Here is a 72,089-nt window from a genome sequence, read left to right as displayed (position 1 = left end):
CCCCTTGGCTTCATAGTCTCTCACAGAGGCATTGAGGTTAACCCGGAAAAAATCAAGGCAATCCTGTGTATCAAACGGCCAACTTGTCTCAAAGATGTGCAACGACTAACTGGTTGCGTCGCAGCAATCAGTAGGTTTGTTAGCCGTCTTGGCAAGAAGGCGCTACCTCTCTACAAGCTGCTGAAGAAAACAGACAAATTCGTCTGGGACGACGCAGCCGACGCAGCTCTTCGGGGGTTGAAGGAAATACTCACCTCCCCACCTATCTTGGCAGCCCCAGCAGAGTCAGAGCCAATGCTCCTTTATCTGGCAGCTACCAACAAAGTCATCAGTCTCGTCATCGTGGTGGAGCGAAAGGAAGAAGGTCATGAATATGACGTCCAAAGACCTGTCTACTACATTAGCGAGGTACTGACGGAGTCAAAGCAAAGATACCCTCACTTTCAGAAGCTAGCTTATGGAGTGTTCCTAGGCAGCCGGAAGCTGAGACATTACTTCCAAGAGCACCCAGTAACAGTTGTGAGCAAGGCTCCGCTGTCAACAATTCTCAACAACGCTGACGCAACAGGACATACGGCTAAATGGGGCATCGAATTATCCGCCTTCGACATCGCTTACAAGCCTAGGACTGCGGTTAAATCCCAAGTCTTGGCAGATTTCGTCGCAGATTGGACAGAAGCTCCGGATGCAAGTCTGGAGCCGGAACCAGAAACATGGGTCATGCACTTCGATGGATCCAAGCAGCATCAAGGCTCAGGAGCCGGAGTCACCCTGAAGTCCCCTACCGGAGAAGAACTGCAGTATGTTCTGCAGGTCCACTTCGAAGCTACAAACAACATGGCGGAATACGAGGCTCTACTACATGGTCTGCGCATCGCTAAGAAAATCGGGATCAAGCACATCATATGCTGTGGAGATTCCGACCTGGTGGCACAACAAGTAGCCGGAACCTGGAACGCCAGAAACTCCGTCATGGCGGCCTACAGGGACGAAGTTGACGAGATCGCCAAGTGCTTCCTCGGATACGAAGTCAAGTACGTCAGGAGAGACGATAACACAGCGGCAGACATGCTATCCAAGCTCGGATCCGGCAGGAAGCAAATTCCGCCAGGCATTTTCCTGGAGCATCTCCGGATACCCTCGGTGAAGGGCGCTAACCCAGAAAACCCAGAAGTGGCAGTATCTCCGGCTAGGGAAGTGATGGCTATCATTCCGGCTTGGACACAGCCTTTCCTGGACTACCTCATCGATCAGAAGTTGTCAGAGGATGAGGTCTTTGCGCGACAGATCGTCAGACGAGCAAGATCCTACACAATTGTTGATGGACAGCTCTACAAACGAAGTGCAACAGGGGTATTTCTCAAATGCATCTCCAATCAAGATGGCATTGAAATCCTCAGAGAGATCCATGCAGGGGACTGCGGGCATCATGCCGCCCCCAGGTCACTCATTGCAAAAGCTTTTCGGCTAGGTTTTTACTGGCTCACAGCTAAAGAAGATGCTGACAAAATAGTCAAGACTTGCCGAGGTTGTCAGTACTACGCTACTCAACCAAACGCTCCAGCCCAAGAGCTGAAGACCATACCTATCACCTGGCCATTTGCGGTCTGGGGGCTCGATATGGTTGGTAAGTTAAAAAGATCATCTCCTGGCAGTTTTGAATACCTCCTGGTCGCTGTTGACAAATTCAGCAAGTGGATCGAGGCAAAGCCAGTGAGGAAAGCCGATGGTGCTACGGCACTAAAATTTGTCTGCAGCCTCGTGATGAGATTCGGCATCCCACACAGCATAATCACAGATAATGGCACAAACTTCGCTCAAGGAGAGTTGAGGGATTATTGTGAGACAGTAGGGATTCGATTGGACCTTGCATCTGTGGCTCACCCACAATCCAACGGTCAGGTTGAAAGGGCTAACGGCCTAATATTATCAGGAATTAAACCGCGCCTTGAAGAACCGCTGCGACGAGCAGCTGGAGCTTGGGCTGATGAGTTGGAAGCTGTTTTGTGGAGTTTACGAACTACCCCTAATAGGTCAACAGGGTTTACCCCATTTTTCCTGGTATACGGATCCGAAGCCGTGCTCCCCTCCGACATCATCCACGATTCACCGCGAGTTTCCGCCTACAATGAAGAAACAGCTGACGAGGCCCGACAGCTATCTGTGGACCTGATCGAGGAAGCTCGGAACTTAGCTGACCAGCGCTCCGCCATCTACCAGCAGAAGCTCCGACGTTATCACAGTCGTCGAGTTCGGAATCGCTCCTTCATGGCAGGAGACCTGGTCCTCCGCCTTCGACAGGTGAAAGACCATAAGCTGCAATCTCCATGGGAAGGACCCTTCGTCGTTAGCAAAGTGCTTCATAACGGGTCGTACTACCTTGTTGATTTCCGCGAGCTGAAGGATAGACCTGCTAATTGGCACCGGAAACGCAAGCGTGAGGATCCGGATGACATCTACGACGAGACAGATCGCCCTTGGAACATCGCACAGCTACGTCCTTTCTACACTTAGCATATTTTTTCCGAGTTACAAACTCTGTAATAGTTATACATGATCAATGAAATAAAGCTTATGGTTCACTCTTTGAGTCTTTTACCTCTTTTACTTGTTCATTTTAGATCGTGTATGTTTTTCCAACTAAAACCGCAGAGCTGGATGTTTCCGCCTAGGCGTGTATGAAAGTTGTGATTTTTCAAAATCGTCCTTTAGGACGTAAGCTTAAGTTTTCTGGTGGAATTTTTTTTCGTTGCGAACTTGTGGATTCCTGGTAGCGAATTCCGGCACCCAGGCTGGGGGCTTGTTTCCGCGGTTATGGACGGACGCCATTGGGCTTCGTCACCGCAGGCGAGCGTTTCCGGCCAAAGGTTTTCCGGCTCGCGGAAGGTCAAATGAGTAAGCCGGAAAATTAACAAACCAGCACTTGCTTTTAACAAACGAAACATGCAAATAATTCTAACGGATAGCAGGATAAGTTTTCCGCCCACGCATAATTGTTTCGTCCCTAGATACTTAAGAATTAAAGTTATATTACAAACCCTCGCTGGGGCCAAAATGATGCATTGTTTCCCCCGCAGGAATAGAAGTTTTTCACTCCCCCTTAGCCGGAGAAGTCTTGCCCTCTGGATCTTTTTCCTTGGCGTCTTCGGCCGGAGATGACACGTCTTCATCACTTTCTTCCTCTTCTTCAGAAGCTGCAGCGCTGGTCTTGGGTTCCTCTTGGGGAGCGTCCTTGGAGCTGGTCCAGGTAAATTGGGTTCCGGATTCTGCAGGTCGCGCCTCCGCGTCGCGCTCCTTTTGAAGTTCGGCTTCCAAGGGCTCGTCCGCAGGAAGAACGACCTTGTCGTAGAATTCATTATGCCGGATCCTGCGCGCGATACGGGTGTCGTAGCCGCTCACTGCATCCAGGAGCGCGTTAACATCCGCATCCGGAGGAACGCCCGTGGTTACCTGCTCAAGATCAAGCTCCGGGTTATGTGCTAAGCACATAGTTAAGGTCATTGCAGCTGCGCCTCGGGCTGATGATGCTTGTAGATCCGTCACCAGCTCTGGAAGAATGTCCACTTTTCTAACAAGTTTGCGAACGTTGCAAGTGCGACTCCTCTTGATGGATAAGTTGTAGCATATCTTGCGGGAGGCGGAGATGAGATCTTTGCAATCATCGCCTGCAAGTTGAAGAAGGTCGTCTCGTGGGAACAAATTCTGACGCTTTTCCGGATACCCAAGCGGCTCTGCATAAGATAATCAGGATATAAGCATGCAATTTGAGCACAAAGAAAAAGGTCGGAGCAAACATCTGGACAAGGTTTCAGCATAGTACCCAAGATGTTCTCGTTGAGCAAGTCCCAGTGATGTTCCGCGGTCTCCATATATTTCTGGAACCCATAGAGCTCTTTCTGCTGCCTCTTGATGGTCTCGCTGTCAGCATTTCTTTTCAATATAAATTCGCCCTTTTCCCTGATGTGCTCGGAGTTTTTCTCCGCCAGCTGTTTCTCGGCCTGCTCCCTCTTCAGTTCCGCCTCCTTTAGTTTCGTTTCCAATTCTTGGTACGAGGAGCGCAGGTTCTCAAGTTCCGACGAGGCTGTAGCAAGGGAAGAGGATGCGCCTATAATAGCATAAGTCAAAAGCAAGTTCTAAGTCGGAATATGAACTAATGACGAAAAAGCCGGAAACCAACCTTGGGCGTCCGCCAGTTGTTTGGTTAGTTCCGCATTCGCATCCTTCAGAGTCCGGATACTTTCCGCCTGATTCAGAGTAACGCGGCGCTGAAGGGCAATGTTCTTGTGCAGCTCATAATGCAGCGCCTGCTGCTCCTGTAAAACATAGACAGGGCAGGAGTAAAAATTCGGCCTGTAACAGTGGTTTCCTCCAAAGCATTATTGCCGGAACCTTTCCGCCGTAATGCTTGGGGGCTACTGATCCAATTTAAAAACTTTCCTGGAAGTAATCTTTCTCTAAGCATCTAAGCGCTAACTATTCTTTAAGTTTCCGCCTACATGCTTGGGGGCTACTGGGGAGTACCTTTTGCTTGCAGATGAGTTTGTCGAAGAACTGGCCGACATTCTTCTTAAAATCCTGGATTTCCGATGTCGCGACGTCGGGCTTCCCCCAGGCGTTGTTCAGCATGGTGTTGAGCAAGTCTTGTTCAAGCTCCCATTTCTCCGCCTCGGTTAACTTGTTGAAAAACTTGGTAGCATATGCCTTGGGGGTGGAAGTGGTGTCAGCCGGATCTCCAAAGTTTTTCGGAAAAACGACGATGTCGCCAGCGCCGTTTTCGGCCTTCTCAGAAGAAGTAACTTCAGCCTCTCCTTGGCCTTGTTCTTCTGCGTCTTCTTGGGCAGGGCCTTTGGCCTTAGGATCTTCTCCGCCCACTTTCTCGCTGCTAACCGGAATTATTTCCGGTGGAGTGTTTGCGGCAGGAGGGGGAGATTGATCAGCCTGAGGGGGAGACGGCCGAGGAGTAGGGTGGGAGGTACTCGGCGGAGCTGGAGTAGTAGGACCAACTGCCGGAGACTTTTTCATGTATTTAGTAATAGGCTCTTGGCTGATGGTCCGCGTGGCAGTGGTACTCGGATTCCTGCAAACAAGTGAAAGGGATCGAATAAGAAATGATTTCGCCAAAATAGAGGTGCACCATATTCGGAAACTTACGGGGCGCCGGGGATGATGGGGTGCGTGCGTTTGCTAGCTGTTGAAAGCATCTTCAGGCGTGCACGTTCCGCTTTCCTCGAGTCTAGCGGAGGTGGCCTTACGGTCTTGGACTTCTTGGCGGAGGCCTCGCCGCTGGCTCCGGCTTCTGAGCCGGAAGCTATGGCGCGGGGACGCTTCGAAGGTCGAGGGGCCGCCTTGCGGGGTGCCTGTTCCTCTTCCTCCTCTTCGTCTTCCGGAACCTCCTCCGCCGCGTCGCCGCTGACAGGGACACGAAGAATTGTGCGGAAGTTTTCCTCCGCCAAAGTGTTGAGCTGGGAGGAATATGAATAAAAGTCAGAGTTAACATCCGAAAACTTGTGAAGTTTGAAGCAACGAAAAGAACAGAGCTTACCGGAGGACACTGGTCGTTTGTGTAGATATCCTTGATCAGTTCCGGGACCTGTTGGCCCCTAGGAATCTTCACCAACGTCTTGAACCTTCTCTTGAGGGAGTCGGCCGGAAGATCGTGGCGAGTGACTCAGAGGAGATCATCCGCCCCAGTGTAGGCGCACATCAAGCGTGCGTTGTAGCGCAGGGGCTGGATCCTCCGGCTGAACCAGCCAAGGGTAAGCTGAGCTCCGGTTAGCCCGTCATGGACTAGCCAGGAGATTCTCCGCGCTGCCTTCTCTAAGATAGGAGTTTGGGCGAGCGAGGGAACAAAGCTCCAGCTTGCGAGTTCTTCCGGAGGCTCGTTGATGAACTTGGGCAAGCCATTGTGGACGTCCGGAACTGAGGCGTTCTTCTCATAGAACCATCCGGCGTTCCAGTACCGGACGGATTCGTGCGAATCGTGAGGAGGATACATGCGGCTAGGTCGGAGCATGAACGTCATGCTCCCACAGTTCACCATTGCTTTGTCTTTTGTTTCCTTCTTCACCCGGAAGAAGAACTGCCATAATTTGACATCTGGTCGGATCCCAAGGTGCCCTTCGCAAAGAGTTACGAAGTTGGAGAGGAGGAGGTATGAGTTTGGGCAGATGTTGTGGGGCTGGAGCCCGTATGTGTTGAGGATGGAGAGGAAAAACTCCGAGCAGGGGAGTGATAGTCCGCGTTCCACCCAAGCCTTAGTCATGACGATTTCTCCGGCTTCGGGCTTGGGGACGTCGGAATCGCGTGTGAAGCTCCAGTGAGTGGAGATCATACCCTCGTTCTGGAGCTCTCTAAGCTCCACATCAGTAGTTGCGCAGGGCCACCACTGACCCCGCTCTCCTTCACGGATCCGGGCCTTGGAAGCCCTCTTGTTTTCCGCCTCCTGTACTTTGGCTGCCATCCTAGCTTGTCCCTCGAGTTCTTCTTGAAGCTCTTTGAGGGAGGGGATCCGGCCTGGAGCGGTGCTGGAAGATGCGGAAAACGGTTGAGCTAACCTAATGTCGGAAACATATGGTGGCAGGTATGCTATGGGATCCGGACATATTGGTTCTAATGGATTGGGATCCGGGCTACTCGGAGAGCTACCAGTACAGTGCGATGAATCAAGTGGCATGCTTCCGGCTGCGCCCATGCAAATTATTTGAGTATCCGGATCTACACTAAGTTTGTCTTCTACAAGGCCGGCGCACGTACCGTTAATGGCGCGGTGGCTCGACGGAGCTCCGGTGAAGTCGAGGTCGCCGGACTTGCAGGGAATCACCTCGCGTGACCACGAATCGGCGGCGGGAAGGATTTCCCGTTCAACCGAAGGGGTCTTGGCGCGAGGAGAGGCTTGGACTGGCGGCGCGCGGAGTTCACCGTGGCGAGGTTCGCCGGAGTTTAGATCCGTCGGGCGGCGTGATACGTCTCCGACGTATCGATAATTTCTTATGTTCCATGCCACATTATTGATGTTATCTACATGTTTTATGCACACTTTATGTCATATTCGTGCATTTTCTGGAACTAACCTATTAACAAGATGCCGAAGTGCCAGTTCCTGTTTTCTGCTGTTTTTGGTTTCAGAAATCCTAGTAACGAAATATTCTCGGAATCGGACGAAATCAACGCCCAGGTTCCTATTTTGCCCGGAAGCATCCAGAACACCCGAGAGACACCAGGGAGGGGGCACAGGCCCACCAAACCCTAGGCCGGCGCGGCCAGGGGGGCCCGCGCCACCCTATGGTGTGGGCACCCCTTCGTCCCTCTGACGCCGCCTCTTCGCCTATTTAAAGCCTCCGTCGCGAAAACCCTGATACGTTCGACGAAACCCACAGAAACCTTCCAGAGCCCCCGCCATCGCGACGCCAAGATCTGGGGGACAGGAGTCTCTGTTCCGGCACGCTGCCGGAACGGGGAAGTGCCCCCGGAAGGCTTCTCCATCGACACCGCTGCCATCTCCACCGCCATCTTCATCACCGCTGCTGCTCCCATGAGGAGGGAGTAGTTCTCCATCGAGGCTCGGGGCTGTACCGGTAGCTATGTGGTTCATCTCTCTCCTATGTACTTCAATACAATAATCTCATGAGCTGCCTTACATGATTGAGATTCATATGATGATGCTTGTAATCTAGATGTCGTTATGCTAGTCAAGTGAATTTTACTTATGTGATCTCTGGAGACTCCTTGTCCCACGTGTGTAAAGGTGACAGTGTGTGCACCGTGTGGGTCTCTTAGGCTATATTTCACAGAATACTTATTCACTGATGAATGGCATAGTGATGGGCTTATTTATATCTCTTTATGATTGCAATGTGTTTGTATCACAATTTATCTATGTGCTACTCTAGCAATGTTATTAAAGTAGTTTTATTCCTCCTGCACGATGTAATGGTGACAGTGTGTGCATCCGTGTTAGTACTTGGTTTATGCTATGATCATGATCTCTTGTAGATTGCGAAGTTAACTATTGCTATGATAGTATTGATGTGATCTATTCCTCCTACATATGCATGAAGGTGACAGTGTGCATGCTATGTTAGTACTTGGTTTAGTCGAATTGATCTATCTTACACTCTAAGGTTACTTAAATATGAACATTGAATTGTGGAGCTTGTTAACTCCGGCATTGAGGGTTCGTGTAATCCTACGCAATGTGTTCATCATCCAACAAGAGTGTAGAGTATGCGTTTATCTATGCTGTTATGTGATCAATGTTGAGAGTGTCCACTAGTGAAAATCTAATCCCTAGGCCTTGTTCCTAAATACTGCTGCGTTACTACTGCTTGTTTACTGTTTCACTGTGTTACTACTGCCGCAATACTACCACCATCAACTACACGCCAGCAAGCTATTTTCTGGCACCGTTGCTACTGCTCATATATATTCATACCACCTGTATTTCACTATCTCTTCGCCGAACTAGTGCACCTATTAGGTGTGTTGGGGACACAAGAGACTTCTTGCTTTGTGGTTGCAGGGTTGCATGAGAGGGATATCTTTGACCTCTTCCTCCCTGAGTTCGATAAACCTTGGGTGATCCACTTAAGGGAAAACTTGCTGCTGTTCTACAAACCTCTGCTCTTGGAGGCCCAACACTGTCTACAGGAAAAGGAGGGGGAAGTAGACATCAAGCTATTTTCTGGCGCCGTTGCCGGGGAGGAAAGGTAAAAGGTACTCACACTCCGGACCTCGGCTACCAAGCTATTTTCCGCCGTTGTAAGTACTCAAAGCTATTTCCTTTAGATCCTGCAATTGCATCTTTTTGTTTCTTGTTTACACTAGTTTGGCATAATGGACAAAAATGAGCTTCTTATGCTATTTCCTGATTTAAAACATGGATTGTTTGATGCGAAAATTAAAAAACCTATGGAATCTTATTTGCATGCTGGTAGTAATATTAGTATGAATGCTTTGAACACCATTGTTGATAATGATATAGAAAGTTCTAAGCTTGGGGAAGCTGGTTTTCATGATCTTTTTAGTCCCCCAAGCATTGAGGAGAAAATTTTCTTTGATGACACTTTGCCTCCCATATATGATGATTATAATGATAGTGGTCTTTTGGTGCCACCTACTATGGAGAGTAAATTTTGTTGTGATTATACTATGCCTCCTACACTTGATGAGAATAATAACGATAGCTACTTTGTTGAATTTGCTCCCACTATTACTAATAAAATTGATTATGCCTATGTGGAGAGTAATAATTTTATGCATGAGACTCATGATAAGAATGCTTTGTGTGATAGTTACATTGTTGAGTTTGCTCATGATGCTACTGAAAGTTATTATGAGAGAGGAAAATATGGTTGTAGAAATTTTCATGTTACTAAAACACCTCTCTATGTGCTGAAATTTTTGAAGCTATACTTGTTTTATCTTCCTATGCTTGTTACTTTGCTCTTCATGAACTTGTTTATTTACAAGATTCCTATGCATATGAAGCATGTTAGACTTAAATGTGTTTTGAATTTGCCTCTTGATGCTCTCTTTTGCTTCAAATACTATTTCTTGCGAGTGCATCATTAAAACTGCTGAGCCCATCTTAATGGCTATAAAGAAAAGAACTTCTTGGGAGATAACCCATGTGTTATTTTGCTACAGTACTTTGTTTTATATTTGTGTCTTGGAAGTTGTTTACTACTGTAGCAACCTCTCCTTATCTTAGTTTTGTGTTTTGTTGTGCCAAGTGAAGCCTCTAATTGAAGGTTGATACTAGATTTGGATTTCTGCGCAGAAACAGATTTCTATCTGTCACGAATCTGGGCTGTTTTCTCTGTAGAAAAATTAGAAAAATATGCCAATTTACGTGCGTGTTCCTCAGATATGTACGCAACTTTCATTAGTTTTGAGTTTTCTGATCTGAGCAACGGAAGTATTTATTAGAAATTCGTCTTTACGGACTGTTCTGTTTTGACAGATTCTGCCTTTTATTTCGCATTGCTTCTTTCGCTGTGTTGGGTGGATTTCTTTGTTCCATTACCTTCCAGTAGCTTTGAGCAATGTACAGAAGTGTTAAGAATGATTGTGTCACCTCTGAACATGTGAGTTTTTGATTATGTACTAACCCCTCTAATGAAGTTTATGAGAAGTTTGGTGTGAAGGAAGTTTTCAAGGGTCAAGAGAGGAGGATGATATACTATGATCAAGAAGAGTGAAAGCTCTAAGCTTGGGGATGCCCCGGTGGTTCACCCCTGCATATATCAAGAAGACTCAAGCGTCTAAGCTTGGGGATGCCCAAGGCATCCCCTTCTTCATCGACAAATTATCAGGTTCCTTCTCTTGAAACTATATTTTTATTCGGTCACATCTTATGTGCTTTGCTTGGAGCGTCTGTATGTTTCTTATTTTTGTTTGTGTTTGAATAAATTGGATTACATCATGCTTGTGTGGGAGAGAGACACGCTCCGCTGTTGCATATGAACACATGTGTTCTTAGCTTTTAATATTCATGGCGAAGTTTCTTCTTCGTTAAATTGTTATATGGTTGGAATTGGAAAATGATACATGTAGTAATTGCTATAAATGTCTTGGGTAATGTGATACTTGGCAATTGTTGTGCTCATGTTTAAACTCTTGCATCATATGCTTTGCACCCATTAATGAAGAAATACATAGAGCATGCTAAAATTTGGTTTGCATATTTGGTCTCTCTAAGGTCTAGATAATTTCTAGTATTGAGTTTGAACAACAAGGAAGATGGTGTAGAGTCTTATAATGTTTTCAATATGTCTTTTATGTGAGTTTTGCTGCACCGGTTCATCCTTGTGTTTGTTTCAAATAAGCCTTGCTAGCCTAAACCTTGTATCGAGAGGGAATACTTCTCATGCATCCAAAATACTTGAGCCAAACAACACTATGCCATTTGTGTCCACCATACCTACCTACTACATGGTATTTCCTGCCATTCCAAAGTAAATTGCTTGAGTGCTACCTTTAAACAATTCAAAATTTATCACCTCTGATTTGTGTCAATGTTTTATAGCTCATGAGGAAGTATGTGGTGTTTATCTTTCAATCTTGTTGGGAAACTTTCACCAATTGACTAGTGGCTTCATCCGCTTATCCAATAATTTTGCAAAAAGAGCTGGCAATGGGATTCCCAGTCCCAAATTAATTAACAAAAATAGACACTCCTCCATGGTATGTGATTGTTGGACGGCACCCGAAGGATTCGGTTAGCCATGGCTTGTGTAAGCAAAGGTTGGGAGGAGTGTCATCATAATAAAACTAAAATAAAAAGGCACTCCTTCATGGTATGAGATTGTTGGCAGGCACCCGAGGATTCGGTTAGCCATGGTTTGTGAAAGAAAGGTTGGAAGGAGTGCCACCCAAAATAAAATAAAATGGGAGCCGCTCTTTGAAGGTTTGTCCAGCAAGGGTTAGAGTACCCGCTACCATTCGTTGACAACAACATACACCTCTCAAAACTTTATTTTTATGCTCTCTTTATGTTTTCAAAATCAAAGCTCTAGCACAAATATAGCAATCGATGCTTTTCCTCTATGGAGGACCATTCTTTTACTTTCAATGTTGAGTCAGTTCACCTATTTCTCTCCACCTCAAGAAGCAAACACTTGTGTGAACTGTGCATTGATTCCTACATACTTGCTTATTGCACTTATTATATTACTCTATGTTGACAATATCCATGAGATATACATGTTACAAGTTGAAAGCAACCGCTGAAACTTAATCTTCCTTTGTGTTGCTTCAATGCCTTTACTTTGAATTATTGCTTTATGAGTTAACTCTTATGCAAGACTTATTGATGCTTGTCTTGAAGTGCTATTCATGAAAAGTCTTTGCTATATGATTCACTTGTTTACTCATGTCATATACATTGTTTTGATCGCTGCATTCACTACATATGCTTTACAAATAGTATGATCAAGGTTATGATGGCATGTCACTCCAGAAATTATCTGTGTTATCGTTTTACCTGCTCGGGACGAGCAGAACTAAGCTTGGGGATGCTGATACGTCTCCGACGTATCGATAATTTCTTATGTTCCATGCCACATTATTGATGTTATCTACATGTTTTATGCACACTTTATGTCATATTCGTGCATTTTCTGGAACTAACCTATTAACAAGATGCCGAAGTGCCCTGTGTGCTGCTGTTGTTGGTTTCAGTAATCCTAGTACCGAAATATTCTCGGAATTGGACGAAATCAACGCCCGAGGTTCCTATTTTGCCCGGAAGCATCCAGAACACCCGAGAGACACCGGGGAGGGGCACAGGCCCACCAAACCCTAGGCCGGCGCGGCCGGGGGCCGCGCCACCCTATGGTGTGGGCACCCCTTCGACCCTCGACGCCGCCTCTTCGCCTATTTAAAGCCTCCGTCGCGAAAACCACGATACGTTCGACGAAACCCACGAAACCTTCCGAGCCGCCGCCATCGCGACGCCAAGATGCGGGGACAGGAGTCTCTGTTCGGCACGCTGCCGGAATGGGGAAGTGCCCCGGAAGGCTTCTCCATCGACACCGCTGCCATCTCCACCGCCATCTTCATCACCGCTGCTCCCATGAGGAGGGAGTAGTTCTCCATCGAGGCTCGGGGCTGTACCGGTAGCTATGTGGTTCATCTCTCTCCTATGTACTTCAATACAATAATCTCATAAGCTGCCTTACATGATTGAGATTCATATGATGATGCTTGTAATCTAGATGTCGTTATGCTAGTCAAGTGAATTTTACTTATGTGATCTCCGGAGACTCCTTGTCCCACGTGTGTAAAGGTGACAGTGTGTGCACCGTGTGGGTCTCTTAGGCTATATTTCACAGAATACTTATTCACTGATGAATGGCATAGTGAGGGGCTTATTTATATCTCTTTATGATTGCAATGTGTTTGTATCACAATTTATCTATGTGCTACTCTAGCAATGTTATTAAAGTAGTTTTATTCCTCCTGCACGATGTAATGGTGACAGTGTGTGCATCCGTGTTAGTACTTGGTTTATGCTATGATCATGATCTCTTGTAGATTGCGAAGTTAACTATTGCTATGATAGTATTGATGTGATCTATTCCTCCTACATATGCATGAAGGTGACAGTGTGCATGCTATGTTAGTACTTGGTTTTGTCGAATTGATCTATCTTACACTCTAAGGTTACTTAAATATGAACATTGAATTGTGGAGCTTGTTAACTCCGGCATTGAGGGTTCGTGTAATCCTACGCAATGTGTTCATCATCCAACAAGAGTGTAGAGTATGCGTTTATCTATTCTGTTATGTGATCAATGTTGAGAGTGTCCACTAGTGAAAGTCTAATCCCTAGGCCTTGTTCCTAAATACTGCTGCGTTACTACTGCTTGTTTACTGTTTCACTGTGTTACTACTGCCGCAATACTACCACCATCAACTACACGCCAGCAAGCTATTTTCTGGCACCGTTGCTACTGCTCATATATATTCATACCACCTGTATTTCACTATCTCTTCACCGAACTAGTGCACCTATTAGGCGTGTTGGGGACACAAGAGACTTCTTGCTTTGTGGTTGCAGGGTTGCATGAGAGGGATATCTTTGACCTCTTCCTCCCTGAGTTCGATAAACCTTGGGTGATCCACTTAAGGGAAAACTTGCTGCTGTTCTACAAACCTCTGCTCTTGGATGCCCAACACTGTCTACAGGAAAAGGAGGGGGAAGTAGACATCACGGCGCGGCGCGAGGAGGAAGATGAAGTGGTGAGGAAAGGTGAAAGAATGAAGAATTACCGAGCCGCGGGGTATTTATAGGCCACACGCGGAGATTCGGGATTCGGATCCGATGGTGGAAACGGAACGGTCACACCGTTGGATGGACGACACGTGTTTTAGGTCAAGTGCGGTAAAACGACGTGGAGGTAACTTAACCATGCACTCCCGAAAATTCCGGCTAAAGATTTGCATCTGCGAAAATTTAGCGCGGGAAATAAGGGGGTTGTGCGTGGGAAAGGCGGAATCTCCGTTGCCATACCCAATCTGAAGATGAAGGACTTTCGAGTGAATGAACCCGGAATCAAGTAAAAGTTTTGAAGCTCTTCAAGATTCTCTTCGGATCCGAGCTGAATGAAGTCGGAGGAATGATGAATCTCGGAGAACTTCGGGGGCTACTGTTGTGGGTATACTTTATGGGTATATCAACGGCATGGCCTAGATCCGGCAAGCCCGGGTGGCCCATAGTTGGTGGTAAGGCATGTGGCCCATCGGGCGGCCCAGTTGCTGTAGATCATGAAGGATGAAGTCCAGCCCAGGAACAGGAAGCCGGATCTCAACCGACCTACGAAGGAGGCCGGATCCATGACAGCCCATGAAGTATCCGGATCCAGCACGTACTTGGAGGAAGGCGGATCCTTGACGTACACGGCAAGACATTGTACCATAGTTAGGCAACTTGTATTCCGGCTAGGACTCTCCATGTAAACCCTAGATCCGTGCGCCTATATAAGCCGGATCCCGGGAGCCCTAGAGGCAGAACCACAACTCATTGTAACAACGCGAAAGCGCCCAGATAATTCCAGACAAGCAGCAGTAGGCCCTGCCATCGTGCAGGTGTTCCGAAGCTGGGTAACTCGCGTACCACCGTCCCTTGTGCACTCCGCCCTATGGCCCCTACTTCTTCTCCCCCTCGTGAGGATCCCTCCTCCGAGGTACCGTCGATTAGGCAACGACAGGTACCATGCAAAAAATCCGCCTCAGGTGTTATCTTATGTTTTTTTTTGGCCCACACGTTTTCTGTTGTTTTTAGGCTCATCTATCTTACAATTGATCACATTTACTTTGTTGCAGACTCCCTAAAAATTGAAAAAGATTAAAACTTGGAATTATCTCCTACTCAACCACTCTAGTCGCCCTACATACCATTTCACTATATGTATCATTCCTGTAATAAAAAACAAAGTATTACTTTTACAATTATGAATATGACTATGTGGTGGGAGATGGAACCATGGTTTAAATTGATGGTGGAGGTTCCATTGCAACTAGAAAAGTATTCAGATAGGATTAAAATTTTATCTAGTGATTCTTGCATCTTATACTCGTGTTAACCATAAGATCTGGAATGAGACAAGAAAGTTAGCTATATCTTCTTTCTTTCGCATATCAACGGATACGCCGTACTGCAACTATTGTAGTTCTGCTGGGAGAAGTATGAGGGTGGGACCTATAAAGTTCCCACTGTATTGGTGGTGTATGAAGGATTGTGAAGCACCTATTGTAGGCCAGGCGTCAACTGGGTACACGACCAGGGGGATTGTCAGCTTTCACAAAAGGGTGGGTATGCGGGATCATGAAGAAGGACATTGATTGTTCTAGAACTTAGACTGGGCCCCATACTAAAAAGAGTATGGACGAGAAAGTACACACGATTGTGCAACAAAGCTAAGTTCTCTTGTGGGTAAAATAACGAACTCTGCAGAGTGTATAAATTGTGGTTGTTCACTGCTTGTTGTGGGAAGGAACTACGAACATGGAAGGAAAGAAGCTCCATGAAGTTCTAATCAACTTGCGAAGGTTGATAGACATAATTTTTTCAGAATAAAAGCAACCTTTTAAAGAAATGATTGGCAAAACCTGCAATGGCCTAGGGCTTTTTTTGATCCACGGCTATAGATAGTGCATCAAACACCTATTCTATTAAATTGCACTTGTTGAGTACGCTCGTACCCACCTTTCCTTTGAATCCCATGCTTAGACTATAAGAATACCAACGGGGAGGCCAATGAAGAAACTGAAGGCGTTGACGAGGTTTGATATGAGGAAACTGACATGTCTAGAGGAGTCGAAGGCGTCAACTACCTAATTTCCTACAAAACTGAAGAATTCTACGACGAGAGAGAGTAGTAGATGAGCCGCCTAAGTTAGTTAGTTGAGCAACACCAAACTCTATAGATTAAAGTTGCATGAGTCGTCATGGTACTTAGTTTACTTATTTCAGTTGTTCTTAAGTTATTTGGAGTCAAAACTAGAGTCGCCAATCTAGTTTGTTTGGACTGAAGAGGAACTCGAAGTTGTTGTGCATTTGTCGCTTGTAATATTAAGTGTCTAAAATAAAGACCTCTAATATTTCTATTATACAAATCTGAGTAATCTAATATTTATGAAATGGTACTTCACGAAGTGTTATGTCAGTACCTTGTGTGCCATAACATGTAGTGATATGCCGGATCATCGCAGGATGCAAGGTGAACCATGGGCAACTTAGGTGGGGATGCTCCCGCAGGTGTGCAAGAGCACATAGCTCATGACATATCACATGGCAAGAGGCTTGAAGAAGATACATGCAAATATAAGACATACTCTATGCTTTTCCAGTTAATGCTAGTCTTGTATGTAGCTCGAATAATGATTCCTACTATGCAGACATGCAGCATTGTAATGTTTGTATCATACAATTTTTTTACTGTAATAAAAATACTAAAGCCCAAGAAGTTAGAACCAACACTTGGATGTTACAATTGCAGAATGATATGCCTTTTTATAACAGGGAGTTGGGGGCACTTGATGATATATTGCCGATATCTGTTGTGTGCCGATTTCTCTTGGATGTGATGGAGAATGTGTGCTGGCTAGGCTGCAGAGACTGAAGGAGGGCCGCTATCATCATCAGCAGCAATCTTTTTTTTGCGATCATCATCAGCAGCAATCGGCACTGGAACCGCCAAACGTGACTAACAAAATCAGCTAGTAGTTCTTGTACCAGCTGCTCAGCTGAAGGACAAACAGCAGCCAATCACTGGACAAACAGCAGCCAAGCATCTGAAGTTCTGAATGCAAATGCATACTCCACATGGACATTGTTTTAGGCGTTCATATAGAAGAATATAGTGTAGAGAGGAAAGAAAATAGTGGCTGTACTCTATGGTTCTTGCTGGGATTGCACATGTCAGTCTCTCAATACTAAATTGCGCAGCGAAAACAAAATGTTAGGTGAGAAACAATACTCCATCCGATCCATAATAAGTATGCGGTAGTTAATATGGATCGGAGGGATCATTATATTTTCCCATGACTGACTGGTCCATGCAAGCTGCAGATGCTTATCCAGATATGTATCCTCCTGGACATCATCCAGGCATCACAACCCAAGCGGAAATCACTGATTTATTTACAAGTAGTTAAGAACCACCACTACGATTTTCATACTTCTAATGGATACTACCGGACTGCCTACTATCAGATTTGCACTAAAATCTTGAACAACGATAACTCTGAGTGTAATTCAATTAAAAGTACACTACCATCAATCTGCCAATCACTGGACTAGAAAATGGTCATCACAAGTTCATAAGAGTGCTCATGCTCATACTTATAAGATAATTTACATTGTTAATATTTTTCCAATTGAAATCAATATGTCATGCTCGCACGGGGTCGATGTGAGCGTCCCTTCCATCGCCTTCCGACAGTCTCCGGCTGTGCGCCACTTGATAGAAACATCTTCTGCTCCTCTGCATCAGGAGAAAGTTTCAAAATTTCAGTTTCATGTAGAACGGTACTGACGGCACTTCAGCACACGGCACATCACCTTCAAAATTTAAGTATTTCACAGCACAAAAGTATTTTTTTTTTCAAGGTGCCCCTTCAAAATTTAAGCACATGCCATCACCTTCAAATTTCTGGGCAGATTAAAATGTAAGTATTTAGACCCTTTATTTGACTAGTTTGTCAAGTTTCTGCATTTCTTCAGGAATTACTTACAGGTTTAGAATGGAAACGTTTCACAGAGAAAAGCTACTGGAGAAATGTGCGCTCACAGGTAGGGATTCTCAACATTTGCACATAATACAATTACACTGTACAATACTATACATGATCATTCTCTGTTGTCAAAGCAAAATGCAGAGTCAGGGGCACACTTTCATTAGACAAAGCTGAATAAATATGTCAAACAAACACAAAAGAGAAGTTTAATCTCATATATATCATGTCAAATTTTGTCTCTGTTATGTTCAGTGCATTCTTGATTATGACGCTAAAAAATGTTAAATAATGGAAGAGTATAAAATGTCTACCTTGTATGCTACATGCCCAATCTACATAACATATACTAGTTCTTTGAGCCACACACTACTAGGAAAACGTCTATTGCCGGCGCACCAGCGCCCGTCAGTGGGTGTTGGTGCAGCCCGAGGCTGCACCCTCTTCTTCCCTTTCACTCGCAGCTCACGGACAGAGGTAGAAGAAGAAAGACACGGCCGGCGCACGAACGCCGCCGCGGGCGCTCCACCACCCTACTCTTCCTTTTATTCAGCTGGCTCTTACCAGTCTACTTACAACAACGATCGTACAGGCTTTTTATACATAGGCATAGCACAGGGGGCATGCACACACGATCTCCACCCTGCTCGCGCATGCACGCACGTACGCTGCCCAGATCGCTTTGCCGCTCGATCCGCATGGTTCAGCCGCGTGCACAACGCGCCACACGCGCATGACGCGGCTGCCTCCCAACGGACTGGACACGAGCACCCGCTACTCTCGCCAACAACCTATCCTACGCGGCGGACTCGAATACGAGCACTAACTCGCACACCGCCACGACACAGCGACGGACGAACTCGTCGCGGTTTATTTGCTAACAGTGGGAACGGGCCGGTGGTAACGAGCTACTGCCGGCGCACCTGCCAGTGCGCCGGCGGTAACACGAGTTATCCCGGCCCACCTACCTCTTGCACTGACAGTAATTTTCCGGGAAACAAAAAAAAAACCTCGCGAGGGCCCTTTTACAAGCAGCCTCCTACGAAAACATGAAAGCAATCGAGTCCTAGTTGCACAGATCTGAATCTTGAGGCCGAGGAGGAGCTCGAGGCAGCGTGTTGGCAGCGTGGTCGTCGGCGTGTCGGCATCCTCGTCGAACCTCGAGGCTGAGGAGGAGCTAGGCGGCGTGGTCGTCGGAGTTCGAGGCCGAGGAGGACCTCGAGGCGTGGCCATCGGAGCTCGAGGTTCAGGAGGAGCTCAAGGCCGACGGGGAGGAGGAGGCATGATGAGGACATCCCAGCCATCAACAACGCACAAAACATCAATAGACCTATCACAAGAAGTCGCGCAAAACAAATAAGCGATCAGGTGAACGCTAACCTAAGTTTATCTTGTAATACCTACCTTAATGAGATGAATATGCTTTCATCCACTTTGTTACTGTTTGTATTCAGGAAGAAGGTTGAAGGTTGTCCATAATAATGAAGAACAAAGTTACCAACAACAAGTTTCAAGACATCAACACAAGTCTCGAAGAAATCTACTACCACCAGTTTTTCCTCTAAACTTTCGTCATGGAAACGCCATATACTTGAGAGACGGGCCAGTGGACTATACCAAAAGAAGCTCCATCAAATTATCTTTCCAACAAAAAAAGTCTCACATTATTTCGAGTTCTGGAGTCAAAGTTATGGCTATTTTCGTGGAAGATGTCCAGGCTGTTAAAGTTCGCGAATTCCCGAGAAGCCTGGCAATAACCCCTCAAGTTGACTATCCTTTCAGAACATTTTTCACCCTCAAGCTGGTTATTTACCTCACCTCTTTCCATACCTAACCGGGGGTTTCCCTTAGTATAAAATACCCTAGTGCTTTCTCTTTTGGGGGACTTTTAGCCACTTCATATTCAGAACAAAGATAAAGCTCCTCCTAAGTTGGAGAGACCTTGCTACCCTTATTCTCGTGATTCCACGCGGATTTGCACTTAATTTGTGCTCCACGACTTGAGCGTGGTTGTGTGGATTAGAGTTCGTGACTCCCTTGCGGATTGCACCTAGTTCGTGCTCCACGACTTAGCGTGGCTGTGTGGGCTAGTTCGCGGATTATGGATAGGCGATTGTTCGGATTGCAGGCTACGATTGGCATCCTCTCCGCCCGATCATAATCTGTTATTTTTGTTTTTGGCTGCTTGCAGCTAGTTATCTTATTTCTATCCTCTATCCTACTGCGTGAAGATCGGGCCTAATCATCAAGCACCTCTTTCCCAAAGTCGCATATCATGTGGTATCAGAGCTTTTGTTGACACGGTAGAATCTGTTTTTCCCCTTGTTTTTCTCCATCGAATCTTTGTTTGTCCATCATATCTTCAGATCTGACTTCTAGTAGCTTAGATCTATCACTTGATGTTATTTTCTTCCCTGTTCTAGATCCAAATCCAAAGAAAAAAATCCACCAAAAAAGTTCCTAGACCTTCCTTGTGCTGAGATCTAGTCTTGTGTTTTCTTCTTTGTGTTCTTCGTATCTTGTGTTTGCTCCAAATAATTTTGAATGTCTGCTTATCTTGATCTTGTGTTTCAGACCTGTTGTTTAGAGAGAAAAAAAGAGACAAAAAAAAAGAGAGAAGAAAAAAAAGGAGAGAGAAAAAGTAGTGCTGAAAAGTTTTCAATTAGTTTCAGTTTGGTGAGAAAATTTCAGAGGTCATAGAGGCAAGTGTTGCAGGAAAAACATGGTGCAAAGTTACCAAAGTTTTCTTATTATGTATATCTTAGCATCTATTGGATCTCAGCACTAATCCCTCTTTGTTTCCCCCACCAAAATCCACCATAAAACTGCTAGTCTCTTCCTTTTCAATCGCTTGTCCACTTCCAAAAAACCAGTGCCACACACCGCCGAGGAACATTAGAATTTGGGTAAGAAAGAGGTGAGTTGAGAGTTCCACATATATACACATATTTCTTCACCCCTTTGTGAGTTCTAATATGACAGGATCCAACTCAAGCGTGCATGGCGAAAACAATATGGAAGGCTATGTTTTGGTGACTCGTGCTGAGATGGATGCACAGATTGATGCACAGATTGATGCAATGGGGCTCGACATCAACATCTCCCTACTGCCTCGTTGGTCGGCAACAATGGGCAGAACGCCAACAACAACCTCTCCTATGACCATGAACGAGCTGCAGGTGCCCCTGTTGCTGGGGCTGAACGACAGCGTGGTGAAGATGATGCACCTCATGTGGGTGGGCGTCATGGAAGAGGAGCTCACGGGCGAGACTATGGATCCCGTGGGTTTGCTGCTGCTCACCGACAACGAGCTGCACATAATGGTGATGATATGTACATTGATGACTTTTCAGACCATGGAGACGAGTATGATGGTGTGGGAAATTATGAACCACACTCCCCACCTCACCGAGCTGTTGCTTTTGGTCGCAATGGTCGTGCCTGTGACCGTCGTGAGAGAGAAGATCATGATAGCCTTGCAAAGGTGAAGTTGAACATTCCATCATTCACAGGGAAGGAGGTTCCGGATGCATATATTGAGTGGTAGAAAAGGTGCGATCAGATTTTTCGTGTTCATGGATTTTCTAAAGCAAAGAGAGTTGATCTTGCTGTTATGGAGTTCTCTGGTTATGCACTCACTTGGTGGAATCAGCTGCAAGAAGATCGATTTGCATCGGGCCATGAATATGTTCGCAGCTGGACTGTGATGAAGAGAATCATGAGACACCGTTTTGTCCCTTCATATTATGAGAGGCAACTACATAAAAGATTGCAGGCCTGACACAAGGTTCTCGCACCGTGGAGGAGTACTATAAGGAGATGGAGGTGTTGCTGATTCGTACTAGAACCCAAGAGAGTGAAGAAGCAAAGACGGAATTTTTTTTGCATGGACTGAATGATGAGATCTCAGATTTTGTGGAGATGTTCCCTTATGACTCGCTGCAAGATGTAGTGCACCAAGCTATTCGAAAGACATCAACCCGCAGTGCTTAGCGGAGGCTGGTTTATGGCGTATGCGGTGCCTACTCATATGCATGTGAGCGGTTGAATACCACATGCCGCACCGTGTGAGGAGACAGTTTGGATTGTTTCGGGAATGCCCACCTAAATGTGGCAAGACACGAATCGCGCGCTCCATAGGTAAGGTCGAATTGGAAAAGCTTACTTTGGCCACAGTTCTATTCAATACACCGTGCAAACTTGTTCTCCAATGTCTTGTAAGCTTTCCATCCCTAGCATAATGTGAACAACACATACATACATGTGTTCAATAGTTAGCCATAGTCAAAACAAATCAAGCTAGGGTTTCTACCCATACAACCTGCCACTAACACTTGTCCTACTTCAACAAACCCTAACATTCCTAAAAAATTGACTTGACTTGCCAAATCAAGTTAGGGTTTCACACCTATGGTTTCACATCTAGATCTAACCAAATCCATCAATGCATTGGATGAAAAGAAGGGGATCGAAGGATATTACATTAAGGAACGTGTTGGAAATGAACTCCATGAATAACTCCAACGAAATCCACCAAGATTTGAGAGAGATTTGGGTGGGGGAGAGAGGTGGAGTGCCTGGTCGTCGGAGGAGGAAGAAGCTGAGCATGAAATGAGCCCTGGTTGGGCTGGAATGGCTCGTGCCGCCACACATAAGTGGATGTGTGGCACCCTTCCGAGCAGCGTCACACATTCAATGTGTGGCGCCCGTGGGAGCGGCGCCACACAACCATGCCATGTCGGCTGGTCAATGGCGCGCAGTGTCGACCGCGCCATGTACGACAGGATCTGTGGCACCGCTCCCGCGGACGCCACACATACAGGTGCGGTGCCGCTCGGGGACGCCACAAAAAAGGGTTAGAAGAGAAAACGTAGTACCTAAATGGGTACGCAGAAGCATACGTTTAAGCAAAAAAAATCCTCAAATAAATTGAATAGCTAAACGAAAGGAAGCTTTTGAAACAGTGATGAGTTTAAGGATCCAGTAAAACATTGTTTTATTCATGAGCCAATTTTTGAACATAAGCTCGTTTTTTTCGCTGTCTTAGAAGCGGGCCGAGACAACTTTTTGGCACATTCCTTGAATAATATCTCAGGGGGTCAAGACGAGTGGTATTATCTTCCCTCTATTGGGAGATGTGGGGGCATTCTGGTTGGATTTAATTCAGCCTCCTCGACGGTCCAAAAGTTAGTGGCTGGAGAGAGGTGTGTTAAATTTTGCATGGAATCCAAAGATGATCATCTTCGCTGGGCCCTAGTGGCCGTCTATGGTGCGGCTCAAGATGCACAAAAACCTAAGTTTATTGCTGAACTGGTTATAATATGTGAGGAAGATTCCCTTCAAATTTTGGTAGGGGGAGATTTAATATTATCCGTCGTAAAGAGGAGAAAATAATGACAAATCCAACACACGGTGGCCTTTTCTGTTTAATGCAATTATTGAGTCTTGATTTGAGAGAGAAAGCTCTCTCCGAAAGAAATTCATACGGGCTAACCGTCATACAATCCCGACATATGAGTAGTTAGACAAGATTCTAGCTAGTGTGTCGTGGAACAAAAAAATCCCTTGTCAGTTAGAGCACTCACATGGTCAGGGTCTCATCAATATTCGGATGATCAAGTTTTTAAGGGGAACAACTTTCATTTTTCTTTCGAATTAGCCTGGCTTAAACATGCCGGTTTCACTCAGATGACCAAGTAATGGACATATTTTCATTCTGGTAGCATTCCGATGGAGGTATGGAAATATAACATTAGGCACCTCAAACAGTTTTTGAGGGGCTGGGCGAAAAACCTTAGTGGTTCTTGTAAAATTGAAAAAAAAACGTCTCCTTAGTATCATTGATACCCTTGACTGTAAGGCCGAGTCTATTCCTTTAGATGAGGATGAGCGTAGGCCCTTATGGAAGCCCAGGATGCTATTGCTAAGTTGGGTTGGTATGAGAAGTCTAAATGGACACAACGGGCTAAAGTTAAGCGTGTTCAAGAAGGTGGTGAAAATATAAAATATTTTCACCTCATTGCAAATTACAAACATATAAATAAAAATATTTTCCAACTAGAACAAGATGATGGAACGATTATTGGCCAAGAGAATCTAAAAAACTACATCTCTTATTATTACAAAACCTTACTTGGGCCGCCCATTGCTAATCATTGTGTTATGGACGAAAATATGACTCAAGATATCGCTCAGATTTCTACCGAAGAAAACACAATATTAGCTGCTACGTTTTCGGAGACTGAAGTTTTTGAGGCTATCTCGCATATGAAAAAAAAAACAAAGCCCCGGGTCCTAATGGATTTCCTGCTGAATTCTATCAGGGAGGTTACAAAACAAGTCTTAATGGCCATGTTCATTAGTTTCCAGAATGGCGAGTTACCCTTATTTCACATGAATTTTGGAACTATAATCCTTTTGCCTTAAAGGGAGAATGCAATTCAAATTCAGCAATACCGCCCCATTTGCCTCCTTAATATTCCTTTCAAAGTCTTCACAAAGGTGGGGACGAATCATGTTACCAGAATTGGAGAGAATGTTGCTCAACCAACACAAACCGCGTTCATGCCCGGGATACATATATTAGAGGGGGTGGCAATTTTACATGAGACAATTCATGAGCTTCACACGAAGAAATTAGATTGGTCCTACATCAAATAGACTTCAAAAAAGCATATGATAAAGTTAATTGGGCATTTTTACATCAAGCAATGTGCATGAAGCGTATTGATCCTACTTGGTGTGACTGGGTTCAACGATATATTAGAAAAAGTGGGTGTCGGTATTAGAGTGAACGACGGCATAGGTCATTATTTTCAGACCAAGAATGGATTGCCCCATGGAGACCCGTTATCTCCTATTCTTTTAATATTGTCGTTGATATGCTTCAAATCATGGTATATAAAGCTAAAGAGGATGGTTAGGTCGGCGGTTTGATTCCCCATTTAGTTAATGGTGGGATCTCTATTTTTTAGTACGCTGCTGACACTATTCTTTTTACGGAGCACGATCTAGACAAAGCCCTCAATATGAAATTGGTTCTATGCATTTTTGAAAAATTATCCGGTCTCAAAATAAACTTTGACACGAGTGATTTTTTTTTGTTTTGGGAGGGACAAGGAGGTCGAGGCGGATTATAAAACTCTTTTTGGGTGTGATGTTGGATCTTCTCCATTTAGATATCCGGGGATTCCAATACACTATATATAGGAGACTGGAAAATGGGGAGTAGAAACCTGTGGAGGATAGAATTGAAAATAAGCTTAGCTGCTGGACGGGTAAGATGTTGTCCTATGTCGACCGATTAACTCTAATTAATTCTATCCTCACTAGTTTGCCGATGTTTATGCTCTCATTTCTTGAGGTTCCAGTTAGGATTAGAAAAAGATTCAATTTTTTTAGATCTCGCTTTTTCTGGCAAAGTGATGGTCATAAAAAAATATAGGTTGGCGAAATGAGACATCTTTTATAGGCCCAGGGGCCAGGGAGGCCTGGTCATCGATGTTCTTAAATTAAAGAATAAAAGTTTTCTTAGTAAGTGGCTTTTCAAACTTATGAGTGAAGAAGGTTTTTGGCCGGAATTATTATATAATAAGTATCTAAAGGACAAAACACTTTCTAAGGTTTCAGCAAAACCTATGGATTTACCGTTTTGGAAGGGTTTAATGGGGGTAAAGGATGATTTCTTTGAGAGATGATTGATGGTAGTGGGTAATGTACAAAATAAAAGGTTTTGGGAAGATACGATAAGCCTCTTTGTGATCAATATCCTTCTTTTGTATCGCATGGTGAGTCATTCAAATGTCACTGTTGCTCATGTCTTGAATGAGTGACCCCTTTAAACATAGATTTTAGACGGGTTCTTTTGGAATATAAATTAATAGATGGGTTCATCTTGTTTGCGGCTTATGAGGTTTCAACTTTCTGATAGCGAGGACGTTGTTTTGCTGGGGACTCACTTATTCTGGATTATTTTCGGTTCAACCTATGTATCTTGATTTACTTCAAGATCCTTCTAAGTACTTTAAGAAATATATATGGAAGATCAAATTTCCACTTAAAATCATAATTTTTATGTGGTTCCTTCATAAAAAAAAGTTATACTCACTAAGGATAACCATGAAAAAATAACTAGCAGGGGTGCTCTAAATGTTGTTTTTTGATCAAGATGAGACAATTCAACATCTCTTTATTTCTTGCCCATTTTCGAAGATTCTTTGGATAATGATTTACATGGATTTCAACATTCCGCCACCTACTAATATCAAAAACTTATTTGGTAGCTAGCTAAATGGTGTATCAAAAAATAAAATAAAAAACACATTAGAGTGGGTGTGTGCGCTCTCTTATGGGCAATATGGAATGTACGAAATGATTTTATCTTTAACAATAAAAAGTTTCCCATTTTTCTGCAGATTGTCCCTTTGGTTACCCACTGAATCCATGTATGGTCCTATCTCCAGCCGGAGGATGTGCACCAGGACATGGATACTGGGTGTAATTGTTTGACGACAGTAGCACAAGATTTATACAGCCGGTGCGGCTGGCGTTTTGAGAGGCAACTTACATGAAGAACTTCTGGTGCCTTGTCCTCTTTATCATTTTCATTTGGCTTATCCATATTGAGACTATAAGTGATCCGTGATTTGTAATGGTTATGTAACTCGAATTCTTAATAAATTAATAAAGAGCCGTACCCCTTTTCGAAAAAATGCATCAATTGATGCAAAGGTTGTGCTGCCCCATTTCGAAAAAAAGGATGACTCAAATGAATACATCAAAACAAATATGGATATTGGGGAGTAGTTGCTTCAAAAACTTATCTACACATACTCAGAAAACCATTTTCAAAAATTACGCACCTCGGAGTAAACCCTAATCGCGAACATGGCTTCGTGTGGGGTGCCATCGGCGACGGTTGTGTCCAGGAAGATTTGGAGAGCAAAGAGGGGGTTCAGAAGCGTCGTGCAGCATCCACGGATTGGAACTTATTTATGGAGGAGGCAAGGTGGCCGCTTTGGAGGTGGAAGCGGTGGTATCATTCGTCCAGCGCCGATGGAGGCGAAGTGCAAGGTCGAGGTGGCAGCGGCGTGGTCGTGCATGTGGGCAGTGGCTACATATATACAAGGTGGATGCAGCAGCATCAACGGAAGTGACGTGCTCGGTGGATTTAGCAGCGGTGTTCTAGGGAGACGTGGAAGCGATCGCGATGCTCTCCTACGAGTTCATGAATTGCTTTTTTTTTATCACACGGAGTTCGTTGCAGGTTGCTTGGCCAGTGGCTAGACAGTTTTTTGCTGATAATTATGCCTCCTAGGCCAGTTGGCCTAATCTCGACGTCTTAATCTGAGCAGTTAGGTTGATTTCATTCCTCTTCCTCTCCCATGAGTAGTAAAAGATACCGTAAAATTTGTCAAAGATAAAAGGTAATTGCGAGAATGAATGCAAATTCAGGAACTGAGTAAGGTATAGGGTAAACTTACTCATGTACAAATTAAGAATACAAATAAACCTATTAAATAAACATATTAATGTTACAATGAATTGTGTTAAATATTTTGCACAAAAAGCATATAAGTCCAAAATTATGTAGTGTGACATGCATAAGCTATAAGAATGATTATTAAGTTTAATGCAAAAGGTATTTGCCTCTAGTTTGCACTTACAAGTCAATACCACCTGTGTATCGGCATTTGAATAGGGTACATCTTCGGGGTTGAAAGACGGCTGAGCAAAGTAAACAAAAGATGTAAAACGAGAATTTACAATCTCCTATGTTATAAAATAAGCCATTTATGGAATTCAATAACATGTCAAATTTTATGTGGGTTATTGCAACATAAGTGACTGCATTTGATTATATAATCATTTTAATAACCAAGGCAGGTGAAACTGCTAACGAAGACCTAGAAAAATGGTAATGTCCAAACAAAACCAAATTCAAAACAATTACATGTGTTTGGCAACGCCATAATGTGCTGTAGAAAAGTATGGGCATAATTGTCCGTTATCCCTAATGATCACACACCCTTTATTTATATGAAAACGATGGTAACTGGGCTACAGGACAATGATACATACTTTTGTTAGACTACGAACCCAAAGTCTTACTGTACAGAATAGTAATACGTCAATGCAAATCACAGTTACCTGAATAGAACTCAACCAATCTTCCTCTAAAGGATGCTGATGTGCAAGTTCAGAACTTCCATAAGGAAAACTAGTGTCCTGGTCTTGTCCGTGGGCAGATAAATGTGGATTAACTGTACAATATAATGAAAGTGAATACGAAGTATTATCATCTGTAATCATCCATTCATTTGGTGGTAATGGAGGCTTCAAGCACCAACTTGTTACCTACTGCCTGCAATTGGTTTTGAGTGCTAGCTTGTCGCCAATGGTAAACTCCGTCTGTTGTCGAGCCAAAAACCAGTCAGTTTCAATTACTCTAGGGGAAACCAGAAAAGTAAACATTGACATATAGCATTTGACATATAGCATTTACCATGGTGCATTGAGTACACGCTGGTTGACTGCCCCAAGTGTTGGGTTGGAGTTTGTTGATAAAAATATTGACCATTGCTGTTTAGGGCTTGCCCTGAATGTGAAAAGAAGCCATTTGCACATAAACAAATGTTAACAAGATAAAGGAAGACAAAGGCAGAAGTAAACCACTGATATTGATGTAAATCATAGCTTCAGTGGGGAAACAGAGAAATAAACACCAATGTCTACAATTTACCATTTTGTGTTGTCTGGGTGCTGGTTGGTTGTGCCATGTTTCGAGTTGGAGCTGGAGGACAAAGTTTTTTACCCTTCTCTTTTGAGCCTGAGAGGAAAACAATTTGCGGTTGAAGTAGTGTAAATAAGATAAAGGAGAACAATGACAAAAGGTTTCACCGTACCCTCGGTTTCAAGAAAATCAAGTACCCCCTCCAATCCATTAGAAGTGTCGGGAGTTTAGTTCAAATTTGGAGGGAGTAACAAAAATAAAATATAACCTACTCCGTATTGCATATCATGTTTTAATACGGAGATTAAACTAGCTGATAGAATATTCAAAGAAATGACCATTACGTTTTGTCTTGCCTTCCTGCACTTTGAAAGGATTTGATACTCCTTCAAGAACTCTTTCTTCTGTATGCATTGCGATCATTACTCCAAGCTTAACTTCCTTTTTTTGCGAATTATCCATAATAATGGTACCTGGATGATCATGACTCCCATCAATCAGATTGAATGTACCATTTTTCACTAGCCTTACCATTCCGTCTCGCGGTTTTATTATGCTTTTCTCAAACTCTTCTTTAGACCAAGAATCTCGCTTAGGTTCATTGAACCGTCCTTCAATGACAACTAGGTCAACTTTAGCTGAAGCAAGAGGGTGGTCAGGTGCAATTGGATTACCACCATCATACATGATAACTCTTATGTGACCTCCACCACCTTCGGTCTGTACAGTTTCGTTTTTGTAAATAGGTGTGATTATGCTATTTTCGATTACTAGTCGAAAATTTGTTGATTGGCTTAGCTGCGATCTGCACCAACACATAACAACAGATACGTTAAATTCTGAAAGAAGGGAGCAACAGAGATACATTGTACATAAGTAAGACCTAAGTTACAAAGCTGTGGCTCATCTTGTGCGCAACGTTTACTCTTTATATGCAAGTAGATAAGTGCATAAAAATAGCTTAGTCACATATTGTGCACTATGTTTCACTTCTGACAGGCCCCACTTCCTATAGTGGGTGGTAGTGGCACTACTGTAACAGCTTAGACTACGTCATAAGATAATTAGCTAGGCTGAAGAAGCTTCTGCAGGGAGAAGACTGATTGAGAAAGGACATCAACAAAAACAAAATAATTTGGGTTAAATTTCAGGTTTTACTCTGCTGTCTACATATCCAGTGCTAGTCCCTCAGTTGTAGAGCATGAGCAGTTGTTGAATTTCCACGAATTGCACAACAGAAGTAAATACACTTCTATAATTTCCACGTAAGAAAGTACAGATTCTCTGTGTTCATTTTGTTTGTTTGTATCATTTATAGTACTCCCTCCGTCCGTTAATAGATGTCTAGTGGTTCGTTTAAATTTGAATGTATCTATGCCTAAAAAGTGTCTAGATACATTCGAATTTAGAGAAAATTTTGACATTTAAAAATGGACACAGGTAGTACAAAGCATCGAAAGTACTACGATATCAGCATGTATGGCAGGTAGTATTAATACACCCCCTCCTTTAAATATTATAAATTTGTTTGGGAATTGGTTGAATGGTATTTCCAAAAAGAAGAAACCACAAATTAGAGTTGGTGTTTGTGCTGTTTTATGGGCGATATATGGAAGCATGTAGGGATTGTATCTTTTAACAAAAAAAAAGTTTCCCATCATTTTGCAAGTGATTTCTTTGACTACCCACTGGATTCACATCTGGTCCAATCTGCAATTGGAGGACAACCGTCTAGCTATGGATACTAGGTACGACCAATTGGTGACGGTAGCACGGGATTTTTACAATGGACCTGGATGGTGTTACAATGGATGCTGACCGTCGTCTTACATGTTGATGCAAAGGCGCTTCGTGTTACTACCTTTTATTTCGGTGGCTCATTTTTATTGAGAATCTTTGTGATCCGTGTTTTTAATAATTTTTTAGATCTTCGTTTGTAAGACTTATTCTATTAAATAAAAGCGGCCGCATGCATGTGCGGAGGCTGAGATACCCTATTTTGAAAAGAAAAAAAGTATGAAAGTACTGTGACAACCTTGTACCATCTGACAGTTATGGTGATAAGAGCATCTCTAACAGAGTCAGTAAACATCCCAAAACTGAATAATAACCGGTAGTTTAGGGGTTCGGTTCGAAAAGCGGCGCAGATCAACGACCGTATACTAGTCGAAAGTCAAAACCGAAAAAAAATCCGGTCCGAGACCGAAACCCCAACTCCGTCTGTATTTGTAGAGGTCGAATGAGCGAACCAAACGCAACCCGAATGAAAACCTTAGTTTGTGCGCGACGGAACTTTCACCCCGCCACCGCCGATCTACGCGCCCTCACCATCCTCTACGCCGCCATCATCCGATCTCGCCGGCATGAGTCTCGAATCGACCCCGCCCGGCCGCCGGAGCTAGCTCGCAGGCCCCGCCCCCTCTCATGTAGCCACCGGAGCTCCCACCACCCCAACCACCCCCTCCACCCCCGCGTACGTCGCGAGCCTAGTCACGTCCGCAAGCTTCCTCAAGCGGCGGCGCGCGGGAACGCACGTGGTCCCGCAAACTGGTGTTGCAGCCACCGGTGTTGTCCCAACTCTCGCCAAAGGGCCCTCCAGTGGTCACCCCTCCATCGTCGGCCGTCCTCCTCCGCTCCAGCCCCTCCGCCCTTCAGCGGCCACGCCTCTGGCCTCCAGGCTGCTGCTTACACGGCCAACCCGATCGCGCCTCTGCACTCCCAGTTTTCTCCATGGGGTTGAACTGTAAGTAAAAAGAAGTCCAAAAACTGTCGTTTTTCTTTGCTAATTCTCTTCGAGGTTGTCCCGTTTCTTGCCATGGTGACCATCCCTCATCCTCTATGCACCTTCCGTCCTTGCTTGGTGCTCCTCCACGGTCCTTGCTGCCTGTTTTGTCACCTCCCATGTTGGTGTCCGCATGCCGCTCTACCGAGTCTCCATCAACTCACCGCTTTACGTCGACTCTCGCGGCTTCTCCACGCGGTTGTGGCCACTTTACTTCGACTCCGTCTATGTCGACTTGCCGCTCTACATTGACTCTCACGGCTTCTCCATGCGGTTGTGGCCGCCTCTCGTCGACTTCGTCTATGTCGTCTCTCGCTTATCCACGTGGTTGTGGCCGCCTCTCGTCGACTCCGTCTATGTCAACTCAACGCTCTACTTCGACTCTCGCTGACAAGGGATTAACTTATCAATGCCTACAAATTGTAGACTAGGGTTTAGTTGGAAGTAGAGGGCCCCTCGAGGGTTTCAGCCGAAAAGTACTCGACGATTAAGAAACTAGGGTTATGTTGACAATGGATTCGATCCTCTCTTTGTCCTCGGCTCCCCCTTATATAGGAGGCGGAGCCGTGGATTTCGTATTACACAAGTTTACAGATTCCGGGAGACTCTCCGAGTTCAACCCGTAAAGTTACAAATCTTTGCCTTCCTAATACAACTCTATCTTTCCTTAACAACTAATTGGTCTTCCGAACTTCATACTCTTCGACTTGTGGGCCTTCAGTAAACCGGGGTACCATCTTCGGCAGGTCCATTAGGGATGCCTATGTCAGTAGCCCCCGAGATTTTGCTTGAATCGAAGAATCAGGGAAAATCTCTAACTTTTTAATCATACAACTTCTTCGAGTCATCATATATCTTTAAATGAATGATCATATATTGTACATGGATAATGGTGATTTGGGCTAGTTCATCTGACGGATCAGCTACTAGTTAACTTCTCTAGTGGCAATCCGCAAAAACCTACTTCAAGATCACGTCCCGGGACATGATCTCGGGATACTGGCGTAACTTCGACATGCGCCGCTTAAGGTCTTACCATATGCCGAGTTCCAGTCATGTTTTATCGGGTACCTAACGCGTCCGTTAGGATTTTTCTTCGTATCTGTTGATACGGAAAAAAGTAGTGAACCATCGTCAGAGATGGTGCCACGCCGCTCAGGACGGATCCGGGGACTTACCTTCGCAAAGTTCTGCGGCATTCAGAGTTTATTTGCGACAGAGGCGCTCTGAGAATATATTGTCGAGTGCTTTTTCGGCTGTTGTAATAACACATTTATTCGAGTCAACGGATGACTTATCTTGCCCTCCCGATGGGAGTAGATGGAGAGTTATTTGTATAACTCGAAATATGCTCATTATACTTTTTATAATTTTATCGGCCACGCGAACAGCGTTCCCGATGGGAGTAGCCCCCGAGACTACAGCCAAGGACTTGTACTTGGTTGTAGGCTCAACACTTTAACGCCTTATGTCGCTATATTGTCATCTTTTCTTGAGTTTTTGTTTATCTCGGGTGCGCGACCAGCGCTCCCGATGGGAGTAGCCCCCGAGGCTATGGACAAATGCTTGCATTTGATCATAGGCTCTCGCCATTTCTATTTTGTCATACCCGAAATTTCCTTTTTTCAAAAGTAGCCCCCGAGCATTTGATCAAAAACTTGTATTTGACCAAAGGCTCTCGAAATTATCATCACTTGTGTTCTTTGACCGATCTTTGTATCATTACTGTCGAAAATTTCAGCTGTCAAAGTGACATCAATGCTGACGTTAGCCACGACCTCTATATCTGAAAAACACGAACTCTGTCCTGTCACTGACTGGTGGACCCAAAATCTGCGGCAGTTTGACACGTTGCGCACGTGGGGGCACACCTTCTCCACTTTTTCTGGCACGCGCGCTGTAGCGCCTGTCCAGTTCCGTTCTTGTGAAAATACAACTTTACCCCTTAAGCCACGTGTAACCCATCAACTTCATTACTGCTCCATCCAACGGTGCGTCGATTCGCAAGCTGCCTATAAAGTGTCATCTTCCTCCTCTGTTCTCCCCTTCGCTGCGCCGCATCCCTGCTTTCCCCCAAAATCCTTCATTGCAAACACCAGAGCTCCAGTACTCCCGCATTGCTCCTCTGCCGCTAGCGCCACTCTTTATGCCACCACGCGCAAGGCTCACGAGGCACAGCACACCTGAATCCAAGATGGCGGCGCAGGATCTGGGAACCTCAGAGTGGGAAAGATCCAAGATTTCCAATCAAGACATCAACCTAATGAAGAAGCTTGGGTTGATAAAGAAAAAAGAGGCGCTACGCTTCCCCAGCGAGGAGAGCTACCCGACGCCCCCTATGGAATACCGGGTTAGCTTCGTTGACCATCTTATCCGCGGCCTTTCTGCTCCCATCCATGATTTCCTCTGTGGTTTGCTTTTTGTGTATGGGTTGCAGCTTCATCAGCTGACTCCCAACTCCATCCTTCATGTTTCCATTTTTATCACACTTTGCGAGTGCTTCCTCGGAGTCCATCCCAATTGGGCTCTGTGGAAGCGCATCTTCTGTCTCCGCCGCAATGGCTCCCACAACATCGCCTACAACATAGGCGGTGTTGTTATTTGCGTGCGCCCTGACATCAAATTTCCCGACTCCGTCCAAGGGTGGCAGAAAAAATGGTTCTACGTCCACGAGGAATGCCCTGACTCGTTGGAGTATAACATCGCCCCCTTCGATGGAGGTGCCGAAATTCTTTGCCGCCGCTCCTGGGACGCAGAAGCCACCAAAGAAGAGAAAAAGGCGACAGAGGCTCTGATGTCCCGTATCCGGGAGCTCCAAAATACCCGTGGCAAGGAGCTGTCGGGTATCCAAATTACGGCGTATTTCCTTCAGATTAGGGTGCAGCCTCTGCAGGCTCGCAAGAATCCTCTCTAGATGTACGCTGGCGAGGAAGATGTCGACCGGCTCTCCAAAGATCTTGCAGTGAAGGACTTGGAGAAGCTTGTTCGAAGAATCTCATCGCTTAGCAAGAAAGATGCCGTTCCATCCGCCTGTCGCGTGGAGCCGTATAGCGGCACCAACGCCCTCCCCAAGGTAAATTACCATTGTCCTTACTGCTATTTTGTCGACTGCTATTTTGAACATTTGTCGTCTTCTTTTTTGCTGACTCCCCAGTATAACTTATTGTCGATATATGTTGTCTTCTTTGTAGAAACATCAAGTTTTATCTTCCCTTCCCCCTCTTCCTGAAGGCGAGGAAGTTGAAGAACGAACCATCGTTGCCGACGAAAACCAGGGTACTTCTCGTCCTGAGAGCGAAGTCGCGGGTTCTCACAAATCCGCGGCTTCCTCTGAAAGAGAAGTTGATTCTGAGGCTACCACGTCTACTCGTTCCCTCCCCTCTGCTGTTTCTCCGACGAATAAGCGGAAGAGGGATGAGGTCACTGTTATCACCAGAATTTGACCGAGTCAGAGGTGGGCCGCGATCAAGATGGATTTGAAGAATATACAAGGAAGAAACACGTGAAACGGCCTATTATGCAAAGTTTGGGCTAGTTGGCCCGTGTATCTGTAATATAGTAGGATACGTGTCGGTTAGGTAGAGTTTGTCTCGTGCACGGTGGGGATTATTCCCACGTTAGAAAGTCCCCTGGACTATAAATATGTATCTAGGGTTTATGAAATAAACAACAACCATCGTTCAACACAAATCAATCTAGGCGCATCGCCAACTCCTTCGTCTCGAGGGTTTCTTCCGGGTAAGCATCATGCTGCCTAGATCGCATCTTGCGATCTAGGCAGTACAAGTTTATTCGTTACCATGCGTTGCTCGTACTGAAGCCTTTTTGATGGCGAGCAACGTAGTTATCTTAGATGTGTTAGGGTTAGCATTGTTCTTCGTATCATATGCTGTCGTAGTGCAACCCTTATACATCTAGCCGCCCTTACACCTATCTTAGGTGTAGGGGCGGCACCCCGCTTGATCATTATTTAGTAGATCCGATCCATTACGGTTGCTCCTTGTTCTTCAAGGATTAGTTTAATATCTGCAATAGTTAGGCCTTACAAAGGGTTGGAGGATCCAGCGACGCGTAGGGTGTAGTTTGCTAGCCCTAGATAGGATGTTCCGGGGATCAACCTCGTGTTGGTTTTTAGGCCTTGTCTAGGATCGGCTTACGATCACCGTACGTGACCGCGAGGCCCAATCGTGAGTAGGATGATCCGATTATGCGGTGAAAACCCTAAATCACCGTAGATCGTTTTAGCTTTATCTTGATCAAGCAGGACCACCATATATTCGTACACCTCGTACGAATCATGGGTGGATCGGCTCCTTGAGCCGATTCACAGGATAACCTGAGAGCCGATCGAGGCTCGTATTTAATGTTTACGTGTATGCCATGCAGGAAACTAAGCGAGGCATCTCCATCACCTTCCTGACCAGGTATAGATCAGGTGGCACGCCCTTGCACCAGCATCGGACGTGCGTGCCGGAGGCTTTGCGGGCCGTCGCTCGGAGGGACCAGGGCCAGCCGCAGCCCTAAGTTGTTCCCGGCTCTACTGTGTTGCCCGTCGCTGCTCGCCGGTGTGTTTCTGACCGCAGCACATTCTGGCACGCCCGGTGGGACAATCTTCGACGTCAACCACATCGCCATCTACATCTGAGATGGCGGACGGCACCCCAGTCACATACGAGGATCTGACCGACGAGCTCAAGAAGAAGTATGACGAGGTCAAAGCTATCCTCGAGGCCGACCTCATCGGCTCTTTTCACAGAACCCGTTTACATGGCATCAGGTGGAAGGGGTTCTCGCCTGATGGTGCGCTCGATGGGATAGACCTGTCCGCCCCGTCAGAAGAACGCACCAGGTCCCTGCGTCAGGAGATTAACTACATGGTGGCTCACTCGCTGCACCGCCACTCTGAGAACCTGGTGAACACTTTGGAGCGTGTCGCTCTCCGGGTGATCCAGGAGATCATGAGACACCAGTACTCTCCGTCAGGACCAGCTCTCGGGACATACCAGGGAGAGATGCCACTCCAGTCCTGTCCACCGCTGCCATTTGCGTTGGCAGCACCAGAAGTGCCGAATTCACCGGCATTCGTCGTCTACAAGATCGGTGGTGACCCTAGCGACTGCCAATTCTTGCATGAGGCGCCTAAGGAGATCCCTCACGGGTACATGTGCACATATGTGCCAGACTGCGGTAACTGGGCACTCACAAACCAGGCCGCGACAGCAGGGACTTCTCAAAAAGCAGGAGGAACGTCAGCGACAGATCTTGAGAAGCAGATGTGGCTAGCTAAATATGCCACCCCGATGAACCTCCAGAGCTCAGCTCCTGCAGTTGGCTCAGAGCTGGAAAAGCAAGCATGGCTGGCTAAGTACGCCACCCCGGCGAATCTTCAGAGTTCGACTCCCGCAGCCAGCACCGCGGATCAAATCAGTACGATCCTGAGAGACCAGTTCGGCATGGTACCGAAAAGGAGGACAATCGGCTATTCCAAGCCGTACCCCGATGAGTACGAATTGGTCCCGCTACCACCCAAATATCGGCTCCCTGATTTCTCCAAATTCAGTGGATCAGATGGTTCCAGCTCCATCGAGCATGTGAGCCGATATTTGGCACAGCTAGGAACGGCCTCAGCGTCGGATCCACTACGCGTGAGGTTCTTCGCACAGTCCCTCACGGGATCGGCTTTCGGGTGGTACACTTCGTTGCCACCGGACTCGATCCGGACTTGGAAGCAGTTGGAAGAACAGTTCCATATGCAGTTTCACTCAGAAGCTTCCGAGGCCGGCATTGCCGATCTAGCTCAAATACGTCAGAAGCGTGGAGAAACAGTGTCAGAATACATCCAGCGCTTCAGAAATCTGAGGAACCGATGTTATTCGGCTCGTGTGACTGAAAAAGAAGCAGTCGAGTTGGCAGTGGTGGGCCTTGCCTCACAAATCAAGGATATGGCCTCCCAAGCAGACTACCCTTCACTGGCGCACATGGTTCAGAAACTGTCAGCATATGAACAGCGCCACCCGGACTTGTACCAGGACAAATTCAAGCGTGCGGTAGTCCTGGTTGAGGCAGATGAAGACGAAGGCTCTGCGGGAGATCAAGAGGTAGCAGTGGCTGAATGGACTCGGGGGGCAACCCCCGTGTCCGGCAAATGGGTAAAGCCACCAGGTCCGCCCAGAGGGTTCGATTTTGACGTGACCAAAACTGAGCAAATCTTCGACCTCTTACTCAAGGAGAAGCAGTTGAAGATACCCGAAGGCCTCAAAATCCCCACGGTACAGGAGCTGAACGGAAAGCCATACTGCAAATGGCATAACTCGGTCTCCCATGCCACCAACGACTGCAGGGTGTGGCGTCAGCAGATCCAAATGGCGATAGAACAAGGACGTCTGATTTTCAACCAGTACGCCATGAAGGTCGACACCCACCCCTTCCCCGCCGTTAACATGGTGGAGTGCACTTACCCTGAAGGTTGCCAGCCAGGATCCTCGTTCAGCATCAACATGGTAGGACCTGGGCACCACTCTGGCAAGGATGGAGACGAGGGCAGCTGCTCTCGTAGCAAGGACACAGAGGAGGCCGCTCCACGCGATCGGCTCCGTCACGATGGCAAGCGCTACGTCACAGAGGGAGAAGTGAAGAACATAAGATATCAGCGACCCCTCTCTGATCACCTCCTCAATAAGTATGTGAGTCAATATAGCCAACGCCGACGATCCAGCGACGATGATGATAGAGACCGTTTGGCTAGGGACGCCAGGAGACATCGTCGGCATGATCGCGATGAGGAGGAGTACGAGCGCCATGCCAAGGAAAAGTCGAGGGAGCAGGACGACGAGGATAGGAACTGGGACTGCCCCTTCTTCAGACACTGCTGGGATTCAGGAATGAGCCGATTGCCTACAATCGGCAATTGCCCAGAATGTAACCAGAAGAAGAAGGAGGCAGCTAACGCGTCCGTGTTCCAACGCTTAGGGCCTCTCCCACCTCGAAGCAAACACGCTGAGTCCCCTCGGATGGAAGATCTCGAGGATTTGGAAGACGAGGAAGAAGAAGAAGACAGGTACCACCGGCCAAGATGGTGTCCTGATGGACTCAGCCGTTCCCAAAAGCGTAGGGTTCAGCGATTGCGCGGCTTGGAGGAAGCCGAAAGGTTATACCTGCACACGCTAAGAAAGGCGCGGCCTGATCTGGCCGCGAAAATTCAGCGAACCCTGGATGAAGAGGGTCGACCACAAAAAATGGTGTGGCGCCCCAAGCAAAGGAAAGCCGATGATGAAACATCGGCTGGCACAAACATGGTGTTCATCCTTCCTTCGGAGTTCAGCACCCCGGGGTTAGACGAGGCACCTGTGGCACAACTTGACTGCGGCCCACGGCCGGTTATCTTTGAGAAGCCACGAGAAAGAAGTTACAGACATCTGAAGGCCCTGTACTTGCGAGGTTATATCGATGGGAGGCCTGTCAATAAGATGCTGGTGGACACCGGAGCGGCAGTCAACATTATGCCATACTCTATGCTACGTCGGTTGGGACGATCTAGCTCGGATCTGATCAAGACCAACGTGACATTGAGCGATTTCAACGGCCAAGCGTCTGACGCACAAGGTGTTCTGAACGTGGATCTGACCGTAGGAAGGAAAACTATCCCTACGACGTTCTTCATAAAGCGATAGCAAGAGCACCTATGCTGTTCTGCTAGGAAGAGATTGGATCCACGCCAACTGTTGCATTCCCTCCACGATGCACCAATGCGTAATACAGTGGGACGGAGATGAGGTAGAGGTCATCCAGGCCGATGACTCAGCCGAGATTTCAACGGCTGGCATGAATGCTTGGGAAGCAGCAGGCCAAGAGCCACTCTCAGGTATCAATTTGGACGACTGCGAGCGCATCGACGTGACGAAGGGCAGGGTTAGGCTGGTCTTATCCACTGGCCTGACCGTGTAGCAAGAACGAACCAATGAGCAAACGTGGCGAGGCCGATCCTTGGGATCGGCCCCAAAGATATATGAAGGAAAATTACAAAACCTTCATTGAGCGCTTCGATCAATATGGAGGCCGATTCTAGCAATCGGCCAAAATTATCCTCACCACATGTTCTGCTTGGAATCTACTGGGCAGCGGTTTTACGTCGGCTGATGAGTTAGGAAAAATCAACATTGGGCCTACCGGAGTCGACGTGCAAATACGATGCCTTGGTTAAATTACAGAGCCGATATCTGCAGTTCCCTGACAGATTCGGCTCGGGGGGCACCTAATCAGGTGAACATGTGAGGCGAACATGTGCAGATGAACATGTGTGCAGTGAAATGTTGGGGGCCGATAGAAAAATCGGCCAGTAAAAAAAAAATCAGCATCACGATATACAGCCGATGTATAACACGCAGGATCTACTGGCTATGTGTTCAAAGCGCGGATCTTCACCAAGTCCAGTTCAGCTGTGGGGCCTTCTGCTTCCTCGAGGGAGTAAAACAATGAGAGCTTCCTCAGCTGCCTTGAGCCGATTCTGGTGCCTGAACCTTCTCGTGTTGGGTTTTCAACCCTTTGTGCCAGTTCAGCAGTGCTGTCAGAAGAAATATATCGGCTTTCGAGGGAAGAAAGGTGATCGGCTTTGGTGCATCCTCACCGGTATTCTCGCCTTGAGTAAGGCTCGGGGGGCAGCAGGCCTGGTAGATGCTCTGTTTAGGAGCCGATTGGGGTGCCATCGGCTGATCCTTCGTCGCAACCTTCTTCACAAAATGATGAGTGCTCGAAGAAGACCATTGGGCCTGGTTGGAAGAATTCAAAGGCTCTCTTGAAGACTCTACATTATCCACCAGATCTCAAGATCATCAGTTGAAGAATTGGAGGATGGATCGTGGAGGATCGATGCGTTGCTATCGGCCTAGTAAGCATTGGCTAAGGGGACGAATCGGCGAAATCAGTATGAGGAGAAATCGGCTAAATTGGCTCAAGGGAAATCGGCAAAATCAAATTGGGGAAATTCTTCATTGATAAGCAAGATTTCTTACATAAAGAGCTGATTGCTCTCAAAAGGGAGTACTAGGGGATACATTGCCCCGTCTACTACTACTGATCCTATGCTAATGGTCCTAATCTATGGGCCGTCGCTGCCCTCGTCGTCGCCGTCGTCGCCGCTGTCGGCGCTACTCCCGGCGGGCTCGTCGTCGCTGCTCCAGCGGCCGCCGGCCGGGCCCTCATTGTCCTCATCCTCCTCGTCAGCGTCGTCGTCATCGCTGTCGAAGTCGCTGAGGTTCCCCGGCCAGGGGCAGAACCGTTTGGCCGGCGGCTCGTCGGAGGAGGCGTCGTCCTCCTCCTCTTCCTCCTCCTTCTCCTCCTCCTCCTCCTCGGGGGAGGTGAAGTCATCGCAGGAGAAGCGATCGTCATCGCTCTCCTCCTCCGTTTCCCCGTCGGCGAGGAAGCGGAGGTCACTTTCCCCGTCGGTCAAGGACTTGTCGTCCTCAGACCAGACGGAGAAGTCGTGGCTAGACTCCTCCCCGGCTTCGATGGCGCGGCGGGTGTTCGCCGCGTGGACCTCCTCCTGGTGCGGCTCCGGCGTCGGCTCGCGGGAAGAGGAGGACTGGGTGGAAAGATCCGATGAAGCAGAGGAGGAAGAAGACATGGTGGCACAGGAGGGTTTTTGGGGTGCTAATGCGAAGGGGATGCGGAAGTAAACTGTTCGGAGCGGTTAAATAAAAGGGGATATGGTGGAAATTCAATGCCACAGCAGTTTCCGAGGAAGTGGTGCCTAAAAGAAAAAAAAAATTGCCAGGTCACGCGAAGAAGTTGAGAAGGCAAGGCATCATGATGAAGGATACTGCGACGGTTCTGCCACGACATGACCCAACGAAAAAAAAAGCAGAGTGATTTTGGAATTATCAATTCCAAAACCAGGGGGGCATGTGTTATCACCAGAATTTGACCGAGTCAGAGGTGGGCCGCGATCAAGATGGATTTGAAGAATATACAAGGAAGAAACACGTGAAACGGCCTGTTATGCAAAGTTTGGGCTAGTTGGCCCGTGTATCTGTAATATAGTAGGATACGTGTCGGTTAGGTAGAGTTTGTCTCGTGCACAGTGGGGATTATTCCCACGTTAGAAAGTCCCCTGGACTATAAATATGTATCTAGGGTTTATGAAATAAACAACAACCATCGTTCAACACAAATCAATCTAGGCGCATCGCCAACTCCTTCGTCTCGAGGGTTTCTTCCGGGTAAGCATCATGCTGCCTAGATCGCATCTTGCGATCTAGGCAGTACAAGTTTATTCGTCATTCATGCGTTGCTCGTACTAAAGCCTTTTTGATGGCGAGCAACGTAGTTATCTTAGATGTGTTAGGGTTAGCATTGTTCTTCGTATCATATGCTATCGTCGTGCAACCCTTATACATCTGGCCGCCCTTACACCTATCTTAGGTGTAGGGGCGGCACCCCGCTTGATCATTATTTAGTAGATCCGATCCGTTACGGTTGCTCCTTGTTCTTCAAGGATTAGTTTAATATCTGCAATAGTTAGGCCTTACAAAGGGTTGGAGGATCCAGCGACGCGTAGGGTGTAGTTTGCTAGCCCTAGACAAGATGTTCCGGGGATCAACCTCGTGTTGGTTTTTAGGCCTTGTCTAGGATCGGCTTACGATCACCGTACGTGACCGCGAGGCCCAATCGTGAGTAGGATGATCCGATTATGCGGTGAAAACCCTAAATCGTCGTAGATCGTTTTAGCTTTATCTTGATCAAGCAGGACCACCATATATTCGTACACCTCGTACGAATCATGGGTGGATCGGCTCCTTGAGCCGATTCACAGGATAACCTGAGAGCCGATCGAGGCTCGTATTTAATGTTTACGTGTATGCCATGCAGGAAACTAAGCGAGGCATCTCCATCACCTTCCTGACCAGGTATAGGTCAGGTGGCACGCCCTTGCACCAGCATCGGACGTGCATGCCGGAGGCTTTGCGGGCCGTCGCTCGGAGGGACCAGGGCCAGCCGCAGCCCTAAGTTGTTCCCGGCTCTACTGTGTTGCCCGTCACTGCTCGCCGGTGGGTTTCTGACCGCAACAGTCACAGATTTCGGTACCTCCAAAACTTATAAGTCCCCTCTCGAGGAAACTTCACCCGAAGAGGAGGACAAACCCTTCAACCCTTACGATGATGCCCTTGTCAGCTCGTAAGTTTCTATCGACTTTTTTTTTCCTTTGCATCCGATAATTTTGCCTGTCTTTGTTTCTTATATTTTTCCCTGATGTATAGTGGCGACGAGGAGGAAAATCCTCCTGTTGACGCGACTGCTCGAACGAGCACGTCGCACACTTGAGTTATTTCCGAGACTCGTCCTGAAGCGGACGAAACCTCGCATCCACAACAGGATATAGGACATCCCAGTCCTATCGTGAGCCCCCGTGCTCCATCGCCAAAAAGAGCAAGGACTGAACTGGGCAAAGAGTTAACTCTCTTGACCGACATCTCGACGACTCCTCTTATGGATGATGTAAGTGCCTTTCTCGTTTTCTTTTTGCTGTCGAATGTTTCCAAATCTTTTGTTGTCGAATGTCTTCAACCTTTTCTCATTCCGTGTTACTTTTCAGCCTTTGATGAAGGAATTTGTTCATCTCGGTACCCAATCTATCGGGTACCGTGACCTTGCCAATGAACTGAAAGGTATTCTTTGCTTGCTGCATTTCATCGAGTAGATTCGCCTTTTCTATTTTGCTGTAACTTGTGTCACCCTTTATTTTGCTAGAATCCCTCTCTGAGGCAAATAAGCGTGCTGATGATCTTGCTCGCAAGCTTGATCAAAGTGAAAAAGCTCGCGTAAAGGCTGTATCATATGCTGCCGCTGTCGAGGGTCTTCGAAAGAGACTCAATGACGCGGAAAATGCCTTGAGCGAAAACACAGCTCGGCAGTCTGCTCGCGAGGAAGACATCATCGCTCGCTTGGAGTCGCAGAACCGACGCTTCGTTAGTAAGTGCTTTAGCCACTTTGATTCATCATGGACGCTTGCTTTTTAGGAATCTTTTGACAACTCGAAGATTTTGTTTCAGCAGGGAAAATGCATCAAGATTTTGAACTTGCAACGCCTGAAAATGATCGCCTTCTGGACGCGCTTTCTCTCCTTGAAATTCATGGAGATGAAGTTCGCCAGAGCATCGCTGATGCTAGGTCGGGGCTGTCACGGCTTTTTCCCTACTTCTTCGCGAAGAAAAAAGAACCCGACACTTTCGCTGCACTGGCCCAGCACTTCATCCCTGAAGAAGATCTTGGGCTAGGTCTTCAGCAAGAGGGCTTGAAGATTAGCGTTGAAGGCACCATTGCTTTGGTTGCCGAAAGCCAACAAGTTGTCGATCGGACGAAGGTTGGTGACATCGGGAAGATGGAGACGAAGAAGTGTCAATCTATGATTAAAGTTGCCAAGCCAAACTCGAAGAAGATCCTCTCCTTCCTTGGGTGCAAACCAACTCCTTCCCCTAGCTCGACAAAGCCAGAGGTCAAGTAGACCGTCCTGTCCTTGTCTTTTGTTTTGTTCTTTTTCTTTTTTCGATGTCGCCGCAGTAGCTTTGTCGACAGCTGCCCCATTGGTTCACTAGGAACCCTCTTTTGTAATGTCCATGTAAATATCTGAATGAACCAATGAAAATCTATCTTGTCGAATTATTGATATCGAAATATTTCTCTCCAGTTGGTTTTTGACAACTATACCGTGGTGCCTCGTTCTTCGGATGCATTACCAGCTACGTCCTACTCGAGAAAGCCTCCGTTGTCGAGTTTATTGAAGGTTCTTCAAGTGCTGCACAGAATGAAGATTTGGACGATCTTCGACAACAACTGCAGTCGATGAAGAAACAAGCTCTCGTGATAATGGAACAGTCTCGAAGATCTTCTGAAAGAGAAAAACTTGCTCTTCAACAAGCTCAGGAAGCCCTAGTGTTGAAGGAAACCGCGGTTACTGAGGCTGCCGAAGCTACTTCACAGGAAAATTATATGCTTCAACTGATGAACGACTCCAGCTTGGATATGATGGGTACACTTCTTAAACTTGGCCACATTTGATTTTATTCTTACTGTTTTCTCTTCCTCGCTGATGCTTCCACTGAAATAGGTTCTTTTTTGGATACTGCTGCCGAAGATCAGCGTGTTGAAGCTCGGTCCAATGTTCTTCTCAAGCTTGCACTGGAGCATGGTTCTAATTTCTGGGCTACGCCTGAACGTACTCGCCAAATCGTCAGATTTCAAGATCGCGCTGGTCAGGTCCGCAATTTTCTCGACTTCTGTACAAGGACATTGTCCTTAGTTTATAACACCATGTTTCCACGCAACAAAACACCAGAAACTCTTCCTGCTTTGATAGATAAGTTCCAGGATGCCCCTCGAATCCATGAATTTGTGCGGGCCCAACTGTCTGCTGGAGCAAGATTTGCCATGATTATGATACAAGTTTGCTACCCGAAGTTAAACATGACTCGAATTGTCACCAAGTGCCAGGCCAAGTTGACGAAGAGGAGGAGGAACATTGATAAAATCAACGATGTTGCGACCCCCATAGCAGAAGAGATGATGGATGAACTGCTTCGGCTAGATGCCGAATTCTTCGTGAGAGGTAGCTATGCTGAACATAGAACTGGTGCTGCAAGCAATGAGATGGTAAACATAGATGATATACTAGGTGGCAACTGAAAGTTTACTTATCCTTGTCGAATTTTTCTTGATGGTGGGGTTATGTATATTGTAAATACAATCTATATTGTAAAGCATCTTGATACATTTTTTTCTTTTCATCAAGCCCCCGAGCCTTTTTGTTGGCCAGTGCTTATATCTTTGTTGGTTTGTGAACTATTTTTACGCCATGGTGAATTACTATTTTGCGGGAGTTTATATATTTGTTGTCGCGGGTTATGAGCCCCCGAGCCTGTCGATGAAAAAGATGTATATCACCAATATCTTTATTATATTGTAGCATCGCGAGCCCGCCTCATTAAAAACCTTTCAGCCCCACTCGGTGCCCTGAAAGGAAAAGAGTGCGTCTGAAAACTCGCGAGCGTTTCAGTACATTGTATGTTTACACAGATGACTATATTTTGACTTCAAGCGTAAAATCGCCTAAGTTGCGCCACGTTCCAGGGATTTGGCTCGGCGATTCCTGTCTTCTTGTCCTTTATTCTGTATGCTCCTCCTTCAATTACTTCTGTGACGATGTATGGGCCAACCCATGGCGATTCGATTTTTTCATGGCTATTTTGCGTAAGCCGAAGAACTAAGTCGCCTACCTGGAAGGATCTTGGTCGCAAACGTCGACTGTGGTAGTTTTTGAGATCTTGCTGGTACTTAGTGACTCGTGACAGTACTTCGTCTCGAGCTTCATCGAGTGCGTCGACGTCATCCTCCAATGCCTTTCTAGAAGTTTCTTCGTCATATTCCGCCACTCTCGGGGAATTGTGTTCTATTTTCTATTGGCAGCACTGCCTCAGCTCCATGAACCAGAAAAAACGGAGTTTCCTGTATCGCTGTATTTGGTGTTGTTCAAATACTCCATAATACGCTGGGCAACTCCTCTGGCTATGTGTGTCGAGCTTTCTCCAATGGTGTTAGCAGGCGTTTTTTGATGCCATTGCAGATGATACCATTCGCTTTCTCGACTTGGCCATTGGTCTACGGGTGCACAACTGATGCAAAGTGTAGTTTGATGCCTACTTCTGCACAATAAGCTTTGAACTCCTTAGATGTGAAATTGATGCCGTTGTCTGTGACTATGCTGTGAGGGAATCCAAATGAAAAATGATACTCTTCACGAACTTGATTGCGGATGCTGCATCTAGTGAATTTATCGGCTTCTCGCTTCTATCCACTTTGTGAACTTGTCGACAGCTACGAGCATATACTCGTATCCTCCTGGCCAAGCCTTGTGTAATTTTCCCACCATATCAAGACCCCATTGAGCAAAGGGCCATGACAACGGTATTGGCATCAACTCTGCTGCCGGAGAATGAGGTTTTGCGGCAAATCTTTGGCACGCGTCACAGGTACGTACTATATCCTTTGCATCCTCAATTGCTGTTAACCAATAGAACCCTGCTCTGAAAACCTTGGCTGTTATAGCTCGACTGCTTGCGTGGTGTCCGCACACCCCTTCGTGTACATCCTTCAGGATTAGCCTTCCTTCCTCAGGTGTGACACATCGTTGTAATACTCCCGAAATATTTCGTTTGTACAACTCTCCTTTGACCACAGTAAAGGCTTTAGAACGCCTGATAACTTGCCTTGCTTCAACTGGATCGTCGGGTAGTTCTTTTCTCGAGATATATGCTATGTACGCTTGCATCCATGGAATCTGTACTACCATTACCACCTGCGGTTCTTCTTCACCTTCCGATGGTACTGCTGGGGCCCCCGAGACTTTCTCATCCTTTTCCTTCTTCTGCTGCTTCTTCGCCTTGGTTGACCTTTCAGCTATTTCTTCCCAAAACACGCCAGGTGGTATTGCGAGACATTGGGACCCGATGTTCGCGAGAACGTCGGCTTCGTTGTTGCTGAGCCTGCTAATGTGATTAACTTCACATCCGTCGAACAGCTTCTCCAGCTCATTATATACTTCTTTGTACACTATCATGCTATCATTGACTGCATCACATTGATTCATCACCTGTTGAGCCACCAGCTGCGAGTCGCCAAAGATTTTTAATCGAGTTGCACCGCAAGCTTTCGCCATCTTCATCCCGTGTATAAGTGCTTCATATTCGGCTTCGTTATTAGATGCGTTTCGAAACGTCATCCGTAGTACGTACTTCAACTTGTCGCCTTGGGGGGATATTAGTATCATGCCTGCTCCAGCTCCCTCTAGTCTCTTGGACCCGTCGAAATTCATAGTCCACGTTCTCGATAAATCCGGAGGTCCCGTATTTTGCAGCTACATCCATTCTGCGATGAAGTCTGGTAAGATCTGTGACTTTATTGCTTTTCTTTTTTCATATGTGATGTCCCGAGGGAAAAGTTCTATTCCCCAAAGGGAGACACGACCCATAGCTTCAGGATTGTTTAATATGTTGGATAAAGGCGCCTCATTGACCACTATTATCGGATGCGCCGAAAAATAGTGCCGCTGTTTCCTTGTTGTTGTAAATACTCCATATGCTAGCTTTTGGTAGTGCGGGTACCGCTGTTTGGAAGGTGATAAAACTTCGCTGACGAAGTATACTGACCGCTGCACTCCATGGAGTTTTCCTTCTTCTTCTCTTTCAACCACAAGGACTGTGCTAACCACCTGAGGCGTGGCTGCGATGTATAACAGGAGAGGCTCCTTCTTCTTAGGCGCCACCAAGATTGGTGGTGTCGAGATTGTGCGCTTGAGATCCTCGAAAGCTCTGTCTGCTTCTTCGTTCTACTGAAACTTCTCTCCTTGCTTGATCAAAGCGTAGAACGGCAACGTCTTTTCTCCTAGCCTGGCGACGAATCTTCTCAAAGCTGCGAGTCGCCCAGTCAACTGTTGTATTTCTTTCAACTTTGTTGGCTTCCTCATTGTTACAATGGCTTGGATTTTCTCTGGATTGGCCTCGATCCCTCTTGCGGAAACTAGGAAACCGAGAAGTTCTCCCGCAGGAACACCAAAAGAGCACTTTGTCGGGTTCAACTTAAGGCAGAACTTATCAAGGTTGTCGAAAGTTTCCTTCAGATCCTCGATCAAAGTTGACCCCTTCTTTGTTGTTATGACGACATCATCGATATACACTTGTACGTTTTTGCCAATCTGTATTGCAAGACACTTCTGCATCATCCGCTGATATGTTGCTCCCGCGTTTTTCAAACCAAAAGGCATTGTTCTATAGCAGAACACGCCATAAGGTGTTATAAAAGCTGTTTTGACCTCGTAATCTTCTTTTAGTCGGATCTGGTTATAACCAGAATATGCATCCAGGAAGGAAAGACGTTCACATCCTGCCGTGGAGTCGATAATTTGGTCGATCCTCGGGAGGGGAAAGTGATCCTTTGGACAATGTTTATTGAGACACGTGAAGTCGACGCACATGCGAAGGACTTTCGTGTTTTTCTTCGGGACCAGTACTGGGTTAGCTATCCATGTGGCCTCCGTATGCAATTCTTTGATAAAGCCAGCCTCTCTGAGTCGATTGATTTCTGACAGCATAGTCTTGCGGGTTGGTTCCGAAAAACGCCGCAAGGGTTGTTTGATTGGTCTCGCCACTGGGTCCAAATTGAGGTGGTGCTCAGCAAGTTCCCTGGGTACTCCTGTCATGTCAGCTGGACACCATGCGAAGATTTCCCATCGCTCACGGAGGAACTCGACGAGCGCGCTTTCCTATGCGAGATCCATGTTTGTTGAAGTGGATGTCGTTTTCTTGGGATCTGTCGGATGAATCTGGACATCCTTAGAATCCTTATTAGTGTCAAAGGTTGGTTCCCTAAGTGGCCTCCCTGTATCTGGCAACACATCATAATCAGTTGTTAGCCTTGACACCATGTATTCTGCCTGCATCCCGAAAGTTTCTGATAGTCGATGAAAGTCCTTGTCGCATTTATCAGCTAGCGCAAAACTGTCTTTTACTGTAATTGGTCCCTTGGGTCCAGGGAGCCTCCATAGCAAGTACGTATAGTGTGGTACCGCCATAAACCTGGCGTAGGCTGGTCGTCCCAACAAAGTGTGATACTGTGACGGGAAATCCACAACTTCGAACTCCAGCCTTTCTATCCTGTAGTTTTCTCGGGTTCTAAACTGAACGTCGAGATTGATCTTCCCCAGCGGATAACTTGGCTTGTCTAGTGTGATACCATGGAACGTGTGTCAGTTGGTTTTAAGTTCGCCAGGGATATGCTCATCTTCCTTAGTGTATCTGCATACATAAGGTTTAGAGTGCTGCCTCCATCTATGAATACTCGAGAAACATCGAATCCTGCGATCACCGCTGGTAAAATAAGTGCTGATTGCCCTGGTCGAGGAACTTGCTGCGGGTGGTCTGTTATTGTGAAGCCAATGTCCTATCCCGACCAATTCAGGTACTCAATTGTTGGTGGAGGCATCTTCTCTGCCATGAACACTTGACGCGAGATTACTTTCTGAGCCCTGTTAGATGGTCTAGCTTTCTGAATCATCGAGACCACGCCATTGGTGTCGATATAAGGAGGTGGGTTTGGAGCCGCCGCTATCTGCATATGTTGTCGATTTGCATCCGTAATCGCGGGAGGTGGTGGAAGGTGGATCTCACTCCTTGGCCCTTGAGGGTTTCGCTGTGCTGCCTGTGCGTTAGCGTGCCCTGCATATCTGTTCAACACCTAGAAAGTTCGACAGTCCTTCTGTAGATGTCCTGACTGCCTCATCCCATTATTGTCGAGATAAAAATGCATTTGGCATGGTCCGTTCATCATATCTTCGGGAGATATGTATGGCCTTTGGAACCTTGGACCGCTATTTTGTCTGTTGGGACGGGAGCCGTCCTTGTAGTCGCTACGCTGCTCACCACTTTTTTGATAATCATCTCGATTGTTTCCACTGCTATTTCCTCGAAATCCAGCCGATATCTGGCCAGGAGCATCATAAACTGAGAACTGTCAAGGAAATCACCGCCTATTTTGAAAGTTTCGGCGCGGTCCTCCTCAGGCGACCTGTGCCTTTTATTGTGAACAACATCTTCTCCATCTGCCCACCGATTCGCTATCTCCATCAATGCTGATATTGTCTTCGGGTTGGTTCTTCCCAAATCTTCGACAAAGTCTCTCCTTCGAATACCGGCTACGAACGCATCTATTGCTCTTTCGTCAGATATGTTTTCTGCCAAGTTTTTGATTATGTTCCACCTCTGGATATACTTTCTCATTGGTTCGTTGTATTTTTGCCTGCAAGCCCTCAACTCCTCCAATGATGCAGGTTTCTTGCACGTGGATCGGAAATTCTTCACGAATATGTCCTCAAAACTGTCCCGGCTGTCAATAGATCCCGGAGGCAGCTTCTTTATCCATGATCGTGCGGCTCCACTTAAGTGTACTTGGATGCTCTGCATGGCTGTTGCTCTGGTTCCACCTATCAATTTTACTGTCTCGAGATAATCAACTAGCCAATCCTCAGGATCTTGTAGGCCATCGAATTTTTTGAAATTATCGGGTAACTTAAATCCTGATGGAACTCGAGTTTTTCGGACTCGTCTCGCAAAGCACGGGAGTCCAGAGTCCACACATATCCTCGTCATCAACTTCTGGTGAATGCCAACGTTCCCTTCTGTCCTGTCGCACTCTATCCACCCTTGCTTGAGTCGCTGCATCTCTTGCTCCACTTGCCCTTGCGGGATCTTGTGCCGCTGCAGCAGGTCGTGGACTATTTTGCCTTGCAGATCCTTCGGGAGGCGTATTTGCGAACGCTGTCCCCATGGCTCCGACGCCTGCCATGGCCATGTTATACAATGCTTCTCGTGGATCTCCGGGAGGTGGCCTGGATGCTAGGATGAAGGCTTGTGTCGTCATGTATCCAGCTTCTGGTGTTTTGGGAATAATATTCCCCCTCGTGTCGATCGACAAAAGGACATGTCGAGATTTTGAATTAAATTCTCCCTGTCAGCCACAGGTATGTTTTGCAGCCGAGATCTTGCTCTATTTCAAGCTACTCTATGACTATCTCCCGAAGTACCTGATTGTCGGCTCAACTCCGCCCTTCGTCTGCTTGACGCGGAAGCCGCGGCTTGCCTCCTATCTAGCGCAATTTTTTGTTTTTCGAGCTCCCGTCTAGTTCGAGCAAGTCTATATTGGTATGCTTGTAACTCTTCAGGTGTCGCCGTTACGGTCATTGGCTCTGTGCCGTCAATAGCTCTTGCAACTCTATCCCATACTGCCTGCGGAAATTGCACCATCTCTCGTGTTCCAGGTCCAATATATTTGGTCCCCAAACCTCACGTGAGATCCGCGGGATCGACGTACGGATTTCCGGCGTTGTCGGAGTTCTCTGATGTCTCCTCCCGTGGACGACTTGTATCTCCAATTGCATAGATTTGATGATATTTTGAACTTTGATATTTGTCGGGATTGGTGACACCGTCGTATAGATCGGCGAAGACCTCTCCGACAGCAATGGATCTGTCGATAAAGTTGAAGCTGTCGATGCTGTCTGGGTTGCTGCTTATATTAGAGTCCGCAGACGACTCGAAATACATGTCGCCGAAGGTCTTGGCGAGCTTTTCGCTTGGTTGATGAAACGTGGCGGCGAAATCTCCTTGACGCCTGACTCAATTGATGACGTCGAGTCTGAAAAATCAGAATCGACCTCCGGCAGTCCCGACGAAGTCGGAAACTCGAGACGATACGATCCTTCTTTCTCGACGCGGAAGTGGAACTTTCCGAACATCATCTCCATGGGCTCCTCCAGATATGCATATGCATCCAAACAGGAGGGCGGGTGAGGAACAAAATCGACTAGATCAGTTTCGATCCGTTTACCTCTATCCATCGCGTTGCTTGCTACCGAAGAAGTCGACGATCTTGAACGTGCCATCGAGATCAGCTCCTTGTCGCCTCTAATTCCCACAGACGGCGCTAATTGACAAGGGATTAACTGATCAATGCCTACAGATTGTAGACTAGGGTTTAGTTGGAAGTAGAGGGCAAGTAGATCTCGAGGGTTTCAGCCGAAAAGTACACGACGATTAAGAAACTAGGGTTATGTTGACAATGGATTCGATCCTCTCTTTGTCCCTCGGCTCCCCCTTATATAGGAGGCGGAGCCGAGGATTTCGTATTACACAAGTTTACAGATTCCGGGAGACTCTCTGAGTTCAACCCGTAAAGTTACAAATCTCTGCCTTCCTAATACGACTCTATCTTTCCTTAACAACTAATTGGGCTTCCAAACTTCATACTCTTCGACTTGTGGGCCTTCAGTAAACCCGGGTACCATCTTCGGCAGGCCCATTAGGGATGCCTATGTCACTCGCGGCTTCTGCACACGGTTGTGGCCGCTTTACGTCGTGTCGACTCGACATTCTACGTCATCTCTCTCGGCTTCTGCACACGGTTTTGGCTGCCTCTCGTCGACTCCTCGCTCAGTTTGTGCACACACTTGTGACCACTCTACCTCAACCTCTTCGGTTGCGTCTTTCAGCACACATGAGATTGAGCATCACTGATGCCTGCTTTCTACTTGGGACTCTTCGCCAACAGGTTCATCATGTTCTGCGACTGATTTTTTTTAGCATTGAGAGACCACCTTCTTCTCATTCAGGTACATCCTCTTGGATTTGTCATAGTGGAGCATCTTTTCACATGACTTATGATTCTTCTGCTTTGAGCTCCGTTCACCCCATCGATTCTCTTATTTCTGTTCTGACTGATGATGGTTCTTCCCTAGTTGAGGCACTCTTAGCAGTTTAGCATTTCATGTTCCTTGTGTTGCCCATATTTCTCGTCTCACCATGCATCTCTTCTCTAGTAGTTAGATTGTCGACTCTCTTTGTAAGGTCACTCTGGATTTTGATTCATGTTATGTTCAGGATCGTTGCACGGGCACTCTTTTTGGTGCTGGCCCGTGACGCCATGATGCCCCCTCGAAGCTTGAATGGCTTCGTCTTCCTTCTATTGCTGCCGCCAGTATTTCGGCTCCTGTTACCGCATCCACCAACTATTTTCAGCAGCGGCATCATAGTCTTGTCATTTATGTGGTTCTCGTCTATTGTCCCTCATTCATCGTGGTGTTCCATGGTCTGTCTTCAACAACTCCTCTTTGGATTGTATGGGTTGTAGACTTCGTAAGCAGATTCAGTTACCATATCCACATAGTGACTCAGTGGCTGAGAACCCTTTTGATCTTATTCATTAAGATGTTTGGGGTCTGACTCCCTTTGCTTCGAAAGGGGGGCATCGATACTATATTCACTACACTTGGATTTACTTTATGCCATGATTCACACTCATTTCTCTATACATATTCATGTGTTTCGTGTTGATTTTTCTGGTGAGTATATCTCCAACCATTTGTGTGGTGTTCTTCCTAAGCAGGGCACTCTCGCTCAGGTCTCTTGTCCTGGTGCGCATGTTCAAAATGTCGTTGTTGAGTGTAACCATCGTCATCTTCTTGAGATTGCTCGTGCGATGATGATCGCCTCTTCTTTTCCGCTGCATTTCTGGGCTAAGGCTATCTCTACCTCGGCCTATCTCATTAACATCCAGACTTCTACTGACCTTCATGGTGGCATTCCTCTCGAGCGACTCTATGATCGCTCTCCTGGCTTTGTTTGTTTGGTTGTGTTTGCTATGTTCTCCTCGCTCCTAGTGATGAGCATAAGGGCTAGCGTTGTTGGGATCCGGTGGCTAGATGGATGCGCATTTCTCGAGATATGACTTTTGATGAGTCTCGTCCTTTCTATCCGCGTTTGACCTCCTCGACCTCTATTGTTGATGATCTCTATTTCCTTCTTTTTCCCGATTCTCCTCCTTGGATCCCTCATGTCTCCTCTCCTTCTCCTCTCCTTGTGTTGTCTCCTTCGGCATCTCCGACGCCTCCTCCTCCCCCATCTCCTCCGACACCTCCTTCGTCTTCACCCTACTCAACAAGGATCTCCTCTAACACCTCTTTCCTCTTCACCCTCCTCACTGGGATCTCCTCTTGTTGCTCGTTCTCATCCTACCTTTCCTTTTCACTATACTCATCTTCCACGTGTTTTGGCCGAGTCATCTGATGCACCCTCTACTTCTGGTGCACAGTCCAATCCGACCTATTATCTTCGTACTCGGCCTTGTCCTTCCCTTGATTTCTTTAATCCTGCTAGCTATAATGTATCGGCTGTCCCAGAGCTGACTACTTATCGTGAGGTTGTTGTTCATCCTGAATGGCAGCTTGGTATGGTTGAGGAGATTTCTACGCTTGAGCGCACTGGTACATGGGAGCTCGTTCATCTTCCTCCCCATGTTTGTCCTATTACCTGTAAGTGGGTCTACAAGGTCAAGACCTGCTCTGATGGTACTCTTGAGCGTTACCAAGCTCGACTAGTTGCTCGAGGTTTTCAGTAGGAGCATGGTCGTGAATATGATGAGACTTTTTCCCTGTAGCTGACATGACCACAGTTCGGACTCTTCTTGCAATGGCTTATGTTCACCATTGGATCGTGTCTTCGTTGATGTCAAGAATGCCTTTGTCAATGGTGTGTTGCATGAGGAGGTTTATATGGAACCACCACCCGGGTATTCTGTCACAGATGGCATGGTATGTTGTCTTCGTCGCTCTCTATGGCCTTAAGGAAGCCCCTCTTGCATGGTTTGAGTGCTTTTCTTTTGTGGTCATGACCGCTGGCTTCTCTTCCAGTACAGATGATCTTGCGTTTGTTTGTTCACTGCTCTCCTCGAACATGGTCACACTCTTCTTCTTTTACATGTTGGTGACATGATCATCACTGGTGACGATCTTGAGTATATTGCCTGTGTCAAGGCACGTCTTAGTGAACGGTCTCTTATGTCGAATCTTCGTCCGCTTTGCTACTTTCTCTGGATTGAGGTTTCGTCCATATCTGGTGGTTTCTTTATATCTCAAGAGTTCTTCTTGATCATGCCACTCTTATTGATGAGCATAGTGTTGAGACTCTCATGGAGCCCAATGTTTCTCTGTGTGCTTTTGATGGTGATCTTCTCTCTAATCCGACTTGTTATCGACATCTTGTCGGAAGTCTTGTTCATCTGGCTGTTACTCGCCCAGATATTTCTTATCATGCCCATATTCTGAGTCTGTTTGTTTTTGCTCCCCTTCAGTCCAGCTACGCTATCTACGTGGTACGATCTCTCTTTGTCTCATCTTTCCTCGTTCTAGCTCCATTCCTACTCCGATGCAACATGGGCGAGTGATCCTTCGGATCGTCGATCCCTTTCTGCCTACTATGTTTTTTTGGTGGTTCGCTCATTGCCTGGAAGACGAAGAAGCGGACCGTGGTTTACCGTTCGAGTGCAAGGGCTAAGTTGCGAACTATGGCTCTTTTAACTGCAGAGGTGACTTGGTTGCGGTGGTTACTGGCAGATTTTCGTGTCTCCGTTATGACACCCACTCATCTCTTGTATGACGTATTGCACATGACTCTCTAAAGAATGAACTTACCAAGCATATTGATGTTGATGCTTCTTTTCGTCCGTGTCAGTGTGCAAGATCAAATTATTGAGCTCTAGTATGTGCCTTCAGTGTTATAGTTGGCGGACTTCTTTACGAAGACGCACACTTGAGCGCAACATAGTTTTGTACTCTCCAAACTCAGTATTGTGCATCCACCATGAGTTTTAGGGGGTATTAGAGAAATATTTATATATTGTAGTTTCCCTAGTAGCTAGGGGGTTCCGTGCATATTTCACGCATGTACTTGTATTATATATTGTGGCCTTTGGCCCCCGTGGTATACAAGTTGCTATTCTCCTAAGAGCATATATCTTTTTTTGAAACGAAGGCAAAAGTTTTGCCTTATCCATTAATTAAGAAGATAATGCCCGATTAATTAGCGTAAAACCGGGCTAAAACCATACAACAACATCAACACCACGAGACCACACAAGGTCTGAGAACACCCATGACCGAACCCAAGACACCACTCCACCCCACCGAGACTAGATGGTCTCCCACTATCGCCGGAGAGAAGACGCCATGACCGCTATGGGAGGAGCAGACACGGGACGCTCCAACATTGATGAAGAAACCAACGCCTGGGGGCTCCACCAACGACCCGCATCGAAAGCAACCTCGTCGACCACATGACACAAGGTCGACGCTCTTAACCCACTCAAACTTTCCGGGCCGCCGCCCCAACATCCAGCTGATCCACCACGCCCAGCAGACCGCCAACACCACCTTCCGGGACTGCCATTCCGATGTGCCTCCGCTCGCTCTCGAGCCACGACGCCGCACGACCCAGCCGCCCGCAGCCTAAGCTCCATAGGGCAAACCGCTCGCAGACCTCGGCCGTCACGCCAACATCCAGGGCCGCCGCCCCGACATAAAGTCAAACTACCTCCACTGAAGCGCGTCGACCGAGCCGACATCATTGCCACACTAGTGACACAAGAATGCCACCCAAGCCACACAAGAAACTGCCACTCCTCATGAGGCTGATGCCCACCATGGATCCCGAGGCCGCCGCCTCGACGCACAACCACCATCTGGAGCCGCTGCACCAACATCCACTAACCACGACGCAGGAGAAAACCACAGACAACTGCTGTAGCTGACTGTGCAAGACAACGCCCACAAGAGGGAGGCGATCATTGCCATCATCGTCCGCTCCGAATAAACGAAGCTTGGGTTTTCACCCGGAGAGCCCAAGCCATTCTCAACGAAAGAGAGCATCCTACGATGATGCCTCCAATGAGGAAAACGACGTCCGTAGACGCCGCCATCATTGGTACCAACACGAGGTCGGGGCAAGTCTTTCGCCCAGATCTGTTCCTCTCCAAGAGAAGGCTCGCTCGGAGCTCAGCATCTACAACCGCACATCTCCGCCATCGACCACCAAACACCGAGAAACTGCAACTAGAGCAGCACCTCACGCTGCAAAGGACGCAGCCACACCTCCGCCATGACGGCACCAGCGTGCCTGGGCAGCCTCGTTCCGGGGCCGCTGCCCCGGCATCCTCCTCTCGCACAAACGAGCACCATTACTTGCCGGCACCAACCACCACCTGCAGAGCCGGAACTGCCAGGAACAGCCATGGCCGGACCTGGACATGGAGCGCCAGATCCGCCGCCTCCCATGCCCCTGCCGACCTCCCGACGACCACCGCCGCGAAACTGACATGGGGGAGGACCACCACAGGAAGGGGGCACTGCCAAGGCCTTCGCACGCTGGCGAGCCACCGCGCCAAGCGACCACCAACATCCGTGCAGCAAATCTGACCATCGAGCCCCGCACCGTGGCTGCCTCGCTGCCCCGAGCAGACCACGACCACCACCGCTGAGTGTGCCGTAGACGTCGGCGAGCCGCCGCTCCCTCGCCCCGAACCCGCCGGCTCATCTTCCACTCCCGACCGCTATCGCCCCCACGAGGCAGCCGACCCACACGCACGAAACCAGGACCCCCGACCACCTTTGGTAGCAGGGGGCCACCACCGCCGCCGAGGAGGCCAGCGACGGCAGCGGCAGGGACGGCTTCGATGGGGCGCCCTCCGGCGTCGCGCGATCTCTCGCCCCTGGCGTCGCTTGGGGGAGCGGCGCGTGGGGACCCTTTTCTGCTAAGAGGAGTGGCCTAGCATTATGATGATAGAACAGATATCTTGGAGTATGCTGATCTGAAGGAACTCCTCACCTCTGAACTTCAGCACGCCCTTCTTTTGGCATCCCTCCGATTTTTGATTTGAGATCTTGGTGACCTTCTTGGAGTATTCTGACATTTTCCTTGAGTATTGCGAGCTCTTGCTTGAGTATTCTGAGATCTTCTTCATGCTTCTTCTTATCTTTTTTTCTCTTTTCCTTAATCTTTTCAATTTTTCTTTTGAATTTTCCCTCCGTGCTCAACTTAACCTATGAAAAAAAATTCACAATTTGCTCTTTGGTCAACAACAGACAAATAGGACCCTGGAAGAAAATAGGCACGGTACTATATTGAAGAATCGACGGTAGCAAGGGAACATACCTGTATGGTGTCTTTGAGTTCGATAACTGCGTCACGAAGGAAATCTCCAAACCCCTCCCAAGGCGTCCCGTCGTTTGTCCTGCTTTTCTCCCTGTATGTTTGGTTCATTAGTTCATAACGTAATTCGCTTACAGTGTCGACAGATACTCCTAGCGTCAAGTTATCAAATTTTGCCAGCACTTTTAGGTTATCTGGACGCCAAAAGAATCAAACATATGTTCACAGCAAGAATCAATTTTTTGTTGTTGCAATAATTCAACAACAATCATCAATTTTATACTACCACAGCAATCATCTGCCTCTTTGTGTGAAAGACGAGCATCGTGTGATGCTGCGGCATGCCGCGAATATCACTTCCCCTTCATGGTCCCTTAGAATCATCCCAGCACCTGCTTCACCATTTCTTTCAAGATAGCTGCCATCAACATTCAATTTCAGTCGACCCCGTGCTGGTCGTTCCCAGTTCTTTATCTGCTTCTTAGTTTTAGTGTCTCCTGAGTTTTTGGTTGTCCTCCCTGAATAGGAGATTACCTCCTTCCCTTTGCATGCATCCGCGCCTGGCGCTTGTCTGATCAAAAGCAATGTATCCATATAGCTGCATAAAAACCGCCTTGAGGCTTCCGTTGGTGGCGCCGGTTTATCATGTGTTATTTCATTATGAACGTGCCATGCCCTCCAGAGTACCATCAAGGTCATCATTCTCTGAATCTCGTTTAGTTTAGGCAGTAGCACTAACATGTGGGTCAGGCCGTCGGGTGCGACGAACTGGTCCATTGGAGTGGATTGGGTGGGGAATCGAGCAAAACGATGAGGAGCTGCGCGGACAACAATCGGGCGCCAATACTATCTTCAGTTGGAAAGCTAGTTTTGCATCCAAGCTACGAACCAAACACCTTTGTACGTACTAAGTATGTCAGCAAGTTTATCTAGAGACCAAGGCTTTATCGAAAAATCTAGAGACAAAGGGAATACTAACTAAAAAGTTTCGATTTTCTTTGATTGCGAACCAAACACCTTGAGAGTAAGCGTACGAATCGCAAAAAAAATTAGACCTTGAGAAGGGAGCGATGAAGGAACTAACCCATTCTGGTAGTCCCGAGGCCTATTCCGCTTGGCGTCGAAAGAGATCGAGCTCGAGCTGGAGCTCGAGTCGTAGTCCGTCCGTTGATCCTCCTTCCTCTTCCCCATGGAGGACCTCCCAATCCGATTTGATTTCTGTCAAGGTTCCTCGCTTCTTCTTCGGCCCAACTCAAAGTGACTGATCGATGGAGTTTTGTTTCGATTTCCCGACCTGATGTTTAAATAGACGTTTGTTTTGTCGTGTATACTTTTTTCGACACATTTTTGCCTTGTACCCCTTTTTCAACACACTTTTTTGTAGTGGATGAGTATATCTACGTATAGTAATCCATTTTGAGTCAAAGCTGTTAAAAGCGGGGCTAGCAAAGGCGTCCGAGAAGTTGCACGGAAGTTCCTTGGACTTTAGCCATTCTGCCGTGTCTATGATGAGCCGCCATCGCTTCTCTAGGGGCGCCTTTCGTGCTTTTATTTTTATTTTTGTTCTGGGCTCACCGAGGAGAGGATGGGTTCCAAATTCTTTAGCCTGTTCGGCATGAGCCACCGGCAAATTTTAGCGAGTTGTTTGGTAATCACGGTTACATCATTTACTACCCAAGTGCTATATTATTTAGTTGTTTGCACGCTTTAATTTAGCCTCATCTTTTTTCTATGACATTTCCTCTCACCTATCACATCCATCACCATGCCACCACATAAAGCCAAACACCAATGCGGCCAACGACGACCATAGCCATGGCGGTTACCACCATGCCACCGCCCACATAGAGGAGCATTTAACACGAAAGAAACCGCTTCTCTACGGGTGGCGTTTGGTAGCCTGTTTTTATTTTCGATTTACTAGGGATAGGTTTCAAAGTATTTAATCCATTCGGAACGAGCCACAAGTTATTTGATAAGATCAGCTTCATCAGTTGGTACCTAGTGCTAGTTTGTTTTGGGGTGTATTTGGTAGGCTACCGTGTAATTCTTGCATGGATTGGGCAGTGCTGAGTTGGGCTTGGTCGACACATAAGAGAGCCAGGCCAACATCAGGCCAACATCTGCACACCATTTGTCAAGCTACGGTGAATGTAATAGACCGAAATGACAGGGACTCCTCTTCATAGTCTGACCATCTGATACTCCTCTTCATAGTCTGGCCATTTGAATAGCCAGGGACATAGCCGTGAGTACTTTAAAGCACTCGCAAACTAATACTAGTGTAAGCACTATCAACTATATCAACGGAGTTCTAAGCTCTAGGTTCATTTGCATAAAGCCAGTTTTATTTCATAAGCATTTAGTAAACAAAGACTCTTCATTTGCCTAACTTAACTCAAGTGGGAATATTAGTATCATTCTCACAACTCTGTTGTGATTCAAAGTCAAAGTCACATTTCAAACTCAAGTCACAAGTCACCAGTCACATTTTGAAAAGTTCTGATGACGAAACAATATGGCCTTTCCAACTGTCCATGACCGCGGACGCGGCTATTCGAATAGGTTATGTCGTACACTTGTGCCACAATAATTGCACTAATCCGTCAGGGGTAACTGGCCCTGATTTATCACACTCAGTGCGCGGACTACCAATCATAACCTTTCATTTACATACCCTAGTACAGGCACCTCTCCCCATGAGCTTGGCCTCCCAGTGAGGGCAAACCGCCAACCTGGGAACTGCACAGGGCTTGGGTCGGACATTCACCTCATTTCACGTCATTTCACTTTCAACGGAGGCAGCCTCGGCATAACCCCTATGACTCTTATTCAGAGGGAACCCATACTAAGATACATAAGTTTCCAGTTAAGCCTTACCCAGATTCAGGTTGTGGGGGTACTCAAAAATTGGAATGGTATCGCATCCGAACCCAACCATCAGTTTTTGTAAAGTTCACCATGTCATTCACCAGTCATATTCACCTTCAAAAGCTTTCAATAGAATGACTCATCATTCCAAGGTTTTCAAAGTCATTTGTTTCACAAGTTCCCATCTAGAGTAGTCAATTTTAGTTTAGCACTAGCAACTAATCATGAGGGGTGCTAATTAGCTTGTAGCTCTCTAGGCTAACCTTGATGTTCTTGCACTACTCCATATCCAGACTCAAGTTAACTATAAAAGTAAACCTTGCTAAATCAAAATAAAAGCTGTGGGAGATAAAAACTGGGACTTGGAAAGTAAAACACAAAGTAGTATAATATTGGTGCCTTGCTCAAGTAGAGCTTGCACTTGGGTAACTTGCAAGAGTATAGCTTGCCTTGATTAGTACAGTGATCAAAGTTTTCATCTTCTTCATGGTAGAATACCTCCTCCTCCTGGTAGTCCTCAGTACTAGCATCTATAAACGGATACGAGGTATACAATCACCACACAAGCTTAAGTACTAGACTTAACACACAATTGGGTCACACAAGCCTTCATATCATCAAAAAAATAATCACTAGGGGGTTGGCTTTGTGCTTAAGAAAATTTGTAAGAGAAATAATTTCCTCTCATTGAATCTTATTAAGATTTAATCTCCTCATTTCATAAGTGTGAGATCATGTTGACCAAGGTCAATACTTCACATTTATCATTTGAGAAAAAAATGATTTAAATGAGGTACTACACCTCATGCAATTTAAACACTACTATTGCAAGAATTTAATATCTCAAAGTAATCAAGTATGAGGTGCTATAGCTAAGATCATTTCCTCATATTGAATCACTTGAGACAAAGATTTAAATGAGAGGAAACCTCTCATACCATTTAACATTTAATTTTGGGTAATTTAAATGGACTAGAAATGGCCACATAGCCATTATTTTGCTCTAGCCCATGATCATGAAAACAACTATGTCATATTTTTACATATTCATGTAGAGTATGTGAAATGTGATTTACGAGAGTTGGAATCAACTCAAAATTATTTATGGTTGATTTTTAATAATTGTTTGAATTTGAAAAAGGTGCTGCCTTGTTATTTTTGCTACATTAATTCTACAACAGAACTAGGGTTGAAACCAGTGTAGTCGTTTAGAAAATTTCCTAACCTTTCCAACAATATAAAGTTCATCAAATTTGGCTCAGTGGATTTGGTTTTATGCTATTTTGAAATTGGCACCAGTATTTGAATTCAGCTAAAAGAATTAAAACCGATTTGAAATGCTGGGCTTGGCGGGAAAGCTAGATGGGCCAGCGAGAGGGAAAAGGAAGAAGGCCGGCCCAGCTATGCGTCTTGCACGCAGCGGGCCGCCTAACAGTGGCCCCCGCTTGTCAGTGGCTCTATAAAACCGAAGCGGTACGCGCGCGTGTGAGCCATTGGATTAGACTTGGATTAGACGGCTCACAGCCATCGTCATCTCCAGCGAGAGGGTTACTGGCAGCAGCGAGGGTTGGGGGTCGGCGAGCTCACCGGTGGCCGGCCGTCGTCGGCGAGGTGCTGCAGTGGTGTTGCGGACGACGTCGATGCAGATGATGGTCGCAGGGGGTGCTGAGGTGGACAAAATCGCCGCCTCGATCTGGCCACGGGAGCGGCGGTCTCTGGCTAAATTCCGGCGGCTGAGTGAGCAATGTGGAGCGGGAGAGTCAGAGAGGAGAGGGGAGCGAGCTGGTGTGAAGATTTGAGGCACGGGAGGCCTCTATTTATAGTTGCGAGGGGGTCTGCGGCTCGGTGGATGAGGTCGACCATGGCGACGAGGCTACAGGGGCGGCATGGCTTGGGAGATGACGCATGGGCGTTGGCGACGTCATGGCGATCACGACAGGCTTGACGGCGGTGAAAACGAGGCAGTGACGTGCTCTGGAGGTTGACGGGAGCTTGCGGTACGGCGGTGAAAGTCGACGACGATGGCGTCGTCTGCAGAGCTTGCGCGGGCAGGTGAGTGTGTCTGGGCGTCTCCTGGAGTCGTGGCGATGCTACTGGCGCGAGGAGAGGGCGAAGGGAGGACGAGGGTGACGAGGGCGAGTCGTGCTCTGGCGCGCTCCGGACGTGCACGCATCGGCGTCTGGCGCTCACTGGACGTCAATGGGCGCGTGGCGTTCCGGCGTTGTAGTGTGTCTACTGGCCAGGGGCTGGCACAAGCGTGACAAGGGGAGTGTGAGGGAGGTTGCTGACATGGTGGTGCATGGTAGAAGTGACCAGAGAGGAGAATGGCATGGTGGAGTGGCAAGGGTACACAGCATGGTCAAAATGGTGATGATCTCATGCTCCAAACCGTGTCTCTGGTGATTGTCAAGATGCAAGGGGTACAGGAGAGGACTAATGCTGACCAAAACTTGATGGTTTAGGCAAATATCTGCTGGATAATAGCACGTCTAGAGTTGGCAGGGTTTTGCACACAAGGTGCTCGACCAAATGGCCGAAAGAGATTGATTTTGGAATTTTGCAAAGATTTTTGGTGGAGTTGATTCAAATAATAATTGGAACACAATGGTGGTGGTGGGTTGCAAAATGAAGTTGATTTGTGAAAAATCAAATTTGACCTAATCTAGAATCTAATTTGATGTTGCCACTTTGCCTCCTTTTATTAAGCAATAGAAAGAGAACTAGTCAAAGTGGTCAACAACAAAGTTGTTCAACTTGATGAGGTCTTGGATAAGGTGCAAAGAGTTGGGACATTTTGGTTTAAGAATCTCTTAATCCAGGGGCTCAAAGTGGGTACCCTGATGTGAAAGTCAAAAATGACCATTATCACATGTGAGTAAGTTTTGAATTTTCCTTTGATTTGATTTTGGTTTCTTTGATGCAAAAGGGATTCTTTTGAGTTTAAAAGAGTCTCCAAACCATTGGCACAAGTTTATATGGCCTAGGTTAAAGATTTTGAAAAATGGCCATAGGCCCATATGTGAGGGTTTTTGCAATTTCTTATTTCTTTTATTTTGGTTTCTCTTTGATCCAAAAGATCCTTGTTTTGGGTTCCAAAAAGTGTTGGTTGGGTTGATGGAGGGTTTCACCATTTGGGTAAAGTAAATAGGGCATAGGTCATTATTTATGAAATGGCCATAAGCCCACATATGCCTCACCCTTGTTTTGTTTTCCTTTTATTTGTTCCTCTTTGGGCGTGAAAAGGGGTAGGGTTTAGGGTTTAGAAATATTTCAAAATACTTCACACAAGCATCTTAGCAAAACTTACAACACTTGGTCATGAGCACTATGCACATAATAGAACTTAAATAAATTTTTGTTGGCTCCAATTTTTGAAAAAGGAAAATTCATTTTCTTCTTTGTTTGGAAATTTGGGATGTTACACTACTTGTCTGAGTTGGCACTTCTTAATTGCATTGGCTGATGATTAGAATATTTGGTCAACCGTAAACTCTGGGGTGTGGCCAGTGAACCTGGTGTGATGGCACAAATATCAATCTCTTGCTACTTGGCTTCACTGACCCCATCCCTGAATGTTAATATTTGTTTCGACCAACAAAGTATGAGGCATATGTTATCTAGTTGATACTACTTGGCTCGTATTTGAGTTTGCATTCTTCGTTCAATTTGGTCTTTCTTCCATTTTAGTACTAATGATTAGAATGTTTGGTCACTCGTAGACTCTGGGGTGGAGCCCGTAAGTCTGGTGTGATGGCACAAATATCAATCTCTTGCGCATCCTACCCGGCCTTACTGACCCTACCCTGAATGTTAATATTTGTTTCGACTAACAAAGTATGAGGCTTATGCTATCTAGTTGATACTACTTGGCTCGTATTTGAGTTGGCATTCTTCGTTAACTTTGGTCTTTCTTCTATTTAGTGCCAATGGTTAGAATGTTTGGTCACTCGTACACTCTGGGGTGGAGCCAGTGAGCCTGGTGTGATGGCACAAATATTAATCTCTTGTGCATCCTACATGGCCTCACTGACCCCATCCCTGAATGTAAATATTTGTTTCGACCAATAAAATATGAAGCATGCTATTTAGTTGATACTACTTGTTCATTTACTTTGGTCTTTCTTCCATTTTAGTGCCGATGATTCGAATGTTTGGTCACTACACTTAAGGGCGGTGCTAGTGAGCCTAGTGTGATTGCACAAATATCAATCTCTTGTGCATTCTACCTGGCTCACTAACACCGTCCCGGAATGTTAATATTTGTTTCGACCAACACAGTATGAGGCATGCTATTTAGTTGATCCTACTTGGCTCGTATTTGAGTTGGACTTCTTCATTTATTTTGGTCTTTCTTCGAGATAGTGCCGATGATTAGAATGTTTGGTCACCGTACACTCTGGGGTGGCGTAAGTGAGCCTGATAAGATGACACAAATATCAATCTCTTGTGCATCGAACTTAGCCACACTTACGCCATCCATGAATGTTAATATTTGTTTTGACCAAAAATGTATGAGGCATTTATTTATTCGATCCTAATTGGCTCTTATTTGTGTTGGCCTTCTTCATTTTGTTCTTTCTTCCATTGTAGTCACTACACACTCGGGGACGGTGCAAGCGATCCTGGCGGGAGAGAGGAGGGAGCAGAGGAGGAACCGGATGAAGACCACTTTCATCGCGATGATGCTCGTAGTGACTCTCGTCTATTTGTATCTCGAGATGATGAACTTTGTATGAATTAAGACTTGTATGTAAAAATATGACACTTATAACGTGTATAATATTTGTGCAATGTACATGCTATTTATATTATATTTGTATTATATCTGTGTAATGTACATGTTATTTATATTATATTTGTATACTACTGTATATAACATGTATAATATCTGTATACTGATGTATATAATATGTATGTGTATAGTAGGCAGTACAAAATCGTGTATACATGTAACTAATTTTGTGGGGGGCCTAAAACTAATTGTATGGCGCACCTATTTCTGTGGCGCACCGCGGTAACAATGCGATAGAAAGATGATATTTTGTGGCGCATGGGCTAGTGCGCCACAGAAATCCAATTGTTATGGTGAGCATTCTATGGCGTACTATCCGTACCCCAAAGAATAGGCATTTAGGTGCGCTACTGATGACTCTTTCCCTACTGGTGTTGGTGAGCGAAACAATGAACATAATATTCTGTACGGACCTCTAATCAAATACTTCCGTCTTATCTCATCTTGTATCTTAGGCCCAACATATTCTGATATTCTCTTTCTATTAGCAGGATCATAAGGGAGCTCATCTAAATTTACCTCTCCTGGAGATGGATGAGTGGTACGAGTACGTATAATATTTAATGGCCCTTCACCGGAATCATGATCGCTAGATGCTGCTGGTGCAGATTTCCTTTTCAAACCAGAGGCTTGTTTCAAATTCAAGAAGCGTTCCATAATATCTTTACTACCTGCAAAATTAGCAAAAAATAATTTAGTACTAGGGGCCTATTTAGTACTAAAATGCATACAATTATTTAGTATCACAGTAGTGAAATTATTTCTTACTTGACATTGTGATGGGTGGGTCCTGCGGGCGACTATTTGAGATTTTGAGGGCTAATCCACCATGTGACCACAATCTAGAACTTCATGGAACGGAGCATCAAAACCTAAAAATTGCTGGAAAATTGTAGTATGAAATATCAATCAGTTTAGTCTTTGTAGGTGGATTAGAGACTCAGAGCTAATGAAACTTATACAAATAAAACGATGGGGATTGGGAACGCCGACACCCGAGAGTGAGAATTGGAATTTTGAGGGCTAATCCACCATGTGACCACAATCTAGAACTTCATGGAACGGAGCATCAAAACCTAAAAATTGCTGGAAAATTGTAGTATGAAATATCAATCAGCTTAGTCTTTGTAGATGGATTAGAGACTCAGAGGTAATGAAACTTACAAATAAAACGATGGGGATTGGGAACGCCGACACCCGAGAGTGAGAATTGGGGATTGGAGAGGCAGCCGACGGGGAGATCAGTGACGGAGCTTAGTGCAAGCCATGGGGGCTTAGAAGGATATTTTATGGCATTTTGCCCCCCCTCCCCCACACACACCCCAAATGCTTATATTTTTCCATTTGCCCCTCCTACCTTTCTACTAAGAGCATGTCTAACGGGCCCCTTAAAAGAGCTAAACCCGTATAATAACCGTCGAAATACGGGTTTGGGCTCTACCCGGCCGTCTAGCGGGCCCCGTAAAAATAGCCCCGCATCGATTTTTGCCGGTTTCGATTATGGGGCGGGTCTTCGCCCCCTACTTGTGCGGGGTGGGAGCGGGAATAGAGGGCGAAACCAGTATCCCATTTCAGCCAACACGCGCGGACATTTCAGTTTTCCCACCCGTTTTCCCACACTCCGCCGCCATAACCACCCGCGCGCCGCCACCGGAAACCTTCAGATCCGCCCCCCTCCGCCGCCCGCCGAGCCGCGCCGCGCTGCGTCCACGCCTGCCGCACCCCCGCCGAAGCTCCGCGTTCCTCCGCGCGCGCAGTCGCATCCCCGCCGCGGTCTTCTCCTCCATTCCTCGGCGCGCCGCCGCACCCCCGCCGGTGAGTATTCCGCCGCGTTCCTCTTCGTTTTCGCCGGTACAATGGACGTGTTTGGAGGCTGATCTATGATTCACCGTGGTAGATGGCTTCGGAGGATGTGCATATGGCGGATTTGGAGGATTCGTCGACCGATTTGTCCTCGTCGGATTCCGATGATTCCGACCTCGACGAGGTGCTGAACGACGAGGAGACGGAGATGATGCTGCTCCTGTTTGGCATGAAGCACATGGAGGATCGCTCCAAGCTGTTGGATCAGAGGAAAGGATCCACCATGGGGCATATGTGCATTCCATGGAACCACGCACTCGGCCATGAACAACTGATGCAAGATTATTTTGCCGAGGTACCGACCTATCCTCCCCACCTCTTCGGTAGAAGGTATCGAATGCGTAGGACTTCGTTTGAGAGAATCGTCAAAGATTGCGAGGAAAATTGCGATTACTTCAAGCAAAGAAGGAACGCTGCCCAAGTCATGGGATTTAGCCCATATCAGAAAATATCTGCCGCCATGAGGGTGATTGCATACGGTATGCCAGCAGATTATACCGATGAATACCTTCGCATTGGTGTACAAACAACCACGGATTGCGTGCGTATGTTTGCCAAGATGGTGTATGGTGAGACGTATCTCCGAGCTCCAAATGAGGAAGATACGAAAAGACTCATGGAGATCAATGAAAAGAGGGGGTGGCCGGGGATGCTTGGTAGTTTGGATTGCATGCATTGGACATGGAAAAATTGTCCAAAAGCATGGCACGGAATGTATTGTGACAAAAGCTGTGATGCTACCATTGTTCTTGAAGTTGTGGCCTCGCAAGACTTATGGATGTTGCATGCTTTTTTTGGACTGCCGGGGACACTCAACGACATCAACGTCGTGAATTGATCTCCTTTGTTTAAAAGACTAGTTAAGGGTGAAGCTCCAACTTGTAACTACAAAGTTATGAACAATGAGTACACCATGGGGTACTATCTCACAGATGGTATTTACCCTAACTATGCAACTCTTGTCAAGTCCATAAAAGAGAAAAAGGACAAGGCCTTGACAAGAAAGGAAGCTTGCTTCACCAAAAATCAAGAGGCATGCCGCAAGGACATTGAGAGAGCTTTTGGTGGCAAGCAAAGTTTGCCATTGTCCGAGGTCCCGCAAGGTTTTGGGACAAGGAAACTCTTGTTGATATCATGACATGTTGTGTGATTCTTCACAACATGATCATTGAAGATGAGAGAGGGTTGAACTTGCCATGTTTCTAGACAATGTTGGCACCCGAGTGCAGCCCTAGAGGAACCCTGATCGGATTGAACCTTTTCTTGCAGCGCAACGAGGCATTGAAAATGCCGAGACTCATCACCAGCTCACCCAAGATCTCATTGATCACCGCTGCCAGTTGCATGGTCAATGAGTTTTTACATTCATTTCCTATTGTTGTATGTGTGGAACATTTATTATTTGTTTAATTTTTCTATTTAGAACATTTGTTGGCAGTTCCGAAAAACATTATTATAATAATTATGATGATTATTGTGTGATTTAAAACTTTTATTCAATGTGAATATTGTGTTGGTTCTAATATTCAATTTGTCAAAAACCCTGTTTTGAGGGTTGGCAACTCGTCCGAGTTTTACGGAGTGGGGATACGGGTTCTGCTAGCTTGGATGAGTTTTCGGCCGGTGAAAACTAAATACAGAACCCTCTATCCGTGTTTTAAGGATCGAAAAAATATGGAGCCTGTTACTGCAAGTCGGAAGAGGAGAGGAGGCGACGAGCCGGAGCGCGGTTCTTCGTCTGGTTTTTCCAGAACGGAAGACGAGCGGGCGGCGCGGACTCGTGGTTAGTGTTTAGCGTTTATTACGATCGGTGAGCCTGCTGCCTTTTTTTTTTGAGAAACACAGTACAAACGCATGCGCTCACATACACGCGCATACATTCACCCCTATGAACGCACACACGCACACCCTACCCCTATGAGCACCTCCGGAAGACCGAGCCGGCGGATTGGATCTTGAAATTGACGAAATCACCACAGGCGCCTCGCTGTCGACGGGAACGTCGCCTCCCACTGAAAGAATATTCCGCCTTTATGAGACACACAGATGTTAAACTTGGGGTTTGAACTCTGGTGGACTGGGGGTACGACCACCCTCTGCAGACTCCAATTGGCCGCACGTTAGGTCACAGGAATGACTGGGGTCAAAATATTATTTCGCGGGTGTCAAAAACAATTCTGGGCTTGGAGTTGTTGTGATTGGGCCAAAGTCGTCGGTGTCAATTGACCCCGGCCCAACACTGTAGCTCCGCCACTTACATGGGTGGAAGAAGGAGCTTGAAAAAGCGAACTAATGCGAATAACTGGTGTATAAAAACTTAGTACAATTTGTAGTTGCGAACACTCTACTCACACATATGCCTCTCGCTCAGCTCTCTCGATCAGACACGAAGAACAGGCGAGGTTTTTGTGCTGCACAAAGTATTGCAGCTTTTCTGATCTTCCTTAATTGAACATAAGGGGTACAAGAAGGATCGTGACCATTGACCAACCACGTCCTGGAAACAAGCCCGGATCCGATCACGTCATGCCATCCCACAACTACTTCCTCCAGCTCGGTCTAACTAGCTTAACGGAAACAAAACAAACTAAGGGTGTGTTTGGTAGCCCGGGTCATTTGGAATTCACTCTCCCATCTGAGATATCTCACCTCATACAAGTTGGCCTCAGATTTTGTGGTGTTTTTGTTAGCATGTACGTGTTAGAATAAGCTGAACTGATACTTTGTTTGGTAGCCCCGTATGGATAGAGATTGGCCTAGAACTATAGAATAACAGAGAGGTCCAACTTTTACACAAAGACCCCTACAAATAAAATAAAAAAGCAATCGGGTCCACATGCACCACAATGTGCTGGGAGCCTGGGAGTGTTCTCGTCGGCGGTGGCAGTTGAGCGACGCGGCGTCGTGCTGGGAGCCTTCCCGCCGGTGGTGGCAAGTCGGAGGGCGCCGGCGTGAGCTCCTGCCTCTGCTTGGCCGTGCGGCAGATGCAGAAGGCGGTAGGAGGACAGGCTTGGGAGCCTTCTCGCCGGTGGTGTCAGTCGGTGGGGCGGCAGTGGTGGCTGTTGAGCGGCGCTGCGGCGTGCTGGGAGCGTTCTCGCCAGCGGTGTCGGGCTGGATGGCGCCGGCCCGAGCTCCTGCCGGTGTGACCTCGTGTGGTAGATGCGGGGTGCGGGAGAAGGGCCGGAGCGGGACGAGCACCGGCCTGGGATCTTTCTCTTCGACGGTGGCGGGTCGGAGGGCGCCGGGGCGAGCTCCTGGCATCCCTTTCTCTGGCTTGGCCGGCGGGAGAGGAGGAGGGCAGGGGAGTGCGGGAGCAAGAGGAGAGGTGGAACGGGGGGAATGAGGAGAGAAAGGAAAGGGAGTGTGGGTCTGGGGGGGGGGGGGGGACGCGGATGGGATACGCGGGGAGTTTTTTGCGGGATGAGTTCGCCCAGGCTGAGTTGTGAAGCTCGATTTAAGCTTCACAACCTGGCCTGGCTGAGGAGGCTTTTTCGCATGAGGTGAGCTAAGCTGAGATGGACCGACTCGGTCTAACAAACAAGATATGACTGGTTTGGATGAGTTCAGATGAGAATATCTGCCTTCACCCGGGCTACCAAACACACCCTAACTAACTACGACGTGCCTACTACACGTGCCGATCGCTACGGCCTCGTTCACAGGCGAACAAGTCCTTATTCTGGCGAAACCGAAAGTGTGTAAGAATTAAGAAACAACACTAAAACCCTACAGGAGTGCAGGTTTAGCACAACACAATGGATCTACTCGGTAACAAGGATGAAGCCCTAAAATATGAAACAAGGATGAACCCTAAAATATGAAACGCATCGACCAGCGGATAAATGGTTCGATATCTGTGATGTGTGTCTGGCACGGCGCGCCGATTCAAATTCGTCAGCTGCCCCTCAGTCCTCCCTGAGCAGCACCGTTGTTGTACCTTGACTGCCGTCGGGAGCACTATCGCTAGTTTCTGCGCCGTGTACTGGATCACCGATCACATCATGGTCCCTGCAAGCAAGACAGATAGATGTACGTATTAGCGCAGAGCGCTGAGCGACGTGGACTGGATAGAGAGTGTGGCTATGGCGCGATGGAATATCTCACGTAGCATCGGCATCCGACGGCGGCTGCACCGCGAGGAGGTGGAGGTTGCTAGCGTGCGCGCAGAGCAGGAGCCCGCACATGCAGTCGACGCGGTCCCGCGCGTCCCGGAGCCGCACCTCCACGCTCCTGCTGGTTCGGACGCGGCGCCAGAGCGGGCTCCGGCGGTACGAGGCCACGAGACCGTCCGCTTCGACCAGCACCGCCGCGGCCATCGCCGGGCCGGCGGGCGCGGGCCACTGCAGCAGCGCGCGGAGCTTGCGCGCGCGCTCCTCGAGCTTGGCGCACTCCGCCTCGCACTGCGGAATCCGCAATAGACGCAGGGCCAGCGCGATGAGCATGATGGCATGCAGCCCGGACAGCTGCGCAACAAGCGCCATGTCGTCCAGGACGTCGTGCACCCCCATTGCCTGACGGCTGCTGCTGCCTTGGATTCGCTGAAGCTTGGTCTGCAAAGGCAACAACCTGACGATCTGACTGAACAATGATAGCAGAGTGACAATGCTGATGGAGTGTAGGCTACGAGCGGCCAACACAGGGCTATACATATAGAGCTGCTCGCATGTAGCAGGTTTCCATTTGGCAATCAACTTTGGTTTGGACTTCGGACACCGGCCATCTTCCCATCGCAGATGG

At 46.7% G+C, this 72,089-nt stretch overlaps 1 protein-coding gene across 2 annotated transcripts; it reads right to left on the bottom strand.

Annotated features, from left to right (window-relative positions):
• Positions 1 to 17,062: 17,062 nt before the first annotated feature.
• LOC127346188 (uncharacterized) lies at positions 17,063 to 59,139 on the bottom strand. 2 transcript variants are annotated; one of them, XM_051372738.1, is made up of 10 exons: positions 58,911 to 59,127; positions 57,830 to 57,920; positions 57,503 to 57,717; positions 28,816 to 29,276; positions 28,481 to 28,567; positions 28,244 to 28,336; positions 28,096 to 28,149; positions 27,889 to 28,001; positions 27,405 to 27,465; positions 17,063 to 17,489 (listed from the first exon to the last, which is right to left on the bottom strand). In XM_051372738.1, coding segments are annotated over exons 1-10 (1,284 nt in total). In that variant the 5' UTR covers positions 59,018 to 59,127; the 3' UTR covers positions 17,063 to 17,487. The 2 variants fall into 2 exon arrangements, with proteins under 2 accessions (XP_051228698.1, XP_071684890.1); XM_071828789.1 differs by lacking the exons at positions 17,063 to 17,489; positions 27,405 to 27,465; positions 27,889 to 28,001; ... (2 more) ...; positions 28,481 to 28,567; positions 28,816 to 29,276 and adding an exon at positions 55,630 to 57,425 and having other exon boundaries at positions 58,911 to 59,139.
• Between the last annotated feature and the right edge of the window lie 12,950 nt (positions 59,140 to 72,089).

Source organism: Lolium perenne, chromosome 3, assembly GCF_019359855.2.
Source record: "Lolium perenne isolate Kyuss_39 chromosome 3, Kyuss_2.0, whole genome shotgun sequence".
Taxonomy (NCBI): domain Eukaryota; kingdom Viridiplantae; phylum Streptophyta; class Magnoliopsida; order Poales; family Poaceae; genus Lolium; species Lolium perenne.
The sequence above is the reverse complement of the archived record's forward strand: the minus strand, read 5'-3'. Positions and strand labels throughout refer to the sequence as shown.

Coding starts and splice junctions, on each gene's coding strand:
- LOC127346188 (XM_051372738.1), bottom strand. CDS start 59,017: ATGGGGAAGAGGAAGGAGGATCAACGGACGGACTACGACTCGAGCTCC. Junction 57,921..58,910: donor CCTCGGGACTACCAGAATGG/GTTAGTTCCTTC, acceptor CCAAACATACAG/GGAGAAAAGCAGGACAAACG. Junction 28,150..28,243: donor CGTGTACTCAATGCACCATG/GTAAATGCTATA, acceptor GCTCGACAACAG/ACGGAGTTTACCATTGGCGA.